This window comes from Ipomoea nil, unplaced genomic scaffold, assembly GCF_001879475.1.
Source record: "Ipomoea nil cultivar Tokyo-kokei standard unplaced genomic scaffold, Asagao_1.1 scaffold0878, whole genome shotgun sequence".
Lineage (NCBI taxonomy): Eukaryota > Viridiplantae > Streptophyta > Magnoliopsida > Solanales > Convolvulaceae > Ipomoea > Ipomoea nil.
In genome coordinates this window covers 1,851,173-1,923,261 of record NW_017617306.1, presented here as the reverse complement: position 1 = coordinate 1,923,261, position 72,089 = coordinate 1,851,173, and the positions used below count along the sequence as shown (strand labels likewise).

Below are 72,089 nucleotides of genomic sequence, written 5' to 3'. Positions count from 1 at the left end.
CTGAGTATGGTATGGGCATAAAGGTGCCTAGGGGTGTTAGTGAACAAAGCTTTCGGTAAAACAGTTGTAAGCTCGTTAGCTAAGAGATCGTGAACAAGCTCGTTTGTGTTCGTTAAATATTTGTTTGTATTCTCTTTGTAATTATGTTATTTGTTTGGTTATTTTTCATGAACATATATTATTTTTTGTTCACGAACGAATTGTGATCATGAATATGTTCATATGTTTGGTTATTAAGCATTCACGAATTGAACGTGTTTATGAACGTTAACAAACATTTCGTGAAAGTGTTCGTTCATGTTAACGACCATGTTCGTTAATGTTGAAATTTTGCATTTCCTCAGTTTAAGATTATTATTAGAGATAATCAACCGATGTACTGGATTGACTGATTCAGAGACGTGAATTGTCAGTTAGTTAGATAGATTGCAGATTCGTTTATAGAGGAAAACTAGAGCAGATAATAAATCAACACATACGATGTTTACCCAATTCGATATAGTGTGTATCTACATCTGGGGGACGATCACCGAGGCGTCCAATCCACTAACTCATAATCCAATGTACAAAGATAGAGAAACAACAATCTCACCCAAGTGCCCCACACAAGGTACGTACCCAGTCTACAAATGTTTAGTGGATTGTTCAAGTCGGAGAGCCACGCGTGCAGAAGTCCAATGAAATTCCTTCAATTGGAGAGCTAACTCTGATGCAGTCCGTTTCAATGACGCAGTCCCACGTTGTTCCCACAACTGAGTGATCTTTGCGTCATTTCGATTAAGCAACGTTAGTTCTTCTCAAGTTCTTCATCATAATCACCAAGAACTTATTATATTGAGAAGAGACATGATAATCAAAGATGTGTGTTTCTGTGTAGCATGGAGTGTTTTTGTCTTCTTAAACTCATAACCCTAATTCTTGATCGAATGAGGATACTTATACTTCCTTGGTAAGAACACTCTCCAAAAATATCTTTGATTGTAGATGGTAGGACGATTTGTGAAGAATGCAATCTTTAAGATTCGGTCCATACCTTCCAAACAGATTCGCTAATATTTTTTCCAAAACTGTCTTCTCAAACCACGTTCAGCATTTTGGAAACATCTCCCTTTAACAGATTTCCAGTGTTAGTGCATCTATTGATAAACATGATCAATCAGTCTTCTGTAAGAGTAAACAGACACCAGGCTAAACCCTATCTTAATTTGCCATAATAATATTGTCAATTATATGTTGGGGTTTTGAACAAAATAAAACACTAACAAACTCCCCCTTTGGCTATTATTTGGCAAAACAACTCGACTAAGAAACAAACATTTAGCTAGAGATATAAAAGAGAACAACTGTCGCATAAAGGGAATAAAGTCTGAAATACAACCCATCAAAACAACAGCACACAAGCCGTGCTGGACAAAAACAAGTTTTCACAAAACATAGGGTCATCACAAAAACACGCCCAGACAGGGCTAGAAGATACTAACAATCACAACAAAACTCCCCCTGAGTTTAGGCACTCCCCCTTTTTGCCAAAGATAGACAAATGAACCATTAAGCATTTGAGGGACCTTCACTTTCAGACTTCATATTCTCAGCAGCAACAGACTCAGTCAAGCTCAAATGAAGCAGAACAGTCGCAAGTTCAGTACGGGCTGCATTGAGCTGATTCGTGATAATGTTATTCACGGTCTCTAGCTCAGACACTCGATCCCTCAAACGTAGGGACAGGTGAACATCTTTAGCATGTGGCGAGTCCTCAACAGTAGTGTCAGCTTCAGATGATGGAGGAGCATTAACTGGTGCAACATCCCGGATATGCTTGCCAATCAAGAGTTGCGGATCAACAGTATATAGTAGAGACGGAGTAATAATCTCACTTTGCATTGGTACCAGGCCCTGCGACGTCAGAACTCCAAAGATGAGATTAGGATAAGGAAGTCTTACCTTCAGTTCCCTTGGATGAATCAGGGTGATAATATGATAGAAGATCCATTTTCCCAGATCAATTGACATCTTGGTGCCAATTCTGAACAGAAGAGCAAGCAGTTGCTTCCCATCAGTATGAAAGTGTGCAGAAGGGAGCCAATTGTGCAGTGCAATACGGTGCAGGATAACATACTTGGAGGTAAACACCGAGCTTGACAGGGTGTCAGGATCACCTGTAGGCCATACTGGAGTCTGACCACCAGTGAGAGTTCTTGCAACCAAATCCCAGTCTGTAATTTCTTCTTCGTTGACAGCCTTCAAGCCATAGTAGTCATTAATCATGTCTGGGCCGAATACATACCACTGCCCTCTGAGGAAAATCTGCTGGCACCGTGTCCTAGTAAGGTTGTCAATTTCTTCATTCAGATTACAGTAAAACTCGTAGGTCAACAACTTCGAGTAGGACAAATGGATGTTACAGTCTTCAGTAGGCCAACCTCACTCAGCAGGGGTAAAATATCACAGACAGAATCCAATTGATTCTCATCAACTGATCTCTGAACAATAAGCTCTCCTCTCACCATAGTACACCACTTGCCTTGAGCTGTTGCAGAAACAAACTGTGGCTTGTAAATAAAGGTGTCAGGACTGTCAGACGCAGCTTGTACATCAGGAGTGACACTCCTTCCTCTTGACCTTGTTGTAGCTTTCATTTTCCTGGTAACAGTGGTTGAAACAGTTGCAGGAGCCTTATTCTTGACTGACAATCTCAAGGTTTTAAACACTTTCTGGACTGGTGGATCACTCTCAGCCTGCACTGACTCGGCTGATCTTCGTCTTTTCTCTGGTTGAACAGTTTCAATATTATCATCTCCAGTTTCCACAGCTACTCTTTCTGGGTTACCTTTGCATTTGGATTTCCTTGTTTCTCTAGCAGGAGAATGATCAGTAGGGCTCGGAGAAACAGAGTTGCTTGTCTCAGACACAGGAGCAGATGAAGATGCAAGAAGTTTGGAGACTTCTCTAATTCTGAAGGTAGTGGAATTTGGATGTGTTGTCTCTTCCACTGTAAGGGACCCGATGGGACCAGAGGATGGGGCTTGTGGACCGTATACGTCAGCCAGAATTTTCTCATCATCACTGTCTATCTGCACAGAAGGATCAGCAGGAAGAATGACTCTGTATAGTTCAGGCACAGAGTTAGAGGGTAAACCCGCAAAGTGTCGAATGTGATCAAGACTCTCAGCCAAGGTAGTGGATGTATAGACAGGAACACCATCAATCGAATCAGAGGGACGAGGGCTTATAGATTTTTCAGCTTCAATCTCGGCAGATACCTTATGTGGATCATCAACTTGGCAAACCTCAATAGTGGACTTAACAACATCAGACACAGGACCAACAGAAAGCGTAGATCGCTCAATATCAGCAGAATAAACAACCAGACTCAAATTATCTACCTTATTAGATTTTTGACCTTTTTCTTCCGACTCACTGTCAAGAACAACTTTTGCAGACTCAACCTTTTCAGACGATAACTGGTGTGGATCATCAGACATAGAGGACTTAGCAGACAGTAGCGTATTTTCATTATCAGGTTTTGCAATAGGCAGAGCAGACTCAATATCATCAGAAAGTAAATCAGCAGGCTTATCAGGGGAAATCTTAATAGGAGTTTCAGAAGTACTGGACCTGTTTCGCAGAATCTCAAGACGATGTTCAGCTTCGTCCTGTGCAGCTTGAAGGTAGAGAGGACGAGCTTCTGCCATTCGACGCGAGACTTCTTCCGATTCCAGAGCTCTTTGGGCAAAATATTGGAGGAAAGCCCCAGCTCGGTTTCCATCTTCAGGTTCAGCAATGGAGGCAGGGCTAACATCGTCACTTGCTTCTGAGGCCAGCATTAGAAGATCGCTTGTATCATCATCCGACCAGTCCGCATAGAGCTCAGGGTAGTCTGAAATCACCGTGACTATGATCTCATTGCGGAGAGCAGAGTCTAGTTTCAACTTCTTCTTCATTGCGAGTTGGAGGAGAGTTTTCACATGCTTCGTTACGTTTTCTGGTGTGTGGATTTTCCTTCCCAACTTGATAATGATATTCCTTACTGCATCGGCCATATTTGTGAGATTTGGGGAAGAGAATGGAAAAACCCTAGGCAGAGAACCAGTAGAGGATTAACAAAGAACAGAGTAGTGTTTAGAACTCTTCTTCCACTAATATTGATCAGATGAAATATATAATTCCAAGGGTGATGAACACTATTCAATGCGGCTGTCAGAATGCATGCAGCTGTGATGTGATTGACGCAACGGTATAGCTCATTTTTAGGGATGAAACGGAAGATTTGAAATTTGAATGAGACAATTTAATTTTGGTAATCAAGGTTAAGATATTATCTTAAAAAAAAAAACAGAAGAGAGATTAAAAAGGAAGTCAAAGATGTAATTTTGACCCGAGATTGAGAACATCATACACTCTCCTTCTGTGTTACCATTCTGCCTTACTGATCAATCCTGCAGATCCCCAGAGCAGATCTGAGAATCTCAAACCGATTTGCGTCTAGAGGCTTAGTCAGTATGTCAGCCAATTGCTTATCTGTTTAAATATATTCCAACTCTATCTCCTTTGATTCTACCAAATCTCTGATATAGTGATGCCTTATATCAATATACTTAGTCCTGGAATGTTGAACTGGATTCTTTGAAATGTTTATTGCACTGACATTGTCACAGTAAAGTGTCATAGTCCTTTGAGTGAGACCATAATCTATAAGCATGATAATCAAAGATGTGTGTTTCTGTGTAGCATGGAGTGTTTTTGTCTTCTTAACCTCGTAACCCTAATTCTTGATCGAATGAGGATACTTATACTTCCTTGGTAAGAACACTCTCCAAAAATATCTTTGATTGTAGATGGTAGGACGATTTGTGAAGAATGCAATCTTTAAGGTTCGGTCCATACCTTCCAAACAGATCCGCTGATATTCTTTCCAAAACTGTCTTCTCAAACCGCGTTCAGCATTTTGGAAACATCTCCCTTTAACAGATTTCTAGTGTAGGTGCGTCTGTTGATAAACCTAATCAATCAATCTTCTGTAAGAGTAAAAAGACACCACGCTAAACCCTATCTTAATTTGCCATAATAATATGAGAAAATGGTCAAATAGGCCCTCGAACTTTAGCTTAAAAGTCAATTAGGCCCCTAAACTTTTTAAAGGTGAAATTACAACCATCAACAATTCATTTAAGTGCAATGAAGCCCAAAAACAAATTAATGACCTGCTATCACAGGTCATTAGGGTTCAGGCCACCTTCCGGCGAATTTTCCGGCTAAAAAAGAAAATGACCGGCGAAATTTTCGACAAAAGAAGTGGCCGGCGAAATTTTCGACAAAAGAAGTGGCCGGCGAAATTTTCCGGCAAATCTGGGTCGGTTGCTGGTCACCTTTTTTTTGTCGAAAAATTTGCCGGAAGGTGGCCTGAACCCAAATGACCTGTGATAGCAGGTCATTAACTTATTTTTGGGCTTCCTTGCACCTAAATGAATTGTTGTTGGGTGTAATTGAACCTTTAAAAAGTTTAGGGGCCTAATTGACTTTTAAGCTAAAGTTCGAGGGCCTATTTAACCATTTTTCCTAATAATATTGCCAATTATATGTTGGGGTTTTGAACAAAAAAAAAAAAAAAAACACTAACTAATGTTAATGAACATGTTCACGCGAACGTTAACAAACACTAACGAACGCTTAACAAATGAACACGAACAGGATTTTCAAAAACCTTAACAAACGAACACGAACACGAACACTTCAAAAACCTTAACAAACAAACACGAACAACCTCCGTTCGTTTATGTTCGATTCGTTAACAGCCCTAAAGGTGCCTCATATAGTTAGGCTCAGGACACTTCGACCAAAAAAAAGTATTTCATAGACCAGGGTCTACCTTGCATTGTAGATCTTGACAGGCTTCGTCTCCATAGCCAGGAGACGAAGGTTCGTCTCCTTGGCCATGGAGACGAAGGTCCCTTCGTCTCCAGTCATGGAGACTAAGAGACCTTTGTCTCAACTCTCAATGGGCAATGAGACGAACTTTCGTCTCCTGGCCATGAAGACAAAGACTGTCGGGGACGATCCGTCTCAAGCAGTACTAAATTTTTCCTTTTTTTTTTTTTAATAGCTTTTAATTAATTATTTTATTTAAAATTATTTTTAAAATCGGTAACCGTCACGTCAGCACAATTTCAAGTAAACATGTCATTTTGGACCTAATTGCATGATTTTGTGTTGTTCGGGGATTCAATTGCATTTTTTTTGAGTTCAAAGGCCTAATTGCAATTTAGTGTGCAGTTATGTGGCCTATTTGACCATTATTCCTTTATATATATGAAATAGTTAAAATGGGGCCCATATTACGGTGTCGCACATGACCTCCATTTTTATTGGAACAACCCTACCTTCAGTTGATAGTTTTTTTACCTGTATCTATTATATTATGTGTCAGCAATTATTATGTTATTCGTACACATGTACAAGAACTGTTAACGGTAGGTACAAAATATGTTAAATAAAGTTATATAATTTTTGTATCAGAGTTTACAATGTAATATTAACTTTGTTCTTTGGTATCACAATTGAAGCATGTGACACCAAATTGTTATCCAAAGGATAACGGAAAAGCAATCACTCTCTCCAAAGTTACAGCACCGCATGCATACATCTACACATTAACTATTAATTTGAGCAATTATTTGCTCAAATTCAAGCAATGATAAATTCAAAACACATAAATGATTCAAATCACATCTTCAATTACACTATATAATATTTGATGTTCTAATTTAAATAATTATATATCAATCCAAATATTCTTTAATATATTACAATAAATATATTTCATGCATCGCACAGGCGCAAATACTAGTTTAACATAAAAATATCATAATCTTTAAATAGAATCTTACAAAATATATTTATAATATTTTGTAATTTATGTAAGGTTTTTAAGCATGCACCACTCCTTATTTTTACAATTAAATATTTTGATGTACAATGATACAATCTTATAGTATTTCTCAATCTCTATTTTTATTAAATTTCTAATACAATAAAAATTCTTAATTACGTTCATACTTTTATAGTAATTACAATTCTAATAGAATTATACCACTAAGTCAAGTTCGTTGCACATAGTCTTTCTCTATATACCACTGATAGTTTTTGTACCTGTAGCTATTATATTACGTGTCACCAATTATGAAGTTAGATTCTGTATCTATAGTCAACCCATTTTGTATCTGCAGTTGATAATTTCTGTACCTGTAGATTTTATATTTTGTGTCAGCAATTATCAAGTTATTTGTTACATAAACAAAAATGATTAATTGTAGATACAGAATATATTAATTGATGGTACAAAATTTTTATATCAGATTCACAATGCAATCTGAACAATGTTCCATGGTATAACAATTGAAGCACGTGCCGCCGACAAAAAGCAATCACTCTCAGTGTCTCACTATTTAAATTGTGCCACCCACGGAAGGGCAATCACTCTCTCACTCTCTCACTGATTCTCTCTCACTCTCTGTACGCTATACCGTGATTTCCTTTTCATTGCTTCAATTGCAACACTTTATATCTCTAAATGCATCTGTTGATACATTTTGATCGTAGTTCATGTTAAACTTTGGTGTTTATCTTCATTTATTTCAGCATGGCATTTTGATTATTCATTGTATGATACTTGTGTTGGAAATGTTGAGTTCCAACACAGGTTTTAATACTGATTTTGAGTCAATTAATTTACAAAATATAATCTTTTTTAAGTATTTTAGATTGTAAATGCTAATTTTTCAATAGTTTCACAAGATAAAATTGAAGGTTCTGATCCAAATTTTGAGTAACAGAAATATAATATAATTCAGAAAAATAATGATAAATTAAGCATATTACAGACTATGACTATCAAATATACAATAATCTGTAAATTGTTGAAATGTTGTTAAATACAAAGACATTTTAATCGTTTTTATACATAGTATGTTGAATCACTATTTTTTTAGATTTTTTTTTGAAACAATCAATAATCGAGGACCAAAATTTTCTTTTATTTAACTATATTTAAACTATTTTGTTGCACCAGGACTATGTGGTCTAATGGTATCCGGGTTGGACTTCCATTTGGAAGGTTGTAAGTTCGAGCCTCAGTGGAGGCGTTATTAGCTCTCTGTGTTTCAATAAGTTGAGAAAGTATATGAACAGATACTATAATGTAATAGAGCTAGTAGCATTCAAAAAAAAAAAACTATTTTGTTGATAAAGGACCAAAAATTATTGTGCCACAATGATATTGGGATCAACAATGAATATTTTGAAAAAAAAAAAGATTTAAAGTGGAGTGACACTTATAAATTTAGGACAAAAAATAAAATTAATTTAAATAAAAATAAAAATGAAAATATTATTGTGTGACACCCAATTGTTATCCAAAGAATAAGGGAAAAGCATGTGCCGCCAAATTGAAAATGCAATCACTGTCTCACTATTTGAAGTGTGCCAACCAATTGATATCCAAAATAGAACGGAAAAGAATGTGGGCAAATTAAACCACCATAATCAACTTGGTTGGTATGAGTGGTCGTGCATTCTTGTCTCTTAAAAAATTTGAGAGTTCAAACTCCCTCTCGTATGAATAAATCAATTTGGCTAGCACTTTCTCCCTTAATTGGGCTGGTAGTGCGAATGTGGATTAGTCTGAGTATGATATGGGCATAAAGGTGCCTAGGGGTGTTAGTGAACAAAGCTTTCGGTAAACGAACAGAGTCTGAACAGTTGTAAGCTCGTTAGCTAAGAGATCGTGAACAAGCTCGTTTGTGTTCGTTAAATATTTGTTTGTATTCTCTTTGTAGTTATGTTACATGTTTGGTTATTTTTCATGAACATATATTATTTTTTGTTCACGAACAAATTGTGATCATGAATATGTTCATATGTTTGGTTATTAAGCATTCACGAATTGAATGTGTTTATGAACGTTAACAAACATTTCGTGAAAGTGTTCGTTCATGTTAATGAACATGTTCGTTAATGTTAATGAACACGTTCGTGAACGTGTTCACAAACGTTAACAAACACTAACGATCGCTTAACAAATGAACATGAACAGGATTTTCAAAAACCTTAACAAACAAACACACACACGAAGACTCCAAAAATCTTAACAAATAAACACGAACAACCTCCGTTCGTTTATGTTCGGATCGTTAACAGCCCTAAAGGTGTCTCATATAGTTAGGCTCAGTATACTTCGACCAAGAAAAATTATACCGTGGATCAGGGTCTACCTTGCATTGTAGATCCCGACAGGCTTCGTCTCCATAGATAGGAGACGAAGGTTCGTCTCCAACCATGGAGACTAATTGACCTTTGTCTCAATAGGCAGGGAGACGAACCTTCGTCTCCTAGCCATGGAGACAAGACTGTCGGGGACGATTCGTCTCTTGCAGTTCTAGTTATTTATTTATTTATTTATTTTTATATAACTTGTAATGAATTATTATATTTTAAATTATATTTTAAATTATTTTTAAAATCGGTAACCGTCACGTCAGCACAATTTTCGGTAAACATGTCATTTTGGACCTAATTGTATGATTTTGTGTTGTTCGGGGATCCAATTGAATTTTTTTATTTTTTGTGTGTTCAAATTCCTAATTGTAGTTTGGTGGGTAGTTAAGTGACTTATTTGACCCTTATTCCTTTATATATATGAAATAGTTAAAATGGGGCCCATATTATGATGTCGCACATGACCTCCATTTTTATTAGAACGGCCATACCTTCAGTTGATAATTTTTATACTAGTAGTTATTATATTATGTGTCAGCAATTATCATGTTCTTTGTTTTTATGTACAGAAACAATTAACCGTAAATACAAAATATGTTAACTAAAGTTATATAATTTTTGTATCAGAGTTTACAACGTAATATAAACTTTGGTCCATGGTATCACAATTGAAGCATGTGACACCAAATTGTTATCCAAAGGATAACGAAAAAGCAATCACTCTCTCACTATTTATGAGAGTAGGTGAAGGAATTGATGGGATAAATAAATGATGGCATAGAAATTGAAATGAAATAAAAATGAAAAGGAAAATGACACTTTTTCTCCCTGAGTTATATGTTTATAACACTTTTTCTCCTTGAATTATTCATGCATCCACATTTGTCCCCTCAGTTATTATTAAAGTAGCAATTTTTCCCCACGATATATTAAATAGACATTTCTACCCTTAAAATAAATATTTTATTTATTTCTCTTTTTCAACAAATTATTGCTTATACGTAGGGATGACCACGATTCGGTTCGAACTGAACCGGACACTATAACAATCAAATCGTAATTTTTTTATTATGATTTAGAACCAAAACACAATATTTGGTTTTCTGTTTATTAAAATCGTGAACTGAAAAAATGGATCATGAACCGTGAACTGGAAGTTCAAATCGGAACAACTACAAACATTATCTTAAAATTAGAATTATAATATTTGCAAATAGTGTATATTTTTTTCGCATTTATTTTGATTCTCACATACAAGTATATATAATCGCGATTTGGTTTTTATTTTGAACTGTCGATTCACGATTTCGGATCCAATTTGAACTTGTGGTTCAAACTTTCTTTTAATTTTTTTTTTTTTAAATATTCTAAATTCAACAATTAATGTATTTTATTTTTTCAATTCAGAACATGAACAGGCATTTCCAGTTCACGATTTTAATAAACTCTAAATATTGGGTTCCGGTTCTAAATTGTCATCATAACCTTTCTTTTTGGTTGCTATAGTGTATGTTCGATTTAAACCAAATCGTGGTTATAATTTGTTGGAAAAGAAAAATAAATGAAAAATTTATTTTAAGGGTAAATATGTACATTTAACATATAGGGGGAGAAACTGCCACTTAAATAATTCAGAGGAAAAAAGTGCTATAAGTATATAACACAGAAGGAAAAAGTGTCATTTTCCCAGAATGAAAATATTTCCTAAGTGTAAGTTTGCCACCCAATTGTTATTGAAAGGTGAACGGAAAAGCAATCACTATCTTCACACTTCATTCCATAATCCTCATGGAATTAGTTTCAATTTTCTAGCGGATACTATTTAAAGAAATTATAATACCCACAATGATGCTCTTATATTTGATAGATTTTAATTTTTTTTTTTTTTTTTTTTTTTTTTTGGTGAAGAAAGAGAGGCTAGGCCTTAGGGCTATCTAATTCTATGAATGAGAGCTCCTCCCGTGTCGCGGGCAAGAAGAGGAGCCAGGCCCTCCATTGCTTCCGTGAACACCCAAGTGCCACAATCTTTTCCTTGAGCTAGATTAGCCAGAAAATCAGCACAGAAATTTCCTTCCCTGAAGATGTGTTTGAAGACAATCCCCTCAAGTCTTGATGCCAAGTCAAGGCAGTCCTTTAGAAGAATGCAGTATGAGTTGTCTGTCACAGTGTTACCCTGAAGGAGCTCAATAATGGATTTGGAGTCCATTTCCACAATAACCCGAAGAAAACCCCTTTCGAGACAAAGTCGAAGACCCTCCCTTAAGCCCCATAGTTCTACCACGAAACTATTCGTCTTACCAATCTTCGTCGTAAAGCCCCAAGCCAAGTCTCCCACCGTGTCACGGATCAGCCCTCCTGCTGATGCTAAGCCCAAGTGACGTTTGGCGGCACCATTCGTATTAAGCTTATACCACCCCAGATTCGAAAGAAACCTTTGGACCCAACCGGAGGTTGCCTTGATCACCTCGTCTGTCTTCGAAAGAGATTCCATTTCAGTGACTTGCGTATTAACCCAGTGAACGTTAGCCAGTGGGGTGACCTTCAGATGTTGGAATGTCCCGGCGTTCCTCGTCTCCCATCTCGACCAGAGAGTGAACGCAAAAGTCGTCGGCCAATTCCGATCAAGATGCATGGAGCAGTTTATTTTGATCCAATCTTCCACTGTCCAGTGGGTCGGGAAGTTGAATTTTGTCGCCGTCTCAATTAGATTCCAAGTCGTCTAAGTGGCATTCCAATCCCACAGAAGGTGTTTACGGGATTCTCTTTCCGAACCTCAACATGGACACATCTCCGTATCTGCAAGGTGTCTTCTAAACCGTTCAACATTGGTAAGTAAGCGCCCTTTCAGAATGAGCAAGAAGTAAGCCTTGATTTTCTCCCAGCAGTTTAACCTCCAAAGCCAGGTCCAATCTTAGTTGTCCCCTTCAATACCTTCAATACAAGCATACACGAATTTTGTCGAGAAACTACATGTATCGCCTTTCGTCCATCCAATGGAGTCTTTTGTTCGATCGTCAAGGGAGACCGGCACCGCACGAATGGCGTCCATGAGGCTTTCTGGGAGAATCTCCTGCAATTTAGGAATGTCCCAGGTTTTATTTTGGAGGATAAAGTCACTTACCATACAAGTTTCAAGCCCATCTGGAATATCGACATTTTCTTCTAGGCCGAGCGGTTTGGTTCCCACCCACCAATCCTTCCACATGTTTATAGAATGCCCATCTTCAACGTTCCACGAAGCATTGGAGATGATAGTTTTTCTGCCCCTGGCTATACTTTTCCACGCCCACGAGGCATGACATGGAACCGGAGCTGAGAAGAAGTCTCCTTGTTTAATATATTTTTCTTTCATAAGTTTTATCCAGAGCTTGTTGGAATCAACGCACATCTGCCATGCAAGTTTGACCAGAAGAGCTTCATTAAAATGAGATGCCTTGTGAAAGCCCACCCCCAGGTGTCACGAGGTTGACAGACTCCATCCCATTTCACCAAATGGATTTTTTTCGTGTCTTGAGTGTCTCCCCATAAAAAATCTCTACAAATCTTGTCAATGCTGTCACATGTGCTTTTAGGGAGAGCCAGAGCTTGCATTGTATAAACCAGAATTGTGGCAAGAGTCGATTTGGTAAGAATTCTCCGACCCGCAAGGCTAAGGGAATCACGCTTCCAACCTGAAAGTTTCTTTTTCATTTTTCATGAATAAACCCGAAAGTGCTTTAGTAACTCTCTATTAAAGGATGGGGATGCCCAAGTATTTCCCCATATTTTCAGTCACCAGTATCCCCGCAATCCGATAAGGCGTTTAGTCCTGTCACAAGTGTTAGGGGTACAAAAAATAAGTGACTTATTAGAGTTGATAGACAAACGTGATTGGTGAGAAAAATTGTCTACCATCGAGAGAATGACCCTAAACTGATATTCAGAAGCCTCCCCAAAAAGGATGAGATCATCCGCGAAGAATAGGTGGGAAATATCCGTACCTCCACGAGCCACCTTGTAACAGAGGCCTTTTCTAACTTCTTCCTGAATTGCCCAAGAAAGGGTTTCCATCACAAGGATGAACAAATAATGAGCCAAGGGGTCGCCTTGACTAACCCCTCTACCGATACCGAACGAGGGCATCTTACCCCCATTCCAGTTTATCGAGATGATGCTTTCTTTGAGCGAGAACATGATGAGAGAAATCAATCGATTGGGAAAATTGAACTTAGTAAGAATCAACTATAAGAAACCCCAATCGAGGCTATCATAGGCTTTATGGATATTGAGTTTTATGATCATGAAGCCTTTTTTACCCTTGACTTTGGACATGTTGTGGGCAACCTCTTGGGTCAAGACCACATTGTCGAGCGTGGATCTTCCCCGAAGGAAGCTATTTTGGAAAGGACCCACGATTTTTCTCATGATCGGTCTCAGCCGGTTGACGAGGACCTTGGAAACAATTTTAAAAATCACGTTCCTAAGAGTGATGGGCCTAAAATCTCCCATGTTCTCCGGATTATCCTTTTTGGGAATAAGAGTTATATAGGCCTCCAGCATCCCTATCAGGATGGTACTTGAAATTAGATAGCTGTTAACGAAATCTATTAACGAAACTCCTACGATGTCCCAATATTGCTGGTAAAAAGCCGCTTGTATCCCATCCGGACCCGGGCTCCCGAAGCGTTTCATTCCAAAAACAGCAGAACGAACTTCATTCCAAGAAGCTTGCCAGATCAAATTTTGGGCCTGGGTGCTGTTGATGGTACGACCACTCATCAGCGTGGTAGGCTCTCTAATCTCCATTTGGCTCCTGCCAAAAAGTAATTTAAAATAATTATTAATTATTAATTATTAATATGATCCTTAATGAGCTGGGGATCAAAAGTCCACTCACCATTGATCTTAAGCATGGTAACCCTTGCACGGTTCCTTTTGATTAAAGTTGCCTGATGGTAGAAGGAAGTATTTTTGTCACCATGGATCCAATCTTTACGAGATTTCTGAAGCCAGAAGAACTCTTCTCGTTTCAAAATATTGTTAAGATCAGCAACCAGGGTCGCTTCGAGTTTGACAAAACCTCTATCAGAACCGTAGTTAGGAGAGGCTAGAATCCCTGCAATTCTTGCGAGAGTATTTTTTTCCTATTGAAAAATATTCCCGAAGATTTTTTTGTTCTAATCTTTAGACAGTTTTTCCACCATGTCAATCGCCCCTGAGATATTGCCCGACGTGGAATTCCAAACTTGGTGCCAAATATTCTGGTAGTCTTCTCTCAAGAACCAAGCCGCTTCAAACTGGAACGGTCTCTCTTTTTTTGGGGTGGGGAGCCAGCTTCACTAGTAAACTGGATTGGGTGATGATCCAAATGAGTAAAGAGGAGATTGTGAGCTTTACCCTCCGGAAAAGAGAGTTGAGCTTCCATATTCCAAAGAACTCGGCCCAGCCAGCTTCCTTCTAAGCGTGATCCTATCACCCATTTTCCTGTACCACGAGAACCTCGAACCTGAATTGCCAAGATCCATGAGTCCACAATCATTTATGGCATCCAAAAACCTATCCACAGAACTTGAAACGATTTCACCATTCCCCCATAGGTCTGACTGCCCTGTGATGTCATTAAAGTCACCGAGCATGACCCAAGGACCCCGGAAGGAATTCTAATAATCCCTCCAATCCTGCCAGAAAATTTCTTTTGCCCAACGGTTGGGCCTTACATAAGCAAAGGAAATACGGATGTGTTTACCATCCAAATGGGAGACCAACGTGTGGATGGTTTGAGAATTATGTCCCACTATTGAGAGTGGGACACGATCTTTATTCCACAGCATAAGTAAGACCCCCGCAAAACCAAGAGGATCAACCATGAAGGACGAACTAAAGCCCAACTTGTCGGCCATCTTTAACAAACTATTAGCTACCTTTGTCTTCGTTTCCAAAAAACAAACCGCACCGATATTCGACAATTTCAGGATCTCCCTGGCATGCCGCCTTGTACCACCGTTCTTCACCCCCTACAATTCCAAGACCATAAAATCATTGGGAACTAGCGGTGGGGGAGGAAACAATGATACTGCTTTCCTCCGGTGCGCTATTCAAATCCATCGGATTCACGTTGCTTGTAGGAGTCTGACTAAAAATGAAAGAACCAGCTCTAGTTATAGAATTATCTAAAGGATCGGCATTACTAACATCTTTGTGGATACTAGAATTAGTCGTTCTCTTTTTCTTTCTTCTGCTATTCCCCTTTTGATTCTTAGCCTTATTGGCATTCTCCACCCTTACAGGAGATTCCTGCCACCCTTATTACCCATTCACCCTACATGGTAAAAATAAGGTCAGTTTGATTTAAATCCAAAGGGGTTGAGGACGTACCTGAGATGTCAGTGGGATTTATGTCAGTGGCTGGGTTCTCTTTCTCTGTTGAAGGGACGACGTCGACGCTATAGAGCTGTTCAGGGGCCTCCTACAGTGCAGCGAATTGGTTACTTGCTTGGATCAGTTTTTTCCCTTTATCTTTTTTAGGCGCTTTGTTAGTCTCTTTCTTTTTCTGGTTTCCCTGTTCGGAAAATTTGTCTTAGACCATCATCCACTGCTCGTAATGCTTCATCTCAACGGGAGCTTGATGAGTAGTAGTAACGGGAATTTCATTCATTGGAGCCGAGTCTTGTTGTTCTGGTTGGTTCGTTGCAACAGGATTGTTTATCGAGCAGTCATTGGAGCTGTGCCCTACCTCACCACATTAAAAGTAAATGGTCTGAAGGCCCTCAAACTTGATATGAATCTGGTCCAAGATTCAAATAAAGATGGAGTATCGTCCCAAGATTGCTCTCAATGTAAAGATAGAGATGGATCAAACTACCTTAGACCTCACGAGAAACCCATTGTCTCGAATCCTCAAAGACTTAGAAGAATCCCATGTAGCTTCAAGTACCTCGATGTTGCAATCTTCAATCAACTAGAGTCGGATCTAGTTTCCTTCGATTCAAGAATGAGTCCACGAACCTAAATCTAAGGTTGAAGAAAGTAAGATTGATTCGAGTCCACGAATCAATTTGCTAGTCGAGTCCACGACTAGCCACTAATTGAGTCCACAATTAGCCATAAGGTTTCTTACACAAGTGTAAAGAAAAACTTAAGAATTTTATTTAATTCAAGACTGCTTAAAACTGATATGGATGTGCCTTATTTATAGGTATATGACAGCATTGTAATCCTAAATACAATGGGAAAAAGAGTCCTAAACCTAATCTAGAAAGCAAGTTAATATAGTCCTATTTAGAAAGGGATTTAATGAATCCTTTTCTAAATACAAAAAGAGTCCTAAACCTAATCTAGAAAGCAAGTAAATATAGTCCTATTTAGAAAGGGATTTAAGGAATCCTTTCTAAATACAAACTAGAGTTTTCTCTTTAATTCCAAACAATTTAAAATAATGATGAACACAAATAATAAAGATGATTTGGGCCTTGGATCTTGTGATTGGCCCAATTTGTACTCTTAATGGATCTTCATTACGTTGGGCCGCATCATCCTCCCCTTCTTGAAAAATGATTCGACCTCGAATCTTCTCAACATTGTCTTCGATCTGTGACATCACTTGAAACGGGCCACTTATAATACTTTCCTCTATCGAATGGAATTTTTGTTGGACTTTCTTGTTTCTTCCACCATTGATGCTTTAAGGATGTAGTTTGGGGCCTTGTGATGAGCCGACTATTTACCCTTACTGGATTCCATGTGTACTGGTTCCTATTATTCTCCCATTCTTGAAAAGGATTCGTCCTCGAATCCAAATCTTCAATGAAAGACAAAGTAGCAAGCTCACTTTCTGTTTTATCACGCTCATGGAACTTTTTCTTGGGATGCTTGACACGAGTTGCTCCAATCATCATCCTACAATCAACAAGTAAGGCAATTAAATCTAATGACACTGGATGGTAATAATTCAACAAAATGAGACATATTAAATTTAGGCATCTTGTTTGAATTGTCAACAAGCACAAAACTTTCCTCCTAGAGCTTAAGGTAAAATCAAATAGAAAATTTATGGAAAAATCAAGTAATGATTTAGATGCATTGGGGTGGTAAGTAGCACAATTATGAACATAAGATTCTACATCTTTTTTTCTTCTTTGGCCAATGAAAATATCCATGCAAAACATCATCACTCTTTGGAAAATCAAATTGTCCCTTATGTGAATCAATAATTAAACCATTGCTCAAATCCAAGCAAAAAGTGCCAATCCCATTGACTTTGAACGAAAACCTCTTGAGCAAGTAGTATTTCACATAAGAAGTTTTCAAATGTGCCTTATAACTTCCCAGTGATTCCTTATCTCTATCAAATAAAGTTTTAGTAAAATCAAAATTAAGGAATCTCGGATGTATGGATGCAAACAAATTTCTAACACATCTAGCAAGTAGGTCATTAATAGAAACATGGCAAACAAATCTATAGAATTTTAATGCATGCTTTTGAAATAAAAGTGAGTAAATAGTTACTCCCCTTCTTTTCTCTTGCTTAATATCCTTTGTAGTTACCAAGAGAGGTTGCACTTTGACACCTTGGGCTAGTCCTTTCCACTGTATCACTGATTGTGGTCCCTTTGTTTGGCTACAAATGAGTTAGAGGATTGGAGTGGTGATTGCAATTCCAAACATGGAGGTTCCACTTTTTCTCTTTTTGATTTCTTCCTTCTTTGATGCTGGTTTGAGAGCTTGCATCAATGTCAATTGAATTTCTTCTACTTGTTTAGGATACAAACGAGGCAAGACATATGTAACTCCATTCATGTGAAACACATAAGTGTTCCTCATTCCATCATAACTTATTTTTCTGTCAAATTGCCATGGTCTACCTAACAAGATATGAGCAGCCTGCATTGGGATATTATCACAGAAGATTTCATCAGAGTAACTGTTAATAGATAAAGGAATAAGAGCCTGTTTGGTTACTCTAGCTTCTCCTGCATCAGTTAACCATTGCAAACAATAAGGATTTAGATGATTAAGCAAAGGTAACTGAAGAAATTTAACCATAGTTGCACTAGCCACATTTGTGCAACTTCTAGAATCTATTACCATAGCACACACATTCTCTCTAATTGACCCTTTAGCACAAAATATATTTTCTCTTTGAGACTGATCTTCTTTTAAAGGGTGAACATTCAAAACCTCCTTAACAACAGTATGACTAGACTCACTATCAACATATTTAGAATCAGAATCTAAAGGTATGAATGGTTCTCTCTCAACATGTTCATTGTGGGTTTCAAAATGGTCACAAACCTCATCCTCAGATTTATATTCAAGACAAGAAGTAAAATTTTCAGATTGTGTTGTTATCTTAACTACCATCTTGTTAGGGCAATCACGAGCTATGTGGCCTCTCCCATTACAAACATCTATAATAAATCAATTCTCTATCACGTTGAGGCTTCACTGCCTCACTTACCTTTTCTTTACCTTTGTCTCGTGAATCATCTCTTGGAAGAGGACGTTCATCACGCCTTTGAGAGGTGGAATAAGTGTTGTTCCATTTTGATGCACCATTGTTGGCCCTGTACATTTTCATCTCTTTGATTTTTGCCTCAGATTCACGTGCAGCATACAAGACATCATAAAGGGTGTCATATCTCTGAATACTCATTCCACATCGAAGTTCTAAGTTCAATCCATGTACGAAACGAGCAATAGTTTTTGCCTCTTCTTCATGTATGTTTCCCTGTTCAAGCAAAATATTTATAGTTTGGTGGTACTCATCAACTGAATTTGTTCCTTGCACCGTTCCCTGCAATTTTCTTTCAAGATCATACAAAAAAAATTTAGGACGAAAGGTTAGGCGCATATCTTCCCTCACTTTAACCCAAGATTCATAGGGAATAAAATTAACAACTCTCTCTCTATTTCTTTTTCGCCACCAAGACAAAGCATACCCCTTAAAAGATGTAGCAACTAGCCTAATTTTTGTAAGATCAGAATAGTGCTTTAAATAAAAAAGAGTTTCAATAGCATTCTCCCATTCTATGTATTCGGTATGTCCTTTCTCACCGGTAAAGTTAGGAATTTCATGTTCAATGTTTCCTAACTCCGCATTATGCTGCTGGATCCTTTGACATCTAGGGTCCACTCTTCCTGCTGGAGGCAGGTGTCGCTCATCATTGTGTGGTGGTTGCACTTGCTGTGAGCGTTGCTCCAAATTATTCATTCGTTTGAGTAATCTGTCTATCTTTTGTTCTAATGTCTGGGGCAGGTTTGGAACTTGTTCAACCATCTGTATAGGAAAAAAAATTCTAAAAATAAGAAGATGTGTGAGTAGACACGTTAGTGAAACCAAAAAGTTGGCTCGCTCCCTCACTATTCTCAGCTCGCAGGTAAGAGGTGGATTATATAGCTCTGGGGGGTGCACTACACACTCTTACAAACACACACTCCACTCGTGTATCGCTCAAGGTGGCAGATACTCTCACAAGCCTTTTTCCAAAAAGGAAAATTCTAGTCCGGTACTCAAGTTGATATGGATTCAACCTCAAAGTTCAAGAAAACGTACCTTGGAAGACTTCACAAGCCTTTGAGAGTAAGGGTGTATCGTGAGATAGGTAATAAAATTGAGAGCAAGAAGCAAATAAAAAGGACAATACAAGCAAAGAAACTAAGCAAGATTTGAAAGAAAAAGGGAGACAAAGAATGAAGTATGGCAGAAAGATATGCAAGACCAATATCAAAAGATAGAGACAAATAGAATATAAAAGAGGTTCACGTGTACCACAACCAATTAGGAATCTATCAAGAAATCCTTCCAACCTTATACTTTCCCCCTTCCTTGTCCCTCCAAAATTCTCCTACCAGCCAAATTCTTTCCCCAACCTTATTCTTCTTCTTTATTGCTTTCTCTTTTTTGTTTTTTTTTTCACCTTTCTTAATTTTTTTTTGATTTTTTTTTGATAAATAACCTCCAAATAACTACTGTAAATATCAACAAAAATTTCGGACCAAGAGGATCCACACAACCCCTTCAAAGCAGAACCAAGAATTTCAAGAATCACCAAGAAAAAACAGAAACTTTTCCCTTACTTTGAAGATCAATATCTCAATGACCGTAAGGAATTAGCAAGTGTATAATATGTCAATAGAACTCCCCAGAAGAGATCTAAAACATATCAAAATTTCAGATAAAACTAACTAGTAGATCTCGAGATATAGGTCATTCTTTGAAACTGGTCACAGAACGCAGAAATCTGGACAGGGTGTGATTGCGACGTGATTGCGCGTAAATGCGCTTCGGATATAGGTAAGGGTGAGATGGGATTGTTTTCTTGAATGAATTTTTGGTAATAAGGTGCTTAGGAGGCGTGAGGTATCGTTGATATTGGAATGGAAAAAATGAAAACTCTTTCGGGATAGGTTTTTAGGAAACAAAAGAACATGTATCAAGATTCAAGAAAATAATCAAGAATGCAAAGGAAAATTATTTTGAGGTTTTTTAATGAATAAGACACGAAAAAAAGTAGTATGTAAGATAAGAACGAAATAAACCTAGGGAACCAAAAAAAAATCAAATTTCTAACGATAATGAGATAAACCGAGGCTCTGAATACCAAATTGATATGAACCTAGTCCAAGATTCAAATAAAGATGGAGTATCGTCCCAAGATTGCTCTCAATGTAAAGATAGAGATGGAGTCCACGACTAGCCGAGCCCACGACTAGCCACTAATTGAGTCCACAATTAGCCATAAGGTTTCTTACACAAGTGTAAAGAAAAACTTAAGAATTTTATTGAATTCAAGACTGCTTAAAACTGAAATGGATGTGCCCTATTTATAGGTATATGGCAGCATTGTAATCTTAAATACAATGGGAAAAAGAGTCCTAAACCTAATCTAGAAAGCAAGTTAATATAGTCCTATTTAGAAAGGGATTTAAGGAATTCTTTTCTAAATACAAAAAGAGTCCTAAACCTAATCTAGAAAGCAAGTAAATATAGTCCTATTTAGAAAGGGATTTAAGGAATCCTTTCTAAATACAAACTAGTGTTTTCTCTTTAATTCCAAACAATTTAAAATAATGATGACCACAAATAATAAAGATGATTTGGGCCTGGGATCTTGTGATTGGCCCAATTTGTACTCTTAATGGATCTTCATTACGTTGTGCCGCATCAAAACTCCACATGTTGAATCTCGTCTTCAACAATAATCATTGAGGCAAGTGGTTTTTTGAGATCAATCTCGACGGCAGCCCGCGTGAACCGACCCCGTTCAACTCCGGCAGTTGTCCTGTCAAGTTTCACGGGAGTACCCACTTGCTCCAAGATCTGTTTTATGGCATCTTCCCGGAAGAATTCTACAGGGAGCCCCGGAAGTCTCACCCAAACCGTCATTTTCTCGGCGGTGGCCTTCGCCGGGTTGAACCTTGGTGTCCATCGTTGAGGAACCACATACTGATTAAAAACTTTCGAGGGACCTCCCACAAGTGCTTTCATGTAGTCTTTTGCCCGATCAAATCAAGCGACAAACCAATTGAATCCCACGTCAATCAACTCGAATTTCCCCTCTAAATTCCACATCATAGTAAGGCGATTAAGCAAAACGTTAAAAATGATACGCTTACGGAGAAACTTGAGTGTTAAGGCATTCTTCCAAGGTTGCATCAACTCCTTGCGGAATTCCTTTGAGGACTTGACCACCGGTAGACCTAGGGGGTTAACTAGAGGCTCTCTGTCTTCATCCAAACCCGTCAGCAAATCGTCACTGTAACTAATCTGAGCCATCAGATTCATCCATAGTGTCATCGCTGATTGAAGGAACAACTGCCACCGTGTCAGCGAAAGATTGTTTAGAGGCCCGAAACTTTTTGAAAGCCCTTGCAGGTTCGCCGTCCAGTGGAAGGCAGGACGCCGGCGGTGGATCCGCCGAACACTGCTTGGGAAAGGAAAGAGCAGGAAAGGTGGATCCCGCCCAGGCTTACCAAACTTTGGAGGAGAGCGGTCTAGAGAGAAAACGCTCAAAAAAAAAAGATCAACAAAAAAGGTGATATCATGATATTTGATAGATTATAATACTATATTATTGATTTTTTTTTCAAAACAAAAAAAAAAAAAAACAAAAAAAAAAACAAAAAAACTTATACATTAAAATTACTTAGCTTCAAGATTATTTATAGGAATTATAACTTTATAAGGGAGTATCTTATTCTACCTTAGTTACTTCTATAATTCGAATTATGGAATATAATTAAGTGATATAAAATTCTACAATATTTAACATAAAAGTATCATAATCTTTAAATAGAATCTGACAAAATATATTTTAATATTTTGTAATTTATGTAAGGTTTTTAAGCATGCACCACTCCTTATTTTTAAAATTAAATATTTTGATGTACAATGATACAATCTTATAGTATTTCTCAATCTCTATTTTTATTAAATTTCTAATACAATAAAAAAAATTCTTACATACGAGGATAATTCACACTTTTATAGTAATTAAAATTCTAATAGAATTATACCACTTAGTCAAGTTCGTTGTACATAGCCTTTCTCTATCTACAGTTGATAGTTTCTGTAATTGTTATTACTAGTTTTTTACGCGCATTGCGCGATTGGGATAATGCCCAATGTTTTTCTTAAATAAGTATTTTAAAGTATATCAAGACAAGATTATATTAGAATTGTTCATGCATAGATAATTGAATGTTGAATTTGCGTATTTAAATTGGTAATTCTAAGTTTACAAATGCAAGATAATATAGTCAAGATTGATTATAATTGTCAATAAAATAATTGTATGGGTATGGTTGAAACGAAATACGGGACATAAGGGAGAGCAAATAAAAATTAAAGCATAAAATATTAAATATATACTAAAATTGTTTGAGGAGATTCCGACAGTAGGATTTGTGGTTAGAGTTTTATTAAGACTTTAATATTAGAATTAGATTAATGTTGTAGTTATAATTCTATATTAGACTTTAATATTAGAATTAAACTAACGGTAAATTAACGATACTTAATGGAAAAGTTAATGGATCGAATAATCATATAATTAAGGATAAATTAGGAAATCTCAAAGAAAAATTAAAATCTGAACTATTCATTTAATTTAATAATTTCACAGTTATTTTTTCTACCCAATGTTTATAATTAAATAAATATTTGAAAGTATATAAATGCAAGTTTATATATGAGAAGTTCAACATAAGTAATTTAATGTCTAATTTGTTTATTTAAATATGTAATTCATAGTATATGAATACAATGTAATATAGGAGATTCATTATAATTGTTACTAAACTTTTTTTAAATAGTAACCAAGTATTTTTGTTGCAAAGGGTACGAATATATTTAATTAATGCACATATATACAAGATCAATGAATGAATCAACGGTACCGGTCCTTTAAGTGTTTTGCGTGTTCGTTTAATTCAACCATTATTGTTGAATAAATTATTATGGATAAAGAAATTCCTAATTTAAGGAATTTAGATGTAGTAAAAATTTAAAAATTCTAATTATAATGTAACCCAAAGATATTGGACGATTAGTAAATATGATGTAACCCAAAGATCAAAATACTAAAGAAAGTGTTTTGGTTTTTCAACAGTTTGAAGTAACAATTTGTTCCAAACCACTAAAAATACAAACATTGCAATTTACAATATTTTCATAACGTTTTTGAAAATGATTTCCCCAAAACACATCTATATTTTTTAAAAAAAATATTATTAAAACAATTATTATTATTATTATTATTATTATTATTATTATTATTATTATTATTATTATTATTATTATTATTATTATTATACCATTAGGTCATTTTAAATGTTAATTTAAACAACTAATTTTTTTCAAATAACTTTTTACCAACCGTTGATATAATTCGCTGGTCAAATCCGCTAACGCTAACCACTACTGATTGTCAAACAAGTACATTGCGAGGTAGTTTCTCACTTCAATTTGTTGTGTGATTTGAATACTCTCTTTGTCAACAAATCACTCAAGTAGTTAATATAATTGGCTTTATTAATTTAGATTTTTTAAATTTTTTCATGGAATTAATAAAATACTTGGTAAATAAATATATAGCATTATTTTGTATTATAACTTTGATATTTAATTAAAAAATAGTGCACAAAAAAGATAATAGACAATATAGTGAATATAATCAATTGATGAATTTGAATGTAAAGAATTTTTACATTGGAGAAAAATAAACACAATATAACTAATGAAATTATTTCTCTTAATTAATTTATTGATAATGAATAAAATTTTTTAATAAAGACATTATAGGAACAATGTAGCGAATATAATCAATCGATGAATTTTAATTTTGAATGTAAAGAATTTTTATATTGGAGAAAAATAAAGACAATATAACTAATGAAATTATTTGTCTTATTTAATTTATTGATAATGACTATTTTTTTTTTTTAATAAAGGCATTGTAGACACATAATTCTAAATTAAAAAAATGCATATGTATTATTTTTTGTTGTAGCTACTAAATTATTATCTACAATACAATTTTAATAAGAGCCAATAATGTTAGGCCCTTAACTGGAACAAAAAAAAATGTCGGTACTATTGTTTCTTAAATTAATGGTTAGTATTATTTTGATTTTAGTAATTTTTAATGATTTTCCTTATTTACCCTCTATTATATTATTTTCTTCCCTAAAATAACCCTAAATTCCGTTAGTATAAACTTTAATAACGGAATATTCCGTTAACTATCTATTATTCTTAACATACTCATTAATTTATATCTACTATACTAATAAGAGTCCAAGAGAGTTAGGCCTATAATGGGTAAAAAATTACGGTCAAATTTTTAAATCAAATGGATGGCTCAATTGATCATATTTTAATTTTTCCTTACCATTTCCTAATTTATCCTTAATGAATATGATTATCCGTTAACTTTTCCGTTAAATATTATATTTTCCGTTAGTTCCTGTTAGTTCACTGTTAACTTATTCATTGATTTCAATAAAAAAAAGTGTCTTAGGTTCAAACCCCATCCCAATCAAATTTGGCATAATTAGTACTCTATTTTCAAATTCATCAATTGATTATATTCGCTATATTGTCCCTATAATGTCTTTATTAAAAAAAAAAAAAAAACTATTCATTATCAATAAATTAATTAAGAGAAATAATTTTATTAGTTATATTGTCTTTATATTTCTCCAATGTAAAAATTCTTTACATTCAAATTCATTAATTGATTATATTCACTACATTGTCTATTATCTTTTTTTTTTGTGCGCTGTTTTTTAATTAAATATCAAAGTTATAATACAAAATAATGTTATATATTTATTTACCAAGTATTTTATTAATACCATGAAAAAAAATTTTAAAAAATATAATTAATAAAGCCAAGCATTAACTACTTGAGGGTTTTGTTGACAAAGAGAGTATTCAAATCACACAGCAAATTAAAGTGACAACTACCTTGCAATGTTCTTATTTGACAATCAGCAGTTAGCGGATTATATTAGCATGTTTGACCAGCGAATTATATCAACGGTTGGTAAAAAGATATTTGAAAAAATTAGCTATTTAGATTTTAGATTAACATGTAAAATGACTTAAGGGTATACATATATTTAATAATAATAATAATAATAATAATAATAATAATAATAATAATAATAATAATAATAATAATAATAATAATTGTTTTAAAAAAATAAAAAATATAATTAAGTCAATCATATTAACTACTTGGATGATTTATTGACAAAAGGAATATTCAAATCACACAACAAATTGAAGTGAGAAACTAACTCGCAATGTCTTTGTTTGGCAATCAACATAATTATGCTGTGCAACCGTGTGCTCCAATTGGATCCATAATTTCTATACTATAGATTCATAATTATTGAACTCTATATTCACAATTACAAAACTCTATGTTCATAATTTTCAATGTTCATATTCCTAATTGTTGAACTCTATATTTACAAATCACTGAACTATATGTTCATAATTTGATAACTATACAGTTTAGAAATTATGAATCTATAGTATAGAAATTATGAATCTACAGTTTAGAAATTATGAATCTACAGTATATAAATTATGAAACTATAGTATAGAAATTATGAATCTATAGTACAGAAATTATGAATTTATAGTATAGAAGTTATGGATTTATAGTATATAAATTATGGATCCAATTCCGTGTGGACCTTGCATAGTGCACACGATTGCACAACATAACGCTCCAACATTTAACTCTTTAATATTAGTATATATTTAATATTTTATGCCCTAATTTTTATTTGCTCTCCCTTATGTCCCGTATTTGGTTTAAACCATACCTATTCAATTGGCAAATTATGTTGTGCATCCGTATGCACATGCATGGTGTATACGGATGCAAAAATGACGTCGTTTTGACTAAAAACACGCGTACCACTTAAACAAAAAAATTTCAGTTTCAATTCCCGGCAATAGCTAGCATTTTTTTGTGCATAATTTGAATTATATATCCACAAATTCATAACTATATATCCACAAATTCATAACTATATATCCAAAAATTCATAACTATACATCCATAGTGAATGAATAACACAAAATCCAGAATGAATGAACTAAATATCCACAATGAATGAACTAAATATCTACAATGAATGAATTAAGTATCCATAAATTCATAACTATATATCCACAAATTCATAACTATATATCCACAAATTCATAATTATATATCCAAACAATATATCCACAATAATGTTGTTGAGGGGAATCGAATCTGATTTTTTTTTAAGTGGGACGCGCATTTTTAGTCAAAACGACGTCGTTTTTGCATCCGTATGCACCATGCATGGTGCATACGGATGCAAAAACGACGTCGTTTTGACTAAAAATGCGCGTCCCACTTAAAAAAAAATCAGATCCATGCATGGTGCATACGGATGCACATCATAACTATTGTATACAATTATAATCAATCTTGACTATATTATCTTGCATTTGTAAACTTAGAATTACCTATTTAAATACGCAAATTCAACATTCAATTATCTATTTATGAACAATTCCAATATAATCTTACCTTGATATACTTTAAAGTACTTATTTAAAAAAAAAAAAAAAAAACATTGGGCATTATCCCAAGAGTACTAATTATGCCAACTTTGATTAGGATATGGTTCGAACCTAAGACCTTTCTTATTGAAATCAATGAGTAAGTTAACGGTGAACTAACAGAAATTAACGGAAAAGATAATATTTAACAGAAAAGTTAACGGATAATAATATTCATGGATAAATTTGAAAATCTCAAGGAAAAATTAAAATCTGATCAATATGAGCCATTCATTTGATTAAAAAATTTGACCGCCATTTTTTCTACCCATTATAGGCCTAACTCTCTTGTCTCTTATTAGTATATATATATAGTAGATAGATATAGATATTACATGTCAGCAATTATCAAGTCAGATTCTGTATTTATAGTTGACACATTTTGTATCTGCAGTTTATAGTTTCTAACTTTCTGTACCTGTAATGCGTCAACAATTATCAAGTTATCTAATATATTAATATACGGTACATAATTTTCGTATAAGGATTCACAATACAATATGAACGATGTTCCATGGTATAACAATTGAAGCACATGCCACCGACGAAAAAGAAATCACTCTCAGAGTCTCAGTGTCTCACTATTTAAAGTGCGCCACCCACGGAAGAGCAATCACTGATTCTCTCTCACTCTCTGTACGCTATACAATGATTTCCTTTTCATTGCTTCAATTGCAACACTTTATATCCCTAAATGCATCTTATCTGTTGATAGATTTCTATATCTGCTTATTGATAGATTTCGTTATCTTTTGTGTTACATTTAAAACTTTTCGTTATCGAAACATATATGCTTCAAGAGAATATTCAGAAAATTACATGTAAATTTGACACAGCATCAAGAAGTGAAATATTGGGCTTGAAAAGAATGCAGATTGGATACTGAACTAGGACAGATTGAGACCTAATTAATTATGGAATCTTGATTTTCATATTATCCATGGTGTTAAGTTGAATATTTGTTTTGATTCGATCAGGAGGGCGGCATGGATAGAAGGCTCTGCTTTGTTGTTGTTGTTGTACTAGCTGCTATTAGCAGCTGGTGCTGTAGTGCAAAAGATTTAGCAGCTGCTGACCTTAAGACAAAATTCTTAGGTACTTATCCATTTTGGTTGTTTTTTTTTTTTTTCACTTGATAATAAATTCTAAGGCTGTGGATAATAAATTTAGGAGAAAAATGGAATTTGTAATTTCTAATAAACATTATATTCCCTAGATGCTTATTTGTCTATAATAAATGAAAATTTTAAAATATTTTAACATTTTTTCGAAATCATCAACTCCTCAACGCCTGAAACTCTCTGCAAATTGTTCTGTGAAGGAGTTGTTTCCTCCATTTCTCAATATGCGGAATCCACAGAGAAACAAGTTCAAGTTAGCGGAAATGAAGATCAGTGCTTACAGTGTAAACAACTTGTCGCCACCTATTCTGATAAGCAGAAACAAAGCCAGATGCTTAACGCCGTTAACAATTTTTGCCTCATTAATTATTTTCCGTCCCCGCAACAGGTATTTAATGCTTCAGCTCCTAATTGTCCATTAAAGTTCCATCTTTAATTTTATCTGGAAACAATTCAACAATCTACTTAACAATATACCACATACTACAACTGATGGATTTAATTAATCTGGGGTGGCCCGAATTATTAAACCCGAATAAGAACGTAATATGAAAATATATAACCGGAACGAAACGATGTCGTAAGGTAGCATGGACCGTAGGTCGTGAGGACCGTATATTATATTAAATGCCGTAAATAGGCTATTACAATGATTCGCTATTATAAAGTATGTAAGTAGGATAGATCGTGTCTTGTTAGGAACAAATGAGGGGGCTTTTATACAAGTTAAACCCTCCAACCGCCTCCCCCTAAAACGGGGGTGGTTGGATCTCAAGTTGACCGTGCCCGGTCTCGCGACCGGGCCGACCCCGTGTGGAGGCCGGTCTGACCCCGTGTGGAGGCCGGTCCGACCTCTCGCAGAGGCCGCGTGTCGAGGCTTCGCGCTGAGGCGGGTACGTGGCACCGCCCTGGGACCCGTTGCTCCGTGCTCTTGGATCAGTTCGGGTCAATTCCTAATATCTCCATCATGAACAAATTTAATTAAAAGCAGATCGAGAATGTTGTGTTGATATGTTTATAACTTTCCTTTTACAAATATTGATCTGTTACTCCATTCTGCAAACAGTGCCTTGACAGGTTTGAACCAATTCTGACTAAGTTTTTCGAAATCATCAACTCCTCAACGCCTGAAACTCTCTGCACTTTGCTGCTTGTTTGCGACTCGCCTCTTGGAATTCAGCATTCTGCATCTTAAGGAAGAAAACCAGTGGAAACCTTAGCTTGTTCACATGTTATTGTAGACTGTGGTCTGCTTTCTTTTACGACGACCTTGTTCACATGTTGTAGACTGTGGTTTGCTTTCTTTTAATTACAACCTTGTTCACATGTTGTCGTAGACTGTGGTTCACTTGTTGTACGCAATAATGTTAATGTCCTGTGTATTTTTAAATTAGTGTTTTTGAATTTATAATTTCATCGATACACAATGTGTGATTTTAATTAGAGTAAATATCCAAAATGATCCCTCGACTATAGCTAAATTCACAAATTGGTTCTCAATTTTCAATTTCAACCAATTAAGTCCTTAACTTTGCAATTTTGACACGATTTGGTCCTCCATCTATTTGACCGTTTGTTGATCGCGATCTTTGAGGATATATATGTAGTTTCACGTGCAAAGTTCAAGAGAATGCTCTTGGAGGTGACATCGTTGTTTCGGAGGGGGAAGTGCTTCTCCGCTTGCTGCTTGGGGATCACGAGCCGGTTCAGCTTAGAGAACGCTCTTGGAGGTGACAGCGCCGTTTCGGAGGGGGGAAGTGTTTCTCCGCTTGCTGCTTGGGGATCCCGAGCCGGTTCAGCTTGCCTACATCGCTTGGAGTCACGGCTTTCTCGAAGAGCCACTCCAGGGACTTCGGCGATCTATCTATCAAAAGCTATAATCTTTCCGGCATGGGTGCAGCGCCGACAGTGGATTCAAATGTAACAGTGCGGTCTAGAAATGCAATCGAAACCTTAAAAAAAACTAACGATAGACCATGAAATTACATATATATCCTAAAAAAACGCAGTCAACAAACGGTCAAATAGATAAAGGACCAAATTGTGTTAAAATTGCAAAGTTAAGGACTTAATTGATTGAAATTAAAAGTCGAGGACCAATTTGTGAATTTAGCTATAGTCGAGGGACCATTTTAGGTATTTACTCTTTTAATTAATTGACCAAAGTCCATGTTAAATTTTATATTGTATTTTTTTAATATCTACTATACTAATAGGCAAATTATATCGTGCACCACGGTGCATAATATAATCGATTATGCACCGAGCTTCAAAATGAGGTCGTTTTGTTTAATGAAAAGAAATGGTACCAATTTCACGTTGTAGATCCTTCATCTCTTATCTTGAGCCTCGCCGACGACCATCGGAGAAATAGTGACATCGTAACAATGAAGAAAATAAACAGTAGCGGCGGAGGTGGTTGAGTGCGACGGCAATGACGACCTCCACTGTAAGTAGACTGGCGATGTTAAGCAGGAGTGAGCAGATCCACGTCGACCATGGTTTGAGTAAATCATTCATCTTCTATCTTGAGCCTTGCCGGCGACCATCGGAGAAACGACGACAACAACGAAGAAAATAAACAATATACATTGTCGACGCTTAAACAATTGAGTATAACTTTGACTTTCAGGTGTATATTTTTGTGCCTTCAAGTACATGTTTTTGTGCTTTCAAGTGCATAGTTTTTGTTAATTACAAGTGTAGCTTTTTTTTTTTTTTTTTTTTTTTTTTTTTTTTTTTTTTAAAGAGCTGTAAATCTGGACGAAGTTAATGACTGAAATTTGTGCACTTTAGACGAAATTATAATGGCTGAAATTTGTGCGCATTTTTCACCTACAAACACCTTTGGGTTTGTCCAGTGCCGTACGTTCAAGAAGCGCATCTATAGCAATCAAGATATTGATCCCGAGTTTGTAAGCCAACGTCAAGCCAATTGCCCTTAGAATGGGGGTGATTCCAACTTGCAAGCTTCTCTTGATCTAACCCCAACACTTTTCGACCCTAAATATTTCAAGAATTTGATGGCAAAAAAAGGGCTATATATTAGAGTCCGATCAAGCACTTTTCATTGGCGGTCAAACCAATTTATCTTGTCAAATATTATACTATAAATCTTGGACCAAGACTATGTAGTCTAATGGTACCCGGGTTGGACTTTCATTTAGAAGGTTACGAGTTCAAGCCTCAGAGAAAGTATATGAACAAATACTACAATATAATAGGACCAATAACATTCAAAAAATAAGAAAAATACTATAAATCTTGGTATACTAAATATAATGTTATTTAGATTTTATGATTGATAAGAAAAATACTATAAATCTTGGTATACTAAATATAATGTTATTTAGATTTTATGATTGTTAGGAAAAGCGTATTTAGATTTTGTTGAGTCTAAGTGTAACTAGTACTCCACCCGTGCGATGCACGTGTTAAATAAATAAATAAATAAATAAATATATATATATATATATATATATATATATATATATATATATATATATATATATGAAAACAATTAATAATATAAAAATTTTATAGATTATTAAACACCTTTATATACAACATTCGACGTTTAAAAAATATACTCTCTATTGTTGTTGCAAATAAGTAACTTAAGACCTCTCGAATTGCTAACTCTAGACAAAGCAATATATAGTTGTCCATGACCCCAGTAGTCCAACTGTAAAAAGCTTAAGGCCTTGGCTCTTGTTTATATATATTTATATATATATAGTGTATAAATTATTTTAAAAAAAGTCAATTTTTTATTTATAAAAAAAGTTAAATTGTTTATTTAGAAAACAATCCGACCATTTATTAAACAATTATACACACGCACACACACATGGGTAACAATCAGCACTTTTATCCTACCAATCCAAAATGCTAACCACCGGCCCAATTCAGGACCCACGGCCCACATATAAAAGACCTAAAAAACCTAGAACACTTGGATGTTATTGCAGCTCGTCTCTATTCTCGGCTTCTCGCTTCTATGTTCTCTCTCGACAGTCTATGTATCGTTTCTGGAAACTTCACCACAAAGAAATTGCTCACACTATAATCTCTACTCATCTCTCTCGATCTCCTTTTTTTTTTTTTTTTTTTTTTTTTTTTTTTTTTTGTCTATTCATTTGACTAACCAATTACTTCTGAGCTTTGATGTAACCGACTCACAACTCCTCACTGATTACCCACAGATTCCGGCGTTGGCACTGCGGTTCTTCGTCGTGAGGAAACCGACAATGAAGAGGCGAAAAACCTCAACTTTCCCGTAGTGCGTTTGGCGGTGTAGATTTGCAGTCAGCTTCATATTCTGGTAGCGGCAGGTGTTCGTCTTGCGAAAACAATCTGGGCGGCAAAGCAAACAATACCATGCATCGAACAGAGACTACAACATCTGTAAGGTAAATTCTACAATTTTCTGAGTTTGCATTTAATTAAGTATATTCTTGTTTAGACGGATGTCTTTATTTTGATTTTAAGAAGACTATACACATGCAATAATTTTCAGATCTAAAAATTTATGCGTATATCAACAAATAGTTATCCCTGAAGTTTGTTTGTTTGTTTGTTTGTTTTTTTTTTTTTGTTTTGTTTTTTTTTTTTGTTTTTTTTTTTGTTTTTAAATATCTGTTCTGTGCAATATTTTTGTTAATATGTGGCGTTTTTATATACATTTTTTATTTTTTATTTTTTATATGCATGTATATTGTCGGATAAATTAGGGTTTATTATTATATATTGTATAGATTGTATAGATTTAACATCACATGTGTTCAATTTATATGTCAGATTTTTTTGGAGTTTATTTAAGTTCAAATGCGATTAAAATTTGAGAATTGTTTATTTAACTGTTGAGAAAAATCTGAGTTCATTATTTTACACATAAATGTACTTAATATATTTCAGTTATGATGTGAAACTTTTTTAATTACTTTTATCAATAAATATTTTAAAATATTTTAAAAATATAATAACAGAACATGTATAAAATAGATTTCCAATGATTTAATTTTTTGCTTTTTTTTTTTTTTTTTTTTTATAATGTTTTTCATTTACCTCAACATTAGAGTGTAAGCTTTTAAATGCAGAATATAAAATTTCTATTATTTGTATGCACATGTCCTCAAAACACTTCGGCAATATTAAGGCTTTATTATTATCCTATATACATTTAACATCTCAAGTGTTCATTTATATATCAGATTTTATTTTTGGTTCACACATGCAATAATATTTTAGAACTGCTTTCTTTCACAGTTAGCAACAAATTTGAGATAATTATTTTTGAAATAAATAAACTAAATATTTTTGTTTATTTTTATGATTTAAAGTGCATAATATAACATTTCTATTATTTGTATGTACATGTCCACAAAAAACTATGGCAATATTGGACAAAGCTGGAATTAAGCTCTCAATTTAAGGCCACGTACAAAGAACAGCATACAGAGAAGGCAGTTTAGCGCAGGTAATATAATGTTCTTTGATAATTTGTTGAACTACTCTCTTTACATCTACCTCTATATATATATATATATATATATATATATCAGCTTACTATTCATTTATTCCTGTCACTCTACATGTGTATATCTAGATATACATGCAGATAGAATTTTTTTAAAAACTAACGAAGACAGTGAATCACAAATTTGTAAAATAGAATTGCATATTTAATATATAGTTGCAGGAAAGAACAAAATTTTTCACTTTAAACAATAACATTTATTGCTGATTTTAATTTCTTTCAATTGCATAATTTTTTCTAGACTTAACACATATTTCTACTTCAAAAAAAATGGTGCAGATTTCACACACAGGTAAAGCAAATCAGGAACATATTGCAGATGAAATATCAAGTCAATATTTCATAGAGTTTGAATGTAGAGTAGCAGGTATGCTTTAATTGTACCTTTATCTTCAACATCGTGTTTTCTTTTTCCATGTATGGTAGTTGACCCCGCCAATTTCTTCATTGTTCTTGCAATTCTTAACTATGAACTTACAAAACTTTTGTTTGAGAATGAATATAGAGGGTAGATCTTTGTCTCTTAAATGACATGTATATATAGACACCAACTTTTAGAGAATTGAAAACTCACTGTCAAACATTAGTATAAGAGAGTCAAAGCTTACCATCAACAATTAATGCCTGCTAGTATAGAGTATAGACACCAACTTTTAGAGAATTGAAAACTCACTGTCAAACATTAGTATATGAGAGTCAAAGCTTACCATCAACAATTAATGCCTGCTAGTAGGGCTAGGAGTATGGGAAAAGTAGTAATATTGTGTTATATTACCTTCTATCAAATTTCAATTTATAATAGATTACTACTCACAATTATAATAAGTATTTATATATATTTATAGTCACACTTTAGTAAGAATTTATATATTTATATTCATATTTCAATAAGTGTGTATATATATATATATATATATATATATATATATATATATATATATATATATATATATATATATATATATTGTAATTATTTAATCTAGCTTGCAAGATCATAGCTCCCAATCTGCTTTATTTTCACCAAGTAGTTTGTGAAAGCCTTCTGGCCCTAAGAACAGTTCAACAGGATTCACAATTGGAGCAAATGCTGACACTGACTTTAAATAAACAACAGCAATGTATCAATAAGAACAACATGAGTGCCAATAAGAACAGATAGTGTTGGTTAACTTAACCATTTGGGACATCTTAACCATGAAAAACTATATCAAATTTGATTGGCACTTGACCCATTCCCTTACTCGTGTAATCCAGATCACACACCATGTAAATGTAGTGAAGATGACACGTAGCTATAACAGGTTTTGTTGGAAAGCAAATGAGTAACCATTTCTTTTGTTCAAGAACATGAAATTAACTTACCTTCTACTTGTCCAAGTTTTTGAGGTAGATTGTTAGCGCTGCATAACCACCCATTGAGTGACCAGAGATGGATGCCGTTGCTGTATCAGCTTGTGGAAAGTGTTCAGAAACCTGTAACATCTTCGTTGATTCCATAAACCCGTAATTTGTTTTTGGCTGTGTTTGCATATAATATGTTTTTTCGCTTTGCGTTGAATGGACGATGAAGCCTCTGAGTATGTATCTATATATAAGCGTGGAATTGAGATACAGCAGCAAGACAACCGTACACGCAAAAAATAAAAAAATACAAACTCTGTAGAATAGACCGCTCCCATACCCATTTACTTGAAAACACACGCTTCCTATCAACTCAGGCAATAAGCCACTCCCTAAAAATCAGGCCTCACACGATAGGATTTTGATCAATTTTAGATGGGCGGGACAGTAGACCAATTTGATTGGCCAACTAAGCAGCAAAAATTAAAAAATAAAAAAACGACAACGTTTAGCATGGGCGGGAAAATGCTGAAATCCTCTTGCTTTAATATGTATATAGATATAGATATAGGATAACGTGTTCAACAATGAAGCCATACAACACGAGTGTTGGAAAAAGGTAATAGTGATGTTTTAGCTGATGTCGCAAACTACATAAGACTGATAGGTCGCCTGTTATACCTTACGACAACTCAACCGGAAATCTCCTTTGCAGTGCAACAGCTAAGCCAATTCGTTGACTCCCCCACCAGCAAGCAAATGTTTGATGCGCATAGAGTGTTGCGCTATATCAAAAATGTCGGCATTCTTTATCCAAAGAATGGAGACATGCAGCTTAACGTGTTCTCCGATTTGGATTGGGCTACGTGTTCAACAACACGAAAATTCATCACCGGTTTCTGTGTGTTTTTTAGGCTCAGCTCTTATCTCATGGAGGTCAAAGAAGCAAGTTACTGATTCTCAGTCGTCATTCGAAGCAGAATATCGTGCCCTTGTTGCTATAGTTTGTGAAGTGCAATGGCTCACTTTTCTTCTCAAAGATCTGCAAATAGACCTAGACAGACCATGTGACACCCCGTATTTTCATAAAATAAACTATAGTCCCGATATTAAATATTTTTATTAAAAATATTTATATAGCTATTTAATTTAAAATGGGCTCGGGTCTACCTATTATTATGAACCGGTATTTTTGTACCCAAATACCCTAAGCCCAAATAATGGTTTTAATCCCTAAGAGCCTATTAATCATTGTTGCACAAATTATGCCCTGGAAACGTATTCACCGTGAATGGTGAACACAAGTCCAAACGACGTCGTTTTTACGCAAAAAAAAAAAAAATAAATAAAAAATTCGCGGATATGGAGTTAACGGCGCGCGTTTGATCAAATTATGAATTTTCTGTTATGAGATTATGAATGTAATGTAAATTCATAATCTCATAACAGAAAATTCATAATCGCATAAAAGTAAAATATTTATTAAATTATGAATTTTCTGTTATGAGATTATGAATTTTCTGTTATGAGATTATGAATGTAATGTAGATTCATAATCTCATAACAGAAAATTCATAATCTCATAACAGAAAATTCATAATCTCATAACAGAAAATTCATAATCTCATAACTGAAAATTCATAATCTTATAACAGAAAATTCATAATCTCATGGTTCCAAAGTGAATGTGTAGGCATGGTTCCAAAGTGAATGTGCAGGCATGGACTCATAATTTATGAATGTCCGTGATTTCGGACGGGAATGTGTAGGCATGGTTCCAAAGTGAATGTGCAGGCATGAATTCATAATTTATGAATATCTGAAATCATTGCTCACCTCAAATTAAAGTGAAACCGCGAAATGCGAAAATGAAGAAGAAAAGTCACGCAATTAAAAAAAAAAAAAAAAGATAACGGTGTACTAACACCGTTGGAGTGAATTAAAATAATGTCTGATATTTATTCTGCGTAAACATACAAGAGTATTTATAACTAGTCTAAGCACCACAATAGGTGGAGCAGAACAAGATAAGCTGAGGACTCTAACAACTCTAAACAACTTTAACCAATAAATATTCTCCAGAACAAGTAGTTCGTGGCTGTCAGCTTTAGGGATACGTAGTGGTGAGCCTGGTGAAGGGCATTGGGCAGTCGCTGATCGGCGACCGGAACTACGTCCAGTGAGGGGGTGGTCGTGGCTACTGCCTCGGTGGTAGCATCGGTGGGGTTGGCCATAGGATCGAGAGTAAGGCTGATACCAAGTGAATTAAAATAATGTCTGATATTTATTCTGCGTAAACATACAAGAGTATTTATAACTAGTCTAAGCACCACAATAGGTGGAGCAGAACAAGATAAGCTGAGGACTCTAACAACTCTAAACAACTTTAACCAATAAATATTTAATTCAAAATATGTGCACCAATAGTTGGAACCGTGTTCACCATTCATGGTGAACACGGTTCCATGGCATAACGGTTGTCATTGTTGAGCCCAAAATGATTTCATTCCTAAAGATCTACCCCTTTCTAAGCCCAAAGAGTATTTATTTCCTAACTAGTCTTGAGCCCAACCATCCAAGCCTAAATACTAAGTCTACCTTCTAATTATGGCCTTGTGATGAGTCCAACCTTCCTTATTTAGCCCAACCCAGTCATTGGGTAACCCTACTACCTATAGTGTGTATGTGTGTATTGTATCAATTTCTCTCCTCCAAGCTTAGCCGAGTTCTTCATTTCATCAGCAACCAAACACCTCCTTTCCACTCTTTCTTCCTTTCCCTCTTGACCAAGCAAGCAGCAATGTCGACAGGGAGTGGTTTTGGTTTCTTCGGTCAACAGCGGCTCCGACAGTCTTGGGGAGACTATAACACCCCTTCGACCTGGGCAGAGCTGTAACACCCACTTTTTCTAAAACTTAATTACAATTCTAAACCATAATTAACATAACTAAGCAGCGGATAAAAACTTATTAAGAAAATTAGTGGGAGTGTCACCACCACAATCACCACTCCGCGGTGATTGCACGGATAGAACTAGAAATAAAATAAATAACTAACAATCCATCAACTTAATTTAAAGCATAAGGGGGATAAACACTCCCCGATGTCTACATCGTCAAAACACAATCCAAACATCATGAGTCTAAATTCCGATAGATAAAAATATAACAAGACACAAAGAGTTTAGAATTCTAGACTAATAGACTAGTCTAACTCGATCACTTCGCAACGCTGGGTCCACCTGAAAGGGGTTTTACAAGCAACACATAGACAAATAGGAAAACACCCGTTAGCACGAAGCTAAGTATAACCACACTCGAACCTGTAAAGTACTATAGAGTATACTTTGGAAAACATTTGATAACATTCATAAACAACAATCTCATCTCATAGGCAATTATAATCACACCACATACTTTCTATATACTTGCAACCTATAATATCAACAGGCATGCTTCAAAACAAAAGACTTAACAACATAGATATTTCAACATGTAAACGTCACAACAAACTTATCAAGTAATTCATGCGTACAAGTAATTTCATGCTAATAAACCATACGAAAGTTATCTTCATACTCTCAAGTTCTCATCATGTAAACTGGATATACAAGACTTCAAAGTGTAACAAAACAATCATGCTCGATATACAATCTTAAATCAACATTCTCATTATGCAATCTCATACGATACTCTACTCAAATGCAATCTCGTGCAATACTATATTCATATGCAATCTCGTGCAATACTGTACTCATATGCAATCTCGTGCAATACTATAGACATACTCATATGCAATCTCGTGCAATACTATAGATATACTCATATGCAATCTCGTGCAATACTATAAATGTACTCATATGCAATCTCATGCAATACTATAGATATACTCATATGCAATCTCGTGCAATATTATAGATATACTCATATGCAATCTCGTGCAATATTATAAATGTACTCATATGCAATCTCGTGCAATACTATAGATATACTCATACACTCGTTGTAAAATAGAATACTTTCTGTGGAGGTCTCATTGAGTCATAAATGACTTTCTTTCTTTCTTTTCTTAGAGTCGCAATGACTCACTTCTTTCTTTCTTGGAGTTACAATGACTCATTCTTTCTTTCTTAGAGTCGCAATGACTCATTCTTTCTCTTTAAATGGACGAGGTAGGAACTTGAACATAGCGTGAATGAACCTATCCGGGCATGGCGTCTAGCCGACCTAATACTCTGCTCGTCCACCGAACCACTCTCTTGGTTCTATGCTCAAACTCTGTGGAATCAGGTATCGAACTATTAGCGTGCACACCACCTGACCAGGATTTCAAGCCTGGCGGGCAGTTTCCAACCTCGTAACGTGGGAATACACCGCGTTACATATACTGGGACCGCAATGTCCATAAAATCATCCGAGAGGACATAGTCCAAACGGGGTCCTCCAAAACCTCACCGATATAGATAATACATAGATATATCTCTCATGCATCAAACTCATGCATGCAACAACTCTACAACTTCTCAATGCATCAAATAATGATATACCACATGCTTATGGATTTTTGAAAGTAATACATGGGCTCACGTTGGCCCCCGATGCCTTTTTGAAATATGATATATGTGAGATGCAAAATACTCTACAACATGCTCCAAATCCATGTATATAACCATAGAACTCTCAAGGATACAATATCATACTCGGTTTGCAACTTAGCAAATTCTATATATTTTTATCAATAAAACATGTTTCAAATCTCATTGATCAAACAACACATTCTAGTCATGCTTTCATGTTAAATCATATTTCCAAAGTGATCATGCTTCTCTACTCAATACAAAAATAACACCAGACACAAAGCAAAGCATTTCTCATACACAGTGAATTTCATAATATATACTGTGAAACAATTCTTCAATAAAACCATCATAACATACTCATTTTTTATCCAAATTCAACGAAATTAAAGTCAAAACGTGCATCGAGATGGCCCCGAGGTACCGAGCCATAAGGGCCCGTGACACCTGGCCCGAAACGACACGTAGCTGCCGCAAAGGCCCGGCCACTGCACAAAAACCTCTCAGATCAATACTCAGGGACCTGGGGCGGGACTCCTCAAGAGCCGCCCCATATAAGCCGTCACATGGCCGGCCTAGGCAACAGCCCTCTCCTAGGGTTGTGCCTTAGGCCCGGTTGGCCCTGGCTCTAGCCGGCGGCCCTCTTGATGAGCCGCGGCTAGGGCCACTGCTCTGATCTGGTGCACACTGTGTGTGCACCAAATGGGTGTTTTCATCTGCAAAATTCATTTCAAGCATGTCCAACACATCCAAAACATTCTCAACACTTCAAAGACAAATATTAGATCACTTCCAAGCTTAAACACAACAAAATTTTACCATTTCTAATCATTTCTACTCAGTAAAATAGGCTTCACAGAGCCAAAATCAAAGAGGGAGTCCATGGGGTTATACCTTTGTTGCATCTTCTTCCTTAAATGGATTCCTTCTTCTTCCCAACTCAACTACTACCCCCTTCACCACCTAAATACCTCAAACAAGCCAAACAACAACACTTAAGAGGATAACCTCAGATATTTGAAGCTAAAGAGGGGAAACTAGATGAACAAAGGATGAAAATGAACCTAAGAACTTACTGTGTTTCTTCTTTCTTTCTTGCAGAGCTCTTGGGTGGGAAGACAAAGAATGGAATCAGAGGAAAGGTTGGCTTTCTATTGCTTTTATATGGGTTCAAAACACTAGAAAGATACTCAATGATTGGTTGAGGGCAAAGTGGTAATTTTGGTGGTAATTCTAGCAAAGATCAGACAAAGGAGAAAGGCTTTTGGTCCACCTTGCAGCATGGACCATAGACTAGAAATGCTATTTTAAATACTTTGGGGTTAAAAATGAATTTTCTCAAAGAGTTTTCTAGATGGACACTTGTTTAAAGTTTCTTTGAATTCTCCAGGTTTCACTCAGACTGGTTTCTCAATTTGAAACTTGGTACGCGAAGTACCCAAAAATTTAGGATTTTGGAATAAAATAAGTTTTGGTGTTGTATTAATTTAAAATGAGTCCAAAATAATTTATTCAAACACCAAATGATCGCAAAAATTTTTAATGGAGTGAAAATGGCTATTTTGGAATTTCTTAAAATTGGATTTATAAATATAAAATTTTGGGTTGTTACAAGAGCAGCCGAGGTGGTCAGTCTCTCCTTCGACATGTTTAGCAGCAAGAAGAAGCAGCCGGTGATGGTAGATGGTGACGCGGGAAGCAGCTCTTCCATCGGACAACGCCTCCGTCTCTGGCGAGTAGCGTTTCCTCCGGCGAACGGCGAAGCTCCAGCATTTTCCCTCTGTTTCCGGCGATGCAAAGCAGTCGGCGGTGAAGAAGCAAAGCAGCGGCGGCAGTCGGAAGCTCGTGGCAGTTGTGGTGCATGGCAACGGCGGTATCGACGGAGCTCGGTAGTAGCGTCTCTCCTCCGTTCCTAGCGTGGTAGCTTCTCCGGCAACGTGTTGGCTTGGTAGTAGAGGGCAGAGCCGCGGGTGGTGATGTTCTCGTGGTTCCACCCGCGGGTTTGGTTGCATAAAGATGAAGAAGAAGATGGGGTGAGCTGCTACCTTTGTTATCTTGCTTGTTTAAGTGTTAAATAGAATTAAGGTTGCTAAAGTTAATAAGAATTTATTTATCTTAGTTGGTAAGGCTTTTTTTAGTGTGAGAGGTGGCCAGGGTTCAAATCTTTCATAGCTTAAGTAATGGTTATTAGCTTTTAATTAATAGTTTTATCTTAAGCTTGGTTATTAGCTTATAATGTTATGATTAAGTTATTAATAGGGTGCTTAGCTTAGTTGGTAATGTTTGTGGGTAATTTAAGGAGGAATTAGGGTTTGAATCCTTGTTAAGCTAAGGTAATTTTATTAATTTATTAGCCTTGTTAATTTAATAAGATCCGGTTCCCGGTAGCATGGCTTTATGAGTTGAGCCTATGTTGGCGTTGTTTTTGGATGGTTAAGCGAAGTAGGTAACCCATGTTATACAAAACCTATTTTCTTTCCTAAATGATGATTATTGGCTTATACTTGATGTTCTTGATGTGATTTGTGAGATTTGATGCATGATCTTGTGATGATGCATGTTTAGAGCTTGTATTTAGGTTTCCTGAATGCCATTGCTTGGCTATTTCTTGGGTTCAAGTAATATCTTTGTTGTGTGTGAGATTTTGGGTGTTTTGGACTTGAACTTGACCTTGATGATGAAAATCCCCGAAGGGAAAATTGTGGAGTACAAGTGTACCCCGCGGGCGGAACGGCGGACAGTGGCCTACCCGCCGCTCCACCCGCGGGGAATGAGGCTGTGTGGGTATTGTACTCCGCGGGCAGGCCCACGGGTGGGGGCCTACCCGTGGCCCCACTCGCGGGGAACAATTGTGGTTGGTGCGGGGATTTGTTCCCCGTGATCCTTTTCTTATTGGTGTTGGCGTTTTGACCTCCCGTTGTTGAATTATTGAGCTCTTTATGAGTCTTCTTGATGTTTTGTATATCTAGAACGATGAGTTAGGAATCCATGTTAGGATTTTGTGTCTTGAATCGTACTAAGGGTCCAATCTTGTGAATCGTTGGACTAATGCGAGTCTTGAAGATTCGTTGGAACCATTTTGGTTTATCCGTTTGATGAGCATGCTAGTTTGATGTTGATATGCTAGTGTGTACGGTTTGTTCCTTCTTGTTGTGGGTTGGCAACTCGCATTGTCAATCATTTTGATGTTGGGTTGTAATCCTTGATTGTTGAGTATTGTCTCATGACTTCGTTGAAATCTCTTAATTGATTCATATGGTGTATTCTTGTACAATCGTGGTACCCTTTGTTGATCCTTGATTGGGCCAATTGATGGGCCTTAGTCTTCTTGATGATGATGACTATGTGTGACTATGAATAAGATTGGTGGTTTTGTTACTTGAGCTTTGCTCTCATGAGATCGGTGGTATGTGACTATGAATAGAACGGTACCCTCGGGTACTATGAGTTCGGCGGTATTGTTTGGCGGAAGTTTGGTGGGGGACGACGGTCCCAGACCGGTAAAAGGTTGGACTCATAAGTATAGGGTGGCACTCGGAGGTACAGGTTGGAACTGTGATAAAGCCGGGAATAGCCATAAGGGTGGTACTAAGGTATAAGGTTGGAACTTGAAACATGAAATTGTCATTATGTGATTGTGTGATTCCCTTGCTTATGAGCATGTGTTTAATGAACTCTACCTTGTGAATGGTAGGTTGCATCTAGAGTTATGTTGTCCCTTGTTGTTGTGGTTTGTTGTCTTGTTGAGGTTGATGATCCTCGTTCTTGTTGAGAGTGGAAAGTAAAGCCGAATATTGTCACGCGAATAAATAAAGAGAGAAACATCAGTTTTAGAGGGCAAGAAACCCACAGAAACCAGAAAATCATGTAGTCGCGTGAACCAGGCCCGAGGTGCTTGCTTAAGCCCATATAAAGACCGTTGAAGCAAACATACATGACTGGAAACGTCTTCTCCTCATAGCCAGGAGGTTGGCGCATATACACAGTTTTAGCCCAACTTCCCATTCAAGAGTGCATTATGGATGTCCAACTGACGAATGGTCCATCCACGAGAAAATATAAAATTTTCTCGTGGATAGTATAGAAATCTCGTCACTCCTGAAATATAAAATTTTATCCTGAAAATATTCGTCTGGAAGGCAAAAACTATATAGGTGCACCAAATAATTAAAATACTGGGAAAGTGGAATAACCAAATTCAAATACTTTTGGGAACTGACATATATTTGGTTGATATAAAATTGCCATGCGTATAAAAAGACATTTACAAAGCTATTACGGTTGCCAGAAACATATTTTCCTCTATTGCTCATAATACTTAAATTTGGATCCAGAAATTAAAACAGTAGTATACCGTCCGAAGCGTGCAAACTAATTTTTTTTTATAGAAAAGAGAAATTAAGGCATACAAATCAAACACGCTAAAGAAATATATAAACCAGAAGATGTCATGAAAAGGCAAGTGATAAATATAAAGCGAGTTGAGAAATTTAAAAGGATTTTTTCGCAGAGACCCAATATTGGTCATATCCTTCCATGGCATTATATTCCACTATTTAATAAAACTAGCAGTAAATAATATAATTAGATATGTAGCTAATAGACGTAGTTACCACATATTTATATGAGTAATTGGTTACTTAAATTTTGTTTAAAAATCCCTAATGGATTTTCTCAAAATGTGATGAACGAAAATCACAAAATAAGAAGTGCAAAATTACTAACTATGATCCTTCTTAACATAGTTAATAAGTTGACTAAGTGTTTTCTTCCCGAATACGAAAGTATGGATAATGAAAGTGCATTATTATAATCTATATTCATATTTGAAACATGCCTAGAAGTGGTATGTATGATTGAAAAACTCAAGTATCGTTTTCCTATGAGCCAACCTGAAAGTGTCTTGAATATATGGTATATCCTTCACTCTTTCAGTATATTAATTGACGTCCAATATCTCGAAGTAAATAAAGACTTATTTAAACCTCAAAGAATAATTTAGGACCAGGTAGAAGTCCACCGCTTCAAAACATCATCTTGAACTCCTTGTTGGGATCAAAATTCCTCAATCGCATCAAGTCTTGTTTGCGATGATTTGACTAACAATATTTGATGATTCTCCTTGAAAGAGAAAAAGGAATGACATTACTTATATCTATTAACAGCATTAAAATACAAAACACGTTAGTGTATTTTATCACTTGTTGATTTTAGTATTGGCATTTTGTTTGATTCTTATGATGTCATGCCTTACACTGGATATGTATTTTTCTCTATTATAATATTAACATTTCATTTTATGATGTTTTAATTAATTAAATATTTAATTAAAAAATTATTAATAGAATCTCGTAAATCACATTTGACCAAGGTTGTGTAAATAGCAATATGTACACCTTTATTGCTATCTACACCACCTATAAAATTGTTGAATTTTTTGACATTTTTATAATTCCAATGTGACTTGCACATACTTTTCACTAGAGGGTGGTACAAATAGTGACACCCTTAAAGAAATTAAAATACCCACAATGATGCTCTTAATATTTGATAGATTATAATACTATATCATTGATTTTTTTTTTTTTAATTTCAAAAACAAAAATAAAAAAAAAAAACAAAAAAAAACTTATACATCCAAATTATTTCAATATGTTTTTTTTTATAGGAATTATAACTTTATAAAGGAGTATCTTATTATAACTTAACTAGTATTTTCAACTGTGCGAGACACGTAATAGATTTGTTATAATATATTAAGAATATTTGGATCGATATACAATTATTTAAATTATAACATCAAATATTATATAGTGCAATTGAATATATGATTTGATCGTTTATGTTTGTTGATATACGTTATCATTGCTTGAATTCGAGCAAATAATTGCTCAAATTAATAGCTAATGTGTAGATGTACGCATGCAGTGATGTAACTTTAGAGATTTTATATATCATTGTTTAGGATTTTTTATAAATTGGGCAAATGTGCTCGTTCTTTAACAACTTAGTTATAGTAATCAATTTCTATCCTAATTCATTTGTATATAGGATATAATTTTGTCTGAATATATAGCAATTTTGTCATTTTGAAAAAAAAAACATAATATCATCGATTGTATTTACAAATTATTGAAAACCTCTTTGTAGACGACATGATAGTCGCAACACAATCTTGTCCATCCTCTTCTAGAGCTAACACCTTCAGGCCATCAGGATGGGTGACTCGAGAGAAATCCACGTACAATTGTCTGTGATTAAAGACCGGTTTTTTTAGCAATAACAAACGTGAGTTAGTGTTTGGCATTGACTTTTGTTGATAGTCATGACATATGTAAGCATCAACGGGAATTGTTTACGTTGAAACTTGAAGGGCAATCTCGTATCAGAAGGAGTGAGAGACATTCGGGGGATAAGAACTTCGGTTCCTTCATGTGTCTTATACTTCTAAACTATTCCATGGAGTATCTTATTATAACTTAATTACTTCTCTAATTCGAATTATAGAATATAAGTGATATAAAATTCAACAATATTTAACATAAAAATATCATAATCTTTAAATAGAATGTGACAAAATATATTTATAATTTTTATAATTTATATAAGTTTTTTAAGCATGCAATTATTTTTAAAATTAAATATTTTGATGTACAATGATACAATCTTATAGTATTTGTCAATCTCTATTTTTATTAAATTTCTAATCCAATAAAAAAAAATCTTAAATATGAGAGTAAATCATACTTTTATACTAATTAAAATTCTATTAGAATTTTATCACTAAGTCAAGTTCGTTGCACATAGTACAGTCATTCTACCGTCAATTTACCTATGATTGGTGAATTATTACACAAGGGTAAGGTTTGCTTAATTATAAAATTTTTATTCAATTTTAATATTAATTTTAGGCGCAAGGGTCAAATAGTCACATCTATTATCAATGACGGTTCAATTCACACCTCGAACTAAAATAAAATCTAATTGGACACATTTACTTTTAAAATTTTGTTCACTTAGTATTTTCTCCAGGTTTCCCCTGGGTAACCCTTCCACAATCCTAATATGGAATTTAAATAAAAATTATTTTGGTGACTTTAATTTATCACCTTGTTGACCTTTAAACCCATTCAAATGAAGAGGAAAAAAAGAACAAATTCTCTCTCTTCAAACTCATTAGACAGTTCTATTGTTATAGCGTCACCACCTTTCTTCCCGCAACCGCAAATAGTGGATGACCAGCTTGAAACTCCGGTGGCTAAGCGACTCCAAAGGACAGTGAAACAACTACACCGCCATGGCGGTCGATGCTGATAACTCCTCCGCCGTGAATGACTCCACCGGTTCCGACGAAGCCCGTGTCTCTTCATCTAGTAATCAAGTAGCTCCTCCAAAAGCAACCAGCAAGACAAAGCGAAACCTTCCCAGAATACCAGGTGATCCGTTTGACTATAAAGCAAAGTATTCGATTTACTAAAATCAGAAAAATTAGTTTTTGGAAGGGGTTGAATGGGGTTAAAGGTCAACCATGAAACCAAGTCAACAAAATTATTTGTATTTAAATTCCATGTTAGCATTGTGGAAGGATTACTTGGGAACACCTGAAGAAAATGCTAAGTGAACAAAATTTTAAAAGTAAATGTGTCCAAGTATATCTTATTTTAGTTCAAGGTGTGAATTGAATTAACGTTGTTGATAGTAAATTGAACTATTTGACCCTTCTGCCTTAATTTTATTCATAACATTCGCAAACCATCAATCATTATTTCTTCCTCCAATTCCTCTAGGAAATTAAGGCATCAAAGTCCAATAAGGCTTTGTGGCTAATTTGTCTCTCACTCTCTATACACTATCCGGTGAGTTACTTTTCATTGTTTCAATTGCAATACTTTATATCTCTAAATGCATCTGTTGATACATTTTGATCGTAGTTACGTTCATGTTAAACTTTTGTGTTTATCTTCATTTATTTCATCATTTTGCATTGTTTAATCATTGCATGATACTTGTGTTGGAAATTTTGAGTTGATTTTTGCTTCGTTTTGTCAATTGAATCTGGTTTACAATGGTTCAAATAATCGGAAGGTTTTGATACTGATTTTGAGTCAATTAATTTACAAAATATAATATTGGCTAAAGTGTCATCCCGCACTATGAACCATTTTTTATTATTCATGCCGTACTTTGACCTTTAACAACGTATATTTTGAGCCATAAACTAATTTTTTTTAACCTAGACTTTTTTTTTTTTTATAGGTTTTCCAGTAATCCCGATGACATGGTGCCGGTTTCCTGTTGATTTGGGCATATTTCTTATTGACGTGGTTTCAATTAAATGAGATGGAGTCCATGTAAGCTTAATTAAATATTAAAAAAAACACAAAGAGTCAGTCAACTACCTACTGTACGAATTCCACCCAAACCCTATTTTGACAAATGCACCCCCCGATTGGCGAAATCGACGACTGCACCAGATTCAATATACCAGTTCAACCTACTGTCCGAATTCGACGACTACACCGCACCAATGGACGAAATCGACGACTACACCCTAATTCAACCTACTGTCTGAACCCCCAAAGACGACTGCACCCTTATTCGATGACGACGAAATCCCTAGTTCGACGACTGGATCCCCCGAAGTCTGAATCCCTAGGCTAAAGTAGGCGACTAAGGTACTACGAATATAATCTTCCAATTCATATCTTGTGAACAGTGAATACAGACTCCAATAACAAATAAATAAATAGAGTTGATGCATGTACTGTGGTCCTGTTGTGAATAAATATATGCATATGATGTTGATGTTCTATGGTGTTGTCCTGCTTTGAATATATATATTTTTATGCTTTTGATACAGTGGGGTCTGCTGCTTTTATCTTTTTTTTTTTTTTTTTGGAATATGTGTATATAAATGTGGTCTTGCCTAGTGTTTTGCAGGCTTACTTTTGTCAGTTTGTTGTGTATAAAGTCATTAAGTGTGGTTTGTGGTCATTGCTTTTATGTTTATAATTGTGTTCCTGTATAGTTGTTGGTAGGCTTATTGAATGTTTCGTTTTGTTAGGATGAATGACTCTGTAGAATTAATAATTCACCATTGCGGCAATTTTGTGAAAAAAAAACCTAGCTTACTGGATACGGTTGAACAACAATAAGAGGGCAGAAGAAGTGGTCTGAGTCAATAATTTAGGGTTTTGGTTATTTATAAGCCTAATTTGGAGAAACTGACGCAATATATGTTATTTATAAGCCTAAGAAGTGGTCTGACTCGATAATAAGGCCACATCAGCATGGAAACCGGCGCCATGTCATCAGGATTACTGGAAAACCTATATATATATATATAAAAAAAGGCTAGGCGAAATTTTTTTTATTAGTTTATGGCTTGAAATATACGTTATTGAAGGTCAAGGTGCAATATTAATAATCAGGAATGGTTCATGGTGCGGGATGACACTTTAGCCTATAATCTTTTTTAAGTATCTTAATTGTTTTTTTGAGAGTGTTAAGTATCTTAATTGTAAATGCTAATTTTTCAATGGTTTCAAAAGATAGAAGGTTCTGATCCTAATTTTGAGTCAATTAAGTAACAAAAATATAATTCAGAAAAATAATAATGATAAATTAAGCATATTACGTACAGACTCTGACTATCAAATATACAAGTGCATGCAAGGTGCTGAAAATAATTGAGAAACAAGTGCTGTACGTGGGAAAATGGGAAGCCAATTTCATGCTCATTATGTATGTGAGATCATGCGTAAATGGAAAGTGTTAAAACAAAGGAGAAGTATTCAGTATTGTACAATATTTAGACTCCATATGTATGGTGCTAAACTGCGTACTGGCGGGAAAATTCAGTTCTAGAAAATTATATAGTACAATCTTGTGAATTGATCAGGTAGGTGCATTTTGTATAATTGTCATTCGTACAAATTTGAGTTCTGTAAACTTTTTCATAAAGTTGTTATTCAATGTTGATGTATGAATATGTGGTAGAACTTGTTCAGTAAATCGTTTGAATCTTGTATTTGTAAAAACAACGATTGATCTTTAGTGAAAAGTGTTTGCGCATGGCCCGGCATATTAGGAAGTGTTCTCCAACTGCGATATCAACCATTCAAAGTCTAAATGTATAACAATTAAAAAGAACTATTTAATTTTATTTTTTGTCCTAGATATATAGGTGTTAATCCACTTTTTGTCTTTCTTTTTTTTTTAGAACATCACTTTTGATCCTAATATTATTGTGGCATAATCATTTTTTGTTTTCTGTCGATAAAATCGTTGGTAATAGATTTGTAGTTAATAGTTCACTTTTAAAAATGAAAACCAATTGTTCTCCAAAGGATAAGGGAAAAACATGTGCCAACCAATTGTTATCCAAAGGGGAAGGAAAAAGCACCAAAAATAAGATTCAGATTTTGTATTTATGGTTGACACATTCAGTACTTACTATTGATAATTTTTATACCTGTAGCTATATATTATATTATGTGTCAGCAATTATCAAATCAGATTTTATATCTATAGGTGACACATTCTGTACCTGCAGTTGATAGTTTTTGTACCTGTAGCTATCATATTAAGTATCAATAATTATCAAGTTATTTGTTTATATGTACAAAAACTTTTAATTTTTTAATTACAAAATGTGTTAACTGAATGTATATAAGTTTTTGTATAAAGATTCACAATATAATAATGTAATATGAATTCCGATCCGTGATATAACAATTATATTGAAGCACGTGACACCAAAAGGATAATGAAAAAGCAATTATCTCTCCCTATTTATGAGAGTAGGTGAAGGAATTGATGGGAGAAATAAATTCAATGTTGATGTATGAATATGTGTAGAACTTGTTCAGTAAATCGTTTGAATCTTGTATTTGTAAAAACAACGATTGATCTTTAGTGAAAAGTGTTTGCGCATGGCCCGGCATATTAGGAAGTGTTCTCCAACTGCGATATCAACCATTCAAAGTCTAAATGTATAACAATTAAAAAGAACTATTTAATTTTATTTTTTGTCCTAGATATATAGGTGTTAATCCACTTTTTGTCTTTCTTTTTTTTTTTAGAACATCACTTTTGATCCTAATATTATTGTGGCATAATCATTTTTTGTTTTCTGTCGATAAAATCGTTGGTAATAGATTTGTAGTTAATAGTTCACTTTTAAAAATGAAAACCAATTGTTCTCCAAAGGATAAGGGAAAAAACATGTGCCAACCAATTGTTATCCAAAGGGGAAGGAAAAAGCACCAAAAATAAGATTCAGATTTTGTATTTATGGTTGACACATTCAGTACTTACTATTGATAATTTTTTATACCTGTAGCTATATATTATATTATGTGTCAGCAATTATCAAATCAGATTTTATATCTATAGGTGACACATTCTGTACCTGCAGTGATAGTTTTTGTACCTGTAGCTATCATATTAAGTATCAACAATTATCAAGTTATTTGTTTATATGTACAAAAACTTTTAATTTTTTAATTACAAAATGTGTTAACTGAATGTATATAAGTTTTTGTATAAAGATTCACAATATAATAATGTAATATGAATTCCGATCCGTGATATAACAATTATATTGAAGCACGTGACACCAAAAGGATAATGAAAAAGCAATTATCTCTCCCTATTTATGAGAGTAGGTGAAGGAATTGATGGGAGAAATAAATAATGACATAGAAATAGAAATAAAAATGAAAATATTACTGAATTTAACGTGTGCCACCCAATCGTTATCCAAAGGATAACGGAAAAGCATGTGCCCAAATTATAACATGGACCAATTTCTATCTTGTATTGTAGACTCTAATCTAAAAGTAAATATTTAAATTTTGTATATATAGTTGACATATTTTGTATTTACAGTTGATGGATTTTATATCTGTAGCTATTATATTATATGTCAGCAATTATCAAATCATATTCTGTATTTATAGTTAACGCATTCCGTATCTGTCGTTAATTTTTGCTTGGTTTTGTCAATTGAATCTAGTTTTCAATGTTTCAAATAATCGGAAGGTTTTGATACTTATTTTGAGTCAATTAATTTTAAAAATATAATCTCTTTAAGTATCTTAGATTGTAGCCAAGACTTTGTGGTCTAATGGCACCAAGATTGCACTACTAGTACAAAATTGGGATACAAGTACCACTTTTCAAACCAACTTCATGAAGAAGGTGTTGTAGAAAGAAAATGATCGATAAAACTTTCCGCGTCACCAACTGGGTAAAGGTGCCTCGAAAATTATATTATTAAAAATAATAATTGGAAAATCTGCGGTACCAACTAGAAAGGGGTATCACGGATATTATATTATTAAAGTAATAATAAGGGTATTCGCGACACCCATTATAGAAGGTGTCGCGGATATTTTATTATTAAAATAATAATAATGTTATTCGCATCCGCGACACCCTCTCAAGAAGGTGCCGCAGATACCGTTATTATTAAAATATAATAATAATGGAAGGTGCCGCGTATATAGTGAAGCTGTAGGTTCGAGTTTCAGTGGAGGCTGCATTGACTCTTATACTATATTGTAATATAGTCAGTAGGATGAGAATATAGATTGTGTTGTATTAAATACCAAAGTTTGCGGATACAAATATATATAAAGACACCAAAATAGAGTTCTAGTCTAATACGAATAGTATAGTCCTGATATTCCCCCTCAAGCACAAGGTTGGCTAGCCAAAACATTGAGCTTGTGACAGATTGAATTAAAAAGCAAAGAGGAAAGAGGTTTAGTAAAAATATTGGCTATCTGATCTTTGGTTGAGATGAAGTGAACTTGCAACTCCTTCTTGGCTACTTTATCACGAACAAAGTGATAGTCGATCTCAATGTGTTTCGTGCGAGCATGAAACACTGGATTAGCACATAAGTAAGTTTCCCCCAGGTTGTCACACCACAGTTTTGGCGTAGAGGTAGGTAAGAAGCCGATTTCCTGCATCAGAGAAACAAGCTAGGTGACTTCAGCACATCAGCTAACCCCTTGTACTCATCCGGAATGCCAGCCCAATGAGTCAGAATAGGCATGAATGTCAAGAGAATCAGAATGAGATATGTGAATACTAAGATTGAGAGTCCCATTGACATAGCGCAGAACCCTCTTCAAAGCCGCCCAGTCTGCAGTGGTAGGAGTATGCATGTGCTGACAACCTGACACAAACGATTAACCGCATAAGAGAGATCAGGACGAGTTACTGTAAGATACTGCAGAGCACCTGCAAGGCTGCGGTAATGAGTTGGATCGGCATACGGAACCACAGGGCTTTCCACGGGTTTGGAGAGGAAACCGGCGTGACTACCGGTTTGCAATCAACCATACCTGCTCGTTTGAGAATATCCTTCATGTAACGCTGCTGAGATAAGAGCATAGCACTAGACAGCAGATACATCAACTTGGTGCCATTGGACATTTGGACCACAAGGTATTCGTCAGGGCCAAAATATTTTAATTTGCCAAGGTTTTATTCCCTCTCGGGCCAATGGCCATACTAAAAGGCCCCACACCGGCAATTTATATCCTACACCACGGCGCGCGTTGCACTATGCGCCTAGGTGCAAAACGGCGTCGTTTTAAATTTTTTTTTTTTGAAATTTCCCGCCCCAGTGAATGGCAGTAGTTTTTTCTTTAAAAAAAAAATCTGCTGTTCAAGAATGTACATAATGTTATATTCGAATACACATAATTGTATACATGAATGTACATAATTATATAACAAAATATACATACTCTTTTTAAAAGATAATACACATAATCTAACATAATACATAATAAACATAAACTTTTAACATAATACACATCAACTATTAACATAATACACACAAATTTTCTGATTCGGATGTACATAATTGTATAAAAAGAATGTACATAATTGTATAAAAAATATACATAACTGTATGAACCAATACACATAACTGTATGAACAAATACACATAACTGTGTGAACAAATACACATAATCCCAGCAACTTCCTACCACGCTTCCCAAAATGACCCCAAAACGACGTCGTTTTGAGAGGCACGCGGCGCACAGTGCTATGTGCGCCGTGGTGTAGGGTATAACGATTGCCCCACACCATGTATTATTTTCCATGTTATAGCTAATTCGAATTAAATAAAACCGATTAAAGATATTTTTGAAACATTTATGAGAGTAGGCGAAGGAATTGACGAGAGAAATAAATGATGTCATAGAAATAGAAAGAATTAATTTCATTTTTGATACTATATATTTATAGGTGAAAATCGACTTTTAAAAATAAAATTATTACTGAATTTAACGTGTGCCACCCAATTGTTCTCCAAAGGATAACGGAAAAGCATGGGCAATTTATATTGTGCATCAGGGCGCATATTGCATTGTGCGCCCTGATGCAAAATGACGTCATTTCAGATTATATTTATTTATTTTTATTTTTTGAAATTTTACTACCCTGTGTTGGCAGTTAATTTTCTTTTAAAAAAAAATCTCTTGTTTAAAAATGTACATAATTTTATACTAGTATATACATAATTGTATACATGAATGTACATAATTGTATAACAAAATACACATACTTTTTTTTTTTAAAAGATAATATACATAATCTAACATAATACATAATACACAAACTTTTAACATAATACACATGAATTCTTAACATAATATACATAAATTTCCTGTTTCGGATGTACATAATTGTATAAAAAATGTACATAATTGTATAAACAAATACACATAATTGTATAAACAAATACACATAATAACGTCAACTCCCTACATAACTTACCAAAACGACATCGTTTTGGGAGGTGCGGGACGCACAGTGCTATATGCACCATGGTGCATGGTATAACGATTGAAAAGCATGTGCCAACCAATTGTTATCCAAAGGGGAACAAAAAAGCATGTGGGCAAATTATAGATGGACTAGGATCTATATTACATTGTAGATCTTGATCCAAAAATAACATTAAGATTCTGTATTTATAGTTGACACATTCAGTACTTACAGTTGATAATTTCTGTACTGTACTTGTAGCAATTATATTATGTGTCAGCAATTATCAAGTCAGATTCTGTATCTATAGTTGACACATTCTGTACCTGCAGTTGATAGTTTTTTGTATATGTAGCTATTATATTAAGTATAAGCAATTATCAAGTTATTTGTTTACATGTACAAAATTATTAACTTTTGTTACAAAATGTGTTAACTGAACGTATATAACTTTTGTATAAAGGTTAACAATGTAATATGAATTCTTATCCGTAGTATAACAATTGAAGCACGTGACACCAAAAGGATAACGAAAAAACAATCACTCTCTCACTATTTATGAGAGTAGGTGAAGGAATTGATTGGAGAAATAAATAATGACATAAAAATAGAAATAAAAATGAAAATATTACTGAATTTAACGTGTGCCACCCAATTGTAAGTATGTGCACAAATTATACCATTGATCAAGGTCTATTTTGTATTGTAGACCCTGGTCTAAAACTAATATTCAAATTCTGTATATATAGTTGACACATTTTGTATTTGTAGTTGACAGTTTCTGTATCTGTAGCTATTATATTATATGTCAGCAATTATCAAGTCAAATTCTGTATTTATAGTTTACGCATTCCGTATCTGCAGTTAATTTTTGCTTGGTTTTGTCAATTGAATCTGGTTTTCAATGTCTCAAATAACCGGAAGGTTTTGATACTGATTTTGAGTCAATTAATTTTAAATATATAATCTTTTAAGTATCTTAGATTCACTGCTGGAAATTATGGAATTTCCGACCACTTGAAAGTAATCTTAAATCACTTCGAAAACAAAAAGTGATCGGAAATAGCAACAAAGGTTTTTCCGGGTACCAAAAGTGGTCAAAACAAGGCTTTCAACTTGATTTAAAATTACTTTCAGGTGGTCGAAAATTCCATAATTTCCAACAATGATTGTAACTAAGACCTTGTGGTTTAATGGCACCAAAATTGTGTTTTCATAAAGAAGGTTGTATGTTCAAGTTTCAGTCTAGGCGAAGTTATTTTTAACTTTTATAAGAGTCATCAGCAGCACTAAAAAAAAAAAGTATCTTAGATTGTAAATGCTAATTTTTCAATGCTTTCACAAGATGAAGGTTCTGATCCTAATTTTGAGTCAGTTAAGTAACAGAATTATAATTTTGAAAAATAATGATAAATTAAGCATATTACAGACTGATTATCAAATATACAAGTGCATGCAAGGTGCTGAAAATAATTGAGAAACAAGTGCTGTACGTGGGAAAATGGAAACCAAGTTCGTGATCATTATGTATGTGAGATCAAAGCGTAAATGGCATTTGATATATATAATTGACACATTCTGTATCTGTAGTTGATAACTTTTGTACCCAGTGACATAGCCACAGTGGAGGCAGTTGGGGCAGCTGCCCCCACTCATCCACCCTATATATATTGCATATATATTTTAGAGTTAATTTTATTTATAGTCCTAGATTTATAGGTGTCAATTCACTTTTATCATTTTTTATCAAAATATTTCCAATTTGGTCCTAGTATTATTGTGACATGACCAATTTTGGTCCTCTATCAACAAAATCATTAAAATTTCGTTAAATAGAATGACATTTTTATCTTTTTAACATAAGTGCGTTAACCTGTTATATTTTTTATTTTTATTTTTTTGAAAAAATTCATAAATGAAGAGCGAAATGTTCTTGTATTTAACGAAATTTCAATGATTTTTTTGATACAGGACCATAATTGGTCATGCCACAATAATACTAAGACAAAAAAGGAGTGTTCTAATAAAAAAAAAAACTAAAAGTGTACTGCCACTTATAAAATGGGGCCCATATTACGATATCGCACATGACCTCCATTTTTATTGGAATGGCCCTGCCTGCAGTTGATAATTTTTTTTTACATGTAGCTATCATATTATGTGTCAGCAATTATCATGTTATTTGTATACATGCACGGAAACTGTTAACTGTAAATACAAATTGATATGCTAGTGTGTACGGTTTGTTCCTTCTTGTTGTGGGTTGGCAACTCGCATTGTCAATCATTTTGATGTTGGGTTGTAATCCTTGATTGTTGAGTATTGTCTCATGACTTCGTTGAAATCTCTTAATTGATTCATATGGTGTATTCTTGTACAATCGTGGTACCCTTTGTTGATCCTTGATTGGGCCAATTGATGGGCCTTAGTCTTCTTGATGATGATGACTATGTGTGACTATGAATAAGATTGGTGGTTTTGTTACTTGAGCTTTGCTCTCATGAGATCGGTGGTATGTGACTATGAATAGAACGGTACCCTCGGGTACTATGAGTTCGGCGGTATTGTTTGGCGGAAGTTTGGTGGGGGACGACGGTCCCAGACCGGTAAAAGGTTGGACTCATAAGTATAGGGTGGCACTCGGAGGTACAGGTTGGAACTGTGATAAAGCCGGGAATAGCCATAAGGGTGGTACTAAGGTATAAGGTTGGAACTTGAAACATGAAATTGTCATTATGTGATTGTGTGATTCCCTTGCTTATGAGCATGTGTTTAATGAACTCTACCTTGTGAATGGTAGGTTGCATCTAGAGTTATGTTGTCCCTTGTTGTTGTGGTTTGTTGTCTTGTTGAGGTTGATGATCCTCGTTCTTGTTGAGAGTGGAAAGTAAAGCCGAATATTGTCACGCGAATAAATAAAGAGAGAAACATCAGTTTTAGAGGGCAAGAAACCCACAGAAACCAGAAAATCATGTAGTCGCGTGAACCAGGCCCGAGGTGCTTGCTTAAGCCCATATAAAGACCGTTGAAGCAAACATACATGACTGGAAACGTCTTCTCCTCATAGCCAGGAGGTTGGCGCATATACACAGTTTTAGCCCAACTTCCCATTCAAGAGTGCATTATGGATGTCCAACTGACGAATGGTCCATCCACGAGAAAATATAAAATTTTCTCGTGGATAGTATAGAAATCTCGTCACTCCTGAAATATAAAATTTTATCCTGAAAATATTCGTCTGGAAGGCAAAAACTATATAGGTGCACCAAATAATTAAAATACTGGGAAAGTGGAATAACCAAATTCAAATACTTTTGGGAACTGACATATATTTGGTTGATATAAAATTGCCATGCGTATAAAAAGACATTTACAAAGCTATTACGGTTGCCAGAAACATATTTTCCTCTATTGCTCATAATACTTAAATTTGGATCCAGAAATTAAAACAGTAGTATACCGTCCGAAGCGTGCAAACTAATTTTTTTTTATAGAAAAGAGAAATTAAGGCATACAAATCAAACACGCTAAAGAAATATATAAACCAGAAGATGTCATGAAAAGGCAAGTGATAAATATAAAGCGAGTTGAGAAATTTAAAAGGATTTTTTCGCAGAGACCCAATATTGGTCATATCCTTCCATGGCATTATATTCCACTATTTAATAAAACTAGCAGTAAATAATATAATTAGATATGTAGCTAATAGACGTAGTTACCACATATTTATATGAGTAATTGGTTACTTAAATTTTGTTTAAAAATCCCTAATGGATTTTCTCAAAATGTGATGAACGAAAATCACAAAATAAGAAGTGCAAAATTACTAACTATGATCCTTCTTAACATAGTTAATAAGTTGACTAAGTGTTTTCTTCCCGAATACGAAAGTATGGATAATGAAAGTGCATTATTATAATCTATATTCATATTTGAAACATGCCTAGAAGTGGTATGTATGATTGAAAAACTCAAGTATCGTTTTCCTATGAGCCAACCTGAAAGTGTCTTGAATATATGGTATATCCTTCACTCTTTCAGTATATTAATTGACGTCCAATATCTCGAAGTAAATAAAGACTTATTTAAACCTCAAAGAATAATTTAGGACCAGGTAGAAGTCCACCGCTTCAAAACATCATCTTGAACTCCTTGTTGGGATCAAAATTCCTCAATCGCATCAAGTCTTGTTTGCGATGATTTGACTAACAATATTTGATGATTCTCCTTGAAAGAGAAAAAGGAATGACATTACTTATATCTATTAACAGCATTAAAATACAAAACACGTTAGTGTATTTTATCACTTGTTGATTTTAGTATTGGCATTTTGTTTGATTCTTATGATGTCATGCCTTACACTGGATATGTATTTTTCTCTATTATAATATTAACATTTCATTTTATGATGTTTTAATTAATTAAATATTTAATTAAAAAATTATTAATAGAATCTCGTAAATCACATTTGACCAAGGTTGTGTAAATAGCAATATGTACACCTTTATTGCTATCTACACCACCTATAAAATTGTTGAATTTTTTGACATTTTTATAATTCCAATGTGACTTGCACATACTTTTCACTAGAGGGTGGTACAAATAGTGACACCCTTAAAGAAATTAAAATACCCACAATGATGCTCTTAATATTTGATAGATTATAATACTATATCATTGATTTTTTTTTTTTTAATTTCAAAAACAAAAATAAAAAAAAAACAAAAAAAAACTTATACATCCAAATTATTTCAATATGTTTTTTTTTTATAGGAATTATAACTTTATAAAGGAGTATCTTATTATAACTTAACTAGTATTTTCAACTGTGCGAGACACGTAATAGATTTGTTATAATATATTAAGAATATTTGGATCGATATACAATTATTTAAATTATAACATCAAATATTATATAGTGCAATTGAATATATGATTTGATCGTTTATGTTTGTTGATATACGTTATCATTGCTTGAATTCGAGCAAATAATTGCTCAAATTAATAGCTAATGTGTAGATGTACGCATGCAGTGATGTAACTTTAGAGATTTTATATATCATTGTTTAGGATTTTTTATAAATTGGGCAAATGTGCTCGTTCTTTAACAACTTAGTTATAGTAATCAATTTCTATCCTAATTCATTTGTATATAGGATATAATTTTGTCTGAATATATAGCAATTTTGTCATTTTGAAAAAAAAAAACATAATATCATCGATTGTATTTACAAATTATTGAAAACCTCTTTGTAGACGACATGATAGTCGCAACACAATCTTGTCCATCCTCTTCTAGAGCTAACACCTTCAGGCCATCAGGATGGGTGACTCGAGAGAAATCCACGTACAATTGTCTGTGATTAAAGACCGGTTTTTTTAGCAATAACAAACGTGAGTTAGTGTTTGGCATTGACTTTTGTTGATAGTCATGACATATGTAAGCATCAACGGGAATTGTTTACGTTGAAACTTGAAGGGCAATCTCGTATCAGAAGGAGTGAGAGACATTCGGGGGATAAGAACTTCGGTTCCTTCATGTGTCTTATACTTCTAAACTATTCCATGGAGTATCTTATTATAACTTAATTACTTCTCTAATTCGAATTATAGAATATAAGTGATATAAAATTCAACAATATTTAACATAAAAATATCATAATCTTTAAATAGAATGTGACAAAATATATTTATAATTTTTATAATTTATATAAGTTTTTTAAGCATGCAATTATTTTTAAAATTAAATATTTTGATGTACAATGATACAATCTTATAGTATTTGTCAATCTCTATTTTTATTAAATTTCTAATCCAATAAAAAAAAATCTTAAATATGAGAGTAAATCATACTTTTATACTAATTAAAATTCTATTAGAATTTTATCACTAAGTCAAGTTCGTTGCACATAGTACAGTCATTCTACCGTCAATTTACCTATGATTGGTGAATTATTACACAAGGGTAAGGTTTGCTTAATTATAAAATTTTTATTCAATTTTAATATTAATTTTAGGCGCAAGGGTCAAATAGTCACATCTATTATCAATGACGGTTCAATTCACACCTCGAACTAAAATAAAATCTAATTGGACACATTTACTTTTAAAATTTTGTTCACTTAGTATTTTCTCCAGGTTTCCCCTGGGTAACCCTTCCACAATCCTAATATGGAATTTAAATAAAAATTATTTTGGTGACTTTAATTTATCACCTTGTTGACCTTTAAACCCATTCAAATGAAGAGGAAAAAAAGAACAAATTCTCTCTCTTCAAACTCATTAGACAGTTCTATTGTTATAGCGTCACCACCTTTCTTCCCGCAACCGCAAATAGTGGATGACCAGCTTGAAACTCCGGTGGCTAAGCGACTCCAAAGGACAGTGAAACAACTACACCGCCATGGCGGTCGATGCTGATAACTCCTCCGCCGTGAATGACTCCACCGGTTCCGACGAAGCCCGTGTCTCTTCATCTAGTAATCAAGTAGCTCCTCCAAAAGCAACCAGCAAGACAAAGCGAAACCTTCCCAGAATACCAGGTGATCCGTTTGACTATAAAGCAAAGTATTCGATTTACTAAAATCAGAAAAATTAGTTTTTGGAAGGGGTTGAATGGGGTTAAAGGTCAACCATGAAACCAAGTCAACAAAATTATTTGTATTTAAATTCCATGTTAGCATTGTGGAAGGATTACTTGGGAACACCTGAAGAAAATGCTAAGTGAACAAAATTTTAAAAGTAAATGTGTCCAAGTATATCTTATTTTAGTTCAAGGTGTGAATTGAATTAACGTTGTTGATAGTAAATTGAACTATTTGACCCTTCTGCCTTAATTTTATTCATAACATTCGCAAACCATCAATCATTATTTCTTCCTCCAATTCCTCTAGGAAATTAAGGCATCAAAGTCCAATAAGGCTTTGTGGCTAATTTGTCTCTCACTCTCTATACACTATCCGGTGAGTTACTTTTCATTGTTTCAATTGCAATACTTTATATCTCTAAATGCATCTGTTGATACATTTTGATCGTAGTTACGTTCATGTTAAACTTTTGTGTTTATCTTCATTTATTTCATCATTTTGCATTGTTTAATCATTGCATGATACTTGTGTTGGAAATTTTGAGTTGATTTTTGCTTCGTTTTGTCAATTGAATCTGGTTTACAATGGTTCAAATAATCGGAAGGTTTTGATACTGATTTTGAGTCAATTAATTTACAAAATATAATATTGGCTAAAGTGTCATCCCGCACTATGAACCATTTTTTATTATTCATGCCGTACTTTGACCTTTAACAACGTATATTTTGAGCCATAAACTAATTTTTTTTAACCTAGACTTTTTTTTTTTTTTTTTTTTTATAGGTTTTCCAGTAATCCCGATGACATGGTGCCGGTTTCCTGTTGATTTGGGCATATTTCTTATTGACGTGGTTTCAATTAAATGAGATGGAGTCCATGTAAGCTTAATTAAATATTAAAAAAAAACACAAAGAGTCAGTCAACTACCTACTGTACGAATTCCACCCAAACCCTATTTTGACAAATGCACCCCCCGATTGGCGAAATCGACGACTGCACCAGATTCAATATACCAGTTCAACCTACTGTCCGAATTCGACGACTACACCGCACCAATGGACGAAATCGACGACTACACCCTAATTCAACCTACTGTCTGAACCCCCAAAGACGACTGCACCCTTATTCGATGACGACGAAATCCCTAGTTCGACGACTGGATCCCCCGAAGTCTGAATCCCTAGGCTAAAGTAGGCGACTAAGGTACTACGAATATAATCTTCCAATTCATATCTTGTGAACAGTGAATACAGACTCCAATAACAAATAAATAAATAGAGTTGATGCATGTACTGTGGTCCTGTTGTGAATAAATATATGCATATGATGTTGATGTTCTATGGTGTTGTCCTGCTTTGAATATATATATTTTTATGCTTTTGATACAGTGGGGTCTGCTGCTTTTATCTTTTTTTTTTTTTTTGGAATATGTGTATATAAATGTGGTCTTGCCTAGTGTTTTGCAGGCTTACTTTTGTCAGTTTGTTGTGTATAAAGTCATTAAGTGTGGTTTGTGGTCATTGCTTTTATGTTTATAATTGTGTTCCTGTATAGTTGTTGGTAGGCTTATTGAATGTTTCGTTTTGTCAGGATGAATGACTCTGTAGAATTAATAATTCACCATTGCGGCAATTTTGTGAAAAAAAAACCTAGCTTACTGGATACGGTTGAACAACAATAAGAGGGCAGAAGAAGTGGTCTGAGTCAATAATTTAGGGTTTTGGTTATTTATAAGCCTAATTTGGAGAAACTGACGCAATATATGTTATTTATAAGCCTAAGAAGTGGTCTGACTCGATAATAAGGCCACATCAGCATGGAAACCGGCGCCATGTCATCAGGATTACTGGAAAACCTATATATATATATATATATATAAAAAGGCTAGGCGAAATTTTTTTTATTAGTTTATGGCTTGAAATATACGTTATTGAAGGTCAAGGTGCAATATTAATAATCAGGAATGGTTCATGGTGCGGGATGACACTTTAGCCTATAATCTTTTTTAAGTATCTTAATTGTTTTTTTGAGAGTGTTAAGTATCTTAATTGTAAATGCTAATTTTTCAATGGTTTCAAAAGATAGAAGGTTCTGATCCTAATTTTGAGTCAATTAAGTAACAAAAATATAATTCAGAAAAATAATAATGATAAATTAAGCATATTACGTACAGACTCTGACTATCAAATATACAAGTGCATGCAAGGTGCTGAAAATAATTGAGAAACAAGTGCTGTACGTGGGAAAATGGGAAGCCAATTTCATGCTCATTATGTATGTGAGATCATGCGTAAATGGAAAGTGTTAAAACAAAGGAGAAGTATTCAGTATTGTACAATATTTAGACTCCATATGTATGGTGCTAAACTGCGTACTGGCGGGAAAATTCAGTTCTAGAAAATTATATAGTACAATCTTGTGAATTGATCAGGTAGGTGCATTTTGTATAATTGTCATTCGTACAAATTTGAGTTCTGTAAACTTTTTCATAAAGTTGTTATTCAATGTTGATGTATGAATATGTGGTAGAACTTGTTCAGTAAATCGTTTGAATCTTGTATTTGTAAAAACAACGATTGATCTTTAGTGAAAAGTGTTTGCGCATGGCCCGGCATATTAGGAAGTGTTCTCCAACTGCGATATCAACCATTCAAAGTCTAAATGTATAACAATTAAAAAGAACTATTTAATTTTATTTTTTGTCCTAGATATATAGGTGTTAATCCACTTTTTGTCTTTCTTTTTTTTTTAGAACATCACTTTTGATCCTAATATTATTGTGGCATAATCATTTTTTGTTTTCTGTCGATAAAATCGTTGGTAATAGATTTGTAGTTAATAGTTCACTTTTAAAAATGAAAACCAATTGTTCTCCAAAGGATAAGGGAAAAACATGTGCCAACCAATTGTTATCCAAAGGGGAAGGAAAAAGCACCAAAAATAAGATTCAGATTTTGTATTTATGGTTGACACATTCAGTACTTACTATTGATAATTTTTATACCTGTAGCTATATATTATATTATGTGTCAGCAATTATCAAATCAGATTTTATATCTATAGGTGACACATTCTGTACCTGCAGTTGATAGTTTTTGTACCTGTAGCTATCATATTAAGTATCAACAATTATCAAGTTATTTGTTTATATGTACAAAAACTTTTAATTTTTTAATTACAAAATGTGTTAACTGAATGTATATAAGTTTTTGTATAAAGATTCACAATATAATAATGTAATATGAATTCCGATCCGTGATATAACAATTATATTGAAGCACGTGACACCAAAAGGATAATGAAAAAGCAATTATCTCTCCCTATTTATGAGAGTAGGTGAAGGAATTGATGGGAGAAATAAATAATGACATAGAAATAGAAATAAAAATGAAAATATTACTGAATTTAACGTGTGCCACCCAATCGTTATCCAAAGGATAACGGAAAAGCATGTGCCCAAATTATAACATGGACCAATTTCTATCTTGTATTGTAGACTCTAATCTAAAAGTAATATTTAAATTTTGTATATATAGTTGACATATTTTGTATTTACAGTTGATGGATTTTATATCTGTAGCTATTATATTATATGTCAGCAATTATCAAATCATATTCTGTATTTATAGTTAACGCATTCCGTATCTGTCGTTAATTTTTGCTTGGTTTTGTCAATTGAATCTAGTTTTCAATGTTTCAAATAATCGGAAGGTTTTGATACTTATTTTGAGTCAATTAATTTTAAAAATATAATCTCTTTAAGTATCTTAGATTGTAGCCAAGACTTTGTGGTCTAATGGCACCAAGATTGCACTACTAGTACAAAATTGGGATACAAGTACCACTTTTCAAACCAACTTCATGAAGAAGGTGTTGTAGAAAGAAAATGATCGATAAAACTTTCCGCGTCACCAACTGGGTAAAGGTGCCTCGAAAATTATATTATTAAAAATAATAATTGGAAAATCTGCGGTACCAACTAGAAAGGGGTATCACGGATATTATATTATTAAAGTAATAATAAGGGTATTCGCGACACCCATTATAGAAGGTGTCGCGGATATTTTATTATTAAAATAATAATAATGTTATTCGCATCCGCGACACCCTCTCAAGAAGGTGCCGCAGATACCGTTATTATTAAAATATAATAATAATGGAAGGTGCCGCGTATATAGTGAAGCTGTAGGTTCGAGTTTCAGTGGAGGCTGCATTGACTCTTATACTATATTGTAATATAGTCAGTAGGATGAGAATATAGATTGTGTTGTATTAAATACCAAAGTTTGCGGATACAAATATATATAAAGACACCAAAATAGAGTTCTAGTCTAATACGAATAGTATAGTCCTGATATTCCCCCTCAAGCACAAGGTTGGCTAGCCAAAACATTGAGCTTGTGACAGATTGAATTAAAAAGCAAAGAGGAAAGAGGTTTAGTAAAAATATTGGCTATCTGATCTTTGGTTGAGATGAAGTGAACTTGCAACTCCTTCTTGGCTACTTTATCACGAACAAAGTGATAGTCGATCTCAATGTGTTTCGTGCGAGCATGAAACACTGGATTAGCACATAAGTAAGTTTCCCCCAGGTTGTCACACCACAGTTTTGGCGTAGAGGTAGGTAAGAAGCCGATTTCCTGCATCAGAGAAACAAGCTAGGTGACTTCAGCACATCAGCTAACCCCTTGTACTCATCCGGAATGCCAGCCCAATGAGTCAGAATAGGCATGAATGTCAAGAGAATCAGAATGAGATATGTGAATACTAAGATTGAGAGTCCCATTGACATAGCGCAGAACCCTCTTCAAAGCCGCCCAGTCTGCAGTGGTAGGAGTATGCATGTGCTGACAACCTGACACAAACGATTAACCGCATAAGAGAGATCAGGACGAGTTACTGTAAGATACTGCAGAGCACCTGCAAGGCTGCGGTAATGAGTTGGATCGGCATACGGAACCACAGGGCTTTCCACGGGTTTGGAGAGGAAACCGGCGTGACTACCGGTTTGCAATCAACCATACCTGCTCGTTTGAGAATATCCTTCATGTAACGCTGCTGAGATAAGAGCATAGCACTAGACAGCAGATACATCAACTTGGTGCCATTGGACATTTGGACCACAAGGTATTCGTCAGGGCCAAAATATTTTAATTTGCCAAGGTTTTATTCCCTCTCGGGCCAATGGCCATACTAAAAGGCCCCACACCGGCAATTTATATCCTACACCACGGCGCGCGTTGCACTATGCGCCTAGGTGCAAAACGGCGTCGTTTTAAATTTTTTTTTTTTGAAATTTCCCGCCCCAGTGAATGGCAGTAGTTTTTTCTTTAAAAAAAAAATCTGCTGTTCAAGAATGTACATAATGTTATATTCGAATACACATAATTGTATACATGAATGTACATAATTATATAACAAAATATACATACTCTTTTTAAAAGATAATACACATAATCTAACATAATACATAATAAACATAAACTTTTAACATAATACACATCAACTATTAACATAATACACACAAATTTTCTGATTCGGATGTACATAATTGTATAAAAAGAATGTACATAATTGTATAAAAAATATACATAACTGTATGAACCAATACACATAACTGTATGAACAAATACACATAACTGTGTGAACAAATACACATAATCCCAGCAACTTCCTACCACGCTTCCCAAAATGACCCCAAAACGACGTCGTTTTGAGAGGCACGCGGCGCACAGTGCTATGTGCGCCGTGGTGTAGGGTATAACGATTGCCCCACACCATGTATTATTTTCCATGTTATAGCTAATTCGAATTAAATAAAACCGATTAAAGATATTTTTGAAACATTTATGAGAGTAGGCGAAGGAATTGACGAGAGAAATAAATGATGTCATAGAAATAGAAAGAATTAATTTCATTTTTGATACTATATATTTATAGGTGAAAATCGACTTTTAAAAATAAAATTATTACTGAATTTAACGTGTGCCACCCAATTGTTCTCCAAAGGATAACGGAAAAGCATGGGCAATTTATATTGTGCATCAGGGCGCATATTGCATTGTGCGCCCTGATGCAAAATGACGTCATTTCAGATTATATTTATTTATTTTTATTTTTTGAAATTTTACTACCCTGTGTTGGCAGTTAATTTTCTTTTAAAAAAAAATCTCTTGTTTAAAAATGTACATAATTTTATACTAGTATATACATAATTGTATACATGAATGTACATAATTGTATAACAAAATACACATACTTTTTTTTTTTAAAAGATAATATACATAATCTAACATAATACATAATACACAAACTTTTAACATAATACACATAAATTCTTAACATAATATACATAAATTTCCTGTTTCGGATGTACATAATTGTATAAAAAATGTACATAATTGTATAAACAAATACACATAATTGTATAAACAAATACACATAATAACGTCAACTCCCTACATAACTTACCAAAACGACATCGTTTTGGGAGGTGCGGGACGCACAGTGCTATATGCGCCATGGTGCATGGTATAACGATTGAAAAGCATGTGCCAACCAATTGTTATCCAAAGGGGAACAAAAAAGCATGTGGGCAAATTATAGATGGACTAGGATCTATATTACATTGTAGATCTTGATCCAAAAATAACATTAAGATTCTGTATTTATAGTTGACACATTCAGTACTTACAGTTGATAATTTCTGTACTGTACTTGTAGCAATTATATTATGTGTCAGCAATTATCAAGTCAGATTCTGTATCTATAGTTGACACATTCTGTACCTGCAGTTGATAGTTTTTTGTATATGTAGCTATTATATTAAGTATAAGCAATTATCAAGTTATTTGTTTACATGTACAAAATTATTAACTTTTGTTACAAAATGTGTTAACTGAACGTATATAACTTTTGTATAAAGGTTAACAATGTAATATGAATTCTTATCCGTAGTATAACAATTGAAGCACGTGACACCAAAAGGATAACGAAAAAACAATCACTCTCTCACTATTTATGAGAGTAGGTGAAGGAATTGATTGGAGAAATAAATAATGACATAAAAATAGAAATAAAAATGAAAATATTACTGAATTTAACGTGTGCCACCCAATTGTAAGTATGTGCACAAATTATACCATTGATCAAGGTCTATTTTGTATTGTAGACCCTGGTCTAAAACTAATATTCAAATTCTGTATATATAGTTGACACATTTTGTATTTGTAGTTGACAGTTTCTGTATCTGTAGCTATTATATTATATGTCAGCAATTATCAAGTCAAATTCTGTATTTATAGTTTACGCATTCCGTATCTGCAGTTAATTTTTGCTTGGTTTTGTCAATTGAATCTGGTTTTCAATGTCTCAAATAACCGGAAGGTTTTGATACTGATTTTGAGTCAATTAATTTTAAATATATAATCTTTTAAGTATCTTAGATTCACTGCTGGAAATTATGGAATTTCCGACCACTTGAAAGTAATCTTAAATCACTTCGAAAACAAAAAGTGATCGGAAATAGCAACAAAGGTTTTTCCGGGTACCAAAAGTGGTCAAAACAAGGCTTTCGACTTGATTTAAAATTACTTTCAGGTGGTCGGAAATTCCATAATTTCCAACAATGATTGTAACTAAGACCTTGTGGTTTAATGGCACCAAAATTGTGTTTTCATAAAGAAGGTTGTATGTTCAAGTTTCAGTCTAGGCGAAGTTATTTTTAACTTTTATAAGAGTCATCAGCAGCACTAAAAAAAAAAAGTATCTTAGATTGTAAATGCTAATTTTTCAATGCTTTCACAAGATGAAGGTTCTGATCCTAATTTTGAGTCAGTTAAGTAACAGAATTATAATTTTGAAAAATAATGATAAATTAAGCATATTACAGACTGATTATCAAATATACAAGTGCATGCAAGGTGCTGAAAATAATTGAGAAACAAGTGCTGTACGTGGGAAAATGGAAACCAAGTTCGTGATCATTATGTATGTGAGATCAAAGCGTAAATGGCATTTGATATATATAATTGACACATTCTGTATCTGTAGTTGATAACTTTTGTACCCAGTGACATAGCCACAGTGGAGGCAGTTGGGGCAGCTGCCCCCACTCATCCACCCTATATATATTGCATATATATTTTAGAGTTAATTTTATTTATAGTCCTAGATTTATAGGTGTCAATTCACTTTTATCATTTTTTATCAAAATATTTCCAATTTGGTCCTAGTATTATTGTGACATGACCAATTTTGGTCCTCTATCAACAAAATCATTAAAATTTCGTTAAATAGAATGACATTTTTATCTTTTTAACATAAGTGCGTTAACCTGTTATATTTTTTATTTTTATTTTTTTGAAAAAATTCATAAATGAAGAGCGAAATGTTCTTGTATTTAACGAAATTTCAATGATTTTTTTGATACAGGACCATAATTGGTCATGCCACAATAATACTAAGACAAAAAAGGAGTGTTCTAATAAAAAAAAAAAACTAAAAGTGTACTGCCACTTATAAAATGGGGCCCATATTACGATATCGCACATGACCTCCATTTTTATTGGAATGGCCCTGCCTGCAGTTGATAATTTTTTTTTACATGTAGCTATCATATTATGTGTCAGCAATTATCATGTTATTTGTATACATGCACGGAAACTGTTAACTGTAAATACAAATTGATATGCTAGTGTGTACGGTTTGTTCCTTCTTGTTGTGGGTTGGCAACTCGCATTGTCAATCATTTTGATGTTGGGTTGTAATCCTTGATTGTTGAGTATTGTCTCATGACTTCGTTGAAATCTCTTAATTGATTCATATGGTGTATTCTTGTACAATCGTGGTACCCTTTGTTGATCCTTGATTGGGCCAATTGATGGGCCTTAGTCTTCTTGATGATGATGACTATGTGTGACTATGAATAAGATTGGTGGTTTTGTTACTTGAGCTTTGCTCTCATGAGATCGGTGGTATGTGACTATGAATAGAACGGTACCCTCGGGTACTATGAGTTCGGCGGTATTGTTTGGCGGAAGTTTGGTGGGGGACGACGGTCCCAGACCGGTAAAAGGTTGGACTCATAAGTATAGGGTGGCACTCGGAGGTACAGGTTGGAACTGTGATAAAGCCGGGAATAGCCATAAGGGTGGTACTAAGGTATAAGGTTGGAACTTGAAACATGAAATTGTCATTATGTGATTGTGTGATTCCCTTGCTTATGAGCATGTGTTTAATGAACTCTACCTTGTGAATGGTAGGTTGCATCTAGAGTTATGTTGTCCCTTGTTGTTGTGGTTTGTTGTCTTGTTGAGGTTGATGATCCTCGTTCTTGTTGAGAGTGGAAAGTAAAGCCGAATATTGTCACGCGAATAAATAAAGAGAGAAACATCAGTTTTAGAGGGCAAGAAACCCACAGAAACCAGAAAATCATGTAGTCGCGTGAACCAGGCCCGAGGTGCTTGCTTAAGCCCATATAAAGACCGTTGAAGCAAACATACATGACTGGAAACGTCTTCTCCTCATAGCCAGGAGGTTGGCGCATATACACAGTTTTAGCCCAACTTCCCATTCAAGAGTGCATTATGGATGTCCAACTGACGAATGGTCCATCCACGAGAAAATATAAAATTTTCTCGTGGATAGTATAGAAATCTCGTCACTCCTGAAATATAAAATTTTATCCTGAAAATATTCGTCTGGAAGGCAAAAACTATATAGGTGCACCAAATAATTAAAATACTGGGAAAGTGGAATAACCAAATTCAAATACTTTTGGGAACTGACATATATTTGGTTGATATAAAATTGCCATGCGTATAAACAGACATTTACAAAGCTATTACGGTTGCCAGAAACATATTTTCCTCTATTGCTCATAATACTTAAATTTGGATCCAGAAATTAAAACAGTAGTATACCGTCCGAAGCGTGCAAACTAATTTTTTTTTATAGAAAAGAGAAATTAAGGCATACAAATCAAACACGCTAAAGAAATATATAAACCAGAAGATGTCATGAAAAGGCAAGTGATAAATATAAAGCGAGTTGAGAAATTTAAAAGGATTTTTTCGCAGAGACCCAATATTGGTCATATCCTTCCATGGCATTATATTCCACTATTTAATAAAACTAGCAGTAAATAATATAATTAGATATGTAGCTAATAGACGTAGTTACCACATATTTATATGAGTAATTGGTTACTTAAATTTTGTTTAAAAATCCCTAATGGATTTTCTCAAAATGTGATGAACGAAAATCACAAAATAAGAAGTGCAAAATTACTAACTATGATCCTTCTTAACATAGTTAATAAGTTGACTAAGTGTTTTCTTCCCGAATACGAAATTATGGATAATGAAAGTGCATTATTATAATCTATATTCATATTTGAAACATGCCTAGAAGTGGTATGTATGATTGAAAAACTCAAGTATCGTTTTCCTATGAGCCAACCTGAAAGTGTCTTGAATATATGGTATATCCTTCACTCTTTCAGTATATTAATTGACGTCCAATATCTCGAAGTAAATAAAGACTTATTTAAACCTCAAAGAATAATTTAGGACCAGGTAGAAGTCCACCGCTTCAAAACATCATCTTGAACTCCTTGTTGGGATCAAAATTCCTCAATCGCATCAAGTCTTGTTTGCGATGATTTGACTAACAATATTTGATGATTCTCCTTGAAAGAGAAAAAGGAATGACATTACTTATATCTATTAACAGCATTAAAATACAAAACACGTTAGTGTATTTTATC

The 72,089-nt window shown here is 34.4% G+C and overlaps 1 protein-coding gene and 2 long non-coding RNA genes across 4 annotated transcripts; 2 read left to right on the top strand and 1 right to left on the bottom strand.

Annotated features, from left to right (window-relative positions):
• The first annotated feature begins 27,981 nt into the window (after window positions 1-27,981).
• LOC109179220 lies at window positions 27,982-29,710 on the top strand. The gene is made up of 4 exons (XM_019328781.1): window positions 27,982-27,997; window positions 28,339-28,456; window positions 28,722-28,870; window positions 29,549-29,710. Exons 2-4 carry the CDS (start codon window positions 28,348-28,350, stop codon window positions 29,675-29,677), a joined length of 387 nt encoding a protein of 128 aa, XP_019184326.1. The 5' UTR covers window positions 27,982-27,997; window positions 28,339-28,347; the 3' UTR covers window positions 29,678-29,710.
• A 2,851-nt stretch (window positions 29,711-32,561) lies between these two features.
• Window positions 32,562-34,669, bottom strand: LOC109179150. Its single transcript, XR_002053853.1, has 2 exons — window positions 34,406-34,669; window positions 32,562-32,887 (listed from the first exon to the last, which is right to left on the bottom strand). It is a non-coding gene; the product is annotated as an uncharacterized LOC109179150 (long non-coding RNA).
• LOC109179149 lies at window positions 33,861-35,634 on the top strand. Of its 2 annotated transcripts, XR_002053852.1 has the most exons (3): window positions 33,861-33,961; window positions 34,301-34,388; window positions 35,400-35,634. It is a non-coding gene; the product is annotated as an uncharacterized LOC109179149 (long non-coding RNA). The 2 variants fall into 2 exon arrangements; XR_002053851.1 differs by lacking the exon at window positions 35,400-35,634 and having other exon boundaries at window positions 34,301-34,549.
• Window positions 35,635-72,089: the final 36,455 nt, after the last annotated feature.

Excerpts from the sequence above, each read along its gene's own strand:
- LOC109179220 (XM_019328781.1), top strand. The coding sequence starts at position 28,348 with ATGGATAGAAGGCTCTGCTTTGTTGTTGTTGTTGTACTAGCTGCTATT. Across the intron at positions 28,457-28,721 it reads CCTTAAGACAAAATTCTTAG|AGAAACAAGTTCAAGTTAGC; the intron begins GTACTTATCCAT and ends CGGAATCCACAG. Across the intron at positions 28,871-29,548 it reads ATTTTCCGTCCCCGCAACAG|TGCCTTGACAGGTTTGAACC; the intron begins GTATTTAATGCT and ends TTCTGCAAACAG.